The sequence below is a fragment of the Mustela putorius genome, unplaced genomic scaffold (assembly GCF_011764305.1).
Source record: "Mustela putorius furo isolate JIRA1106 unplaced genomic scaffold, ASM1176430v1.1 tig00537350_pilon_pilon_pilon, whole genome shotgun sequence".
NCBI lineage: Eukaryota > Metazoa > Chordata > Mammalia > Carnivora > Mustelidae > Mustela > Mustela putorius.
Genome location: NW_025422471.1, coordinates 993,713 through 1,065,801, shown reverse-complemented (window position 1 = coordinate 1,065,801; position 72,089 = coordinate 993,713).

Below are 72,089 nucleotides of genomic sequence, written 5' to 3'. Positions count from 1 at the left end.
AAAAGCTGGGAAAGGAGTCTTGGAAGAACTGCCAATGAGACTGGAGACAAGCCAAGATTGTAGTATACCATAAGATAAATAAGAGACATGTTTTAAGAACGAAGGAGATAAAGGATGACAAGTTGCCGAAAATTTAAAATGAGGGCAAGAAATTACTCGTTTGATAAAATGAATATTGGTGATCATGCAGAGTGGTTTTAAAAGGCTCCTGGGCAGGGGGCGGGGGGGTGGTGATGGTAGAGAAGAAGCCTAATTGGAAGATAATCAAGAGAAAATGGGAATTAAGACTGAGGAAGGCATTAAATAATATATATTCCTTTAGCAACGGCTGCAGAAAAGTAAGGTAGCAGCTGGGGAGAGCACTTGCATTATCTATGTATGTTAGTAGAAATAATCCACCAGAGTGGGAATATTGATAGAGTAAAGAAGGTAAACATTAGGAGAACAAAGAACCTTCTGTTCAGACTAATTGAAGTGAGACCCAGGATACAAGTTATAGTTCAGATTTGGAAAGAAATTGCACTATTTTAATCAGAGAAAAATATAACATAAGGAGAAATAAAGATGGACACTGCTGGTAGGAAAATTAAGGTAGATATGTTCTTATTACCTTCATTTTGTAAGATAATTAGGAAATAAAGTTATCATTATTGAGAGGTACAACTAGACTAGGGTATTGAAAGCTTAATGATGGAAGAAAGTATGCTAAAGAATGTTTTGGTAAAAACAAAACATTTCCTAGTGAATTCTGGGAAATTCTCCCTAGTGCTGGGAGCTAGTATTGAGGACTAATTTGAAATTGGGGAGCATAAAATAAAGTGAAAAGTCATACCTATACCTATACGGTATACTCAGAAAATCTGAGAAAAATCTAGCTAAACCAAAATTATCTTTGCAGGCAGAATATAATTAAGGAATCGAGGGATAAGAGAGTGAAGCATATATGTAAAGGAAGGATTAAAATGGAAAGTAATCTAAATGAGAACATGAAGGAGGTGCTTGCTGGACAAAGAAAAAATTATGGGGTCATTACAAACTGATGTGGCTGAAGATTGTATATAATCAGGGCCCAAAATGATCTAAAAAATAAGAAGCTGTGGTCAAGGAGTGGGATGATTGTAATAAAGAATTTAGATGTGGTGCTCCTATTAGAGACAACAAGATCTGGAACAGTCCCCTCAAAGAGGATATTCCTGGTATTCTGGGGTGGAAATTTCTCCTGTGTAACTTAGCTGCACATTGTACTTAGCTTCCCTGGCCCCAGCTTGCTAAATGCCGGAAACATCCCTCCATTACAATAACTAAATACCCTTAACATATTTGCAAACTATTCCTGAATTACCTCCCAGTTAGAAACCACTGGTGCATATATATGGTGGATACACTCCATGGATACACTCATGGAAATGGAGAGGCATTTGGAACTACATTCTTCCTTAACCATGCTATGCCGTCTTTTGCATCTGTGTCTATTAAATATTAGTTTTAAATATCAAGGACCAAATCCATCTTTTCTGTTTTATGTTTAGCATAATAACTAGCCCACAGAAATCATTCAAAGGTATTTGAATAAATACGTAAAATGATTGAACCTATTTGGCTTGTTTTACTTTAAGTTTTGCTGCATATCTTGCAGATGCTTTTTGATGAATGATTGTATCTTACTTTCCTAATGAGGAGTTAATAACTGTGTAATTTCCTTCTGGAACGCTAAAGAGAAGTCCTTTCCTGTCTTACCTCTCAGAGTTCAAAATATACCATACAAGAAACAACCAAAACACTAAAAAACTAGTCTATTGAATTCAATGTATATTGCTATATAGTCATGTGTCCTAATAGGCTTATCCAAGTAATAGGGTAATTTTTTAACATCCACCCCAATAGCATTTTACGTAGTACATCTGATAAGGTAAAAATATATTTGATAAGATGAAAAGTGAAAAGGAAGATTGAAAAGAAGACATTAGATTTTAACTTGACTTCATTACATTTTAATTTGAACTCAGTTCTTTTTAAGACATTATTTTAGGTGCTTTTTATATGGTTAAATAGTTCTGTTTCCAACCCAGCTTTTTAATATATGAAATCAAAGAGAATTTTTAAGTCATAAAATTATTCTCTAATTAATTGATGGAAAAAATGAATAAAGTGATTTAAACCAATATGACCTTTTATGAAATTTCACTAATTATTGCAATAACTTGAGAGTAAAATAAAATTATCCATGCAGTAGGCAATGAATTTATACTTAGTATCACCATGACTTCACAGATGTTAAATTAACCACAAAGGAACTCTTGGGAGCAATCCAAACTTAATAGGAATGGACAGGAATGCTATTTTAAAAGGAACATGAAGCCAAATATCTGGTGTATAGCCCCGATTCAGTCCACAATAATGTGTCAGTATTTCTCTGCTATTTTTGTAGATAGGGATTATATTTTTGCTTCTATTCTTAGACCTCTTTCTTTCTCAAAGAAAGCTGAATTTTAGAACTGGACTATCCCCCCTTCTCTCTCTCTCTCTCTCATAAAAACCAAACTATTTTTAGGCTTCAGGTATTTGTGTCATTAAACCAATGTGACAAGGCATATTTTGAAAGGGAACATGACTAATAAAACTGGTTTCAAACTGTGAGTGTGTGGGTATTTCTTTAATTCTGGAATAATATAACAATCAGGTCTCAAAAATCTCTTGAAGTGGCTGCCTGCCAGGCTTCAGCACACAGCCCCTTAAAGATGTCCCTTGATAATCAGAACTTGCTTGTCTGCCATAACATTGGGGCTCTTGGCAAAAGACTTTCCCAACTTATGGGCTTTGGGAGACACAGCCTTGGGCTCTGTTGGAGTAGTTGTTGAGCATCTGCCGTGCCAGAATGCCCAGGATTTCCACTGGCAACAGTATGTCCTTGCCTAGGCAAGCACTGTGAAGTGTGGGAGTTCCAGAAGACTCCCACAAGGCTGTAGACAAGGATGTCAGTTGCCAGGCTGACTGTTGTGACTGCCAGCATCAAGCAATTGATGTTAAACTATGGCTGCAAAGATATTTTATAAAACTCAGTAAGAATATCTGCATTTGAAACATCTTTGTGTCATCAAATAAACTTTACTTAACCCCTGGGTCATCAATAGCCAGAAGAATCTGAGGGAAATGAAAGTACTCAGAACTAAGGTTGAGGATTAATTAGTCCTGCACTGGAGCACACCTGAATTTCTTTTGTATTATTCCTGTAATACAGCTACTATTACTGAACATGTATCAAATGTCAGAAACTGTATTAAATGTTTTAGATACCTTAGATTTTATATTCTTCACAACAGCTTCCTGTGTAGGCAATACAAGACTGGATTTCAAAATTGTGAAATTGACACTAAAGTTAAGTCATTTGCACAGGGTCAAGGCAAATAAGTAGGAGAGCTAGAATTTGAATACAGGTTTTTCTGATTCCAAAGCTGCTAGGTCATCCTGCTTTTCCAATGTCTTTGTATTTTTTATTCTTATTCTCAGGGCCCATTAGAGCAGAGAGGATCTAGGTTTAAAAGACTTTATATATTGTTTGAGAATTCTAGGTTTAGGTATCTTGAGGAGATTTGAACAAAATCAGTTCTGTTAGGGTCACCTGGGTGGTTCAGTCAGATAAGTGTCAGGTCAGGTCATGATCTCAGGATTCTGAGATGGAACTCTGTGTCAGGCTCCACGCTTAGCAAGGAGATTCTTGAGATTCTCTCTCTCCCTTTCCCTCCTCTGCCCTGTCCCATCGTAGGTTCTCTCTCTTTGTCAAATAAACAAGCAAACAGACAAATCTTTGAAAAAAACAACAACAACAAAATTAGTTCTGATAAGAATCTTTTTTTTTTCTTTTTTTTAAGATTATTTATTTGACAGAGGGAAGCACAAGCAGGGGGAGCGAGAGAGGGAGAAGCAGGCTTCCTGCTGAGCAGGGAGCCCAATGTTGGGCTTGATCCCAGGACCCTGGGATCATGATCTGAGCAGAAGGCAAAAAATTAACCAACTGAGCCCCCCAGGCACTCCAGTTCTGATAAAATCTTTAATAATTATTTGAATATCAAGGTTGTTGACCTTGGCTTACTCAGGGTTATTTTCTTAACTCTTTCACTGAGATTATGCTTAACTTTAGATAAGCCTATCTAGAGCATATGTGTCACAATTAGACATTAGAAAAATTACTTAAAAGAGAGATTTAGAGGAATATGGTACAATCTGATGATGGCTTTTAACAATTGAAATGAAAAACTAGTTGGAATCAACATTATGTTTGGATAATACTGCTTATCCATGAAAAATATTTACTACACAAAACACAGGTATAGTCTTTTTTATAGCTATATAATTTTCACTACCGTGGATGTCAGTGTCATGTATTAAGAGAGACACATGGTTGAGAATCCCTGTTATAACACAGACAGACAGACTCATAACATTGTCCAGGGAAATTTCTTGTCTTCTAAATACTAAGTTCAATAAAGTGGATATTTTTAAGAAAGTTCACTTTACTCTGATTATTTATAACGATATGATAGTTCATCATTTGTTCATTGTTGGTTTAAATGCTGTCTGCTATAGTATGTCCTTATTCATTTATTAAACTATATGTATATGAAATGTAATAAAGAACATGCCCAGGAAACAAAAAGTGCTATCACCTATTCACCCAAAGAATAAGTGTTTTCCTTTTCAGACATTAATTACATCTACATCATGATGTGTTTGGAGAAGGTAAAACACAGCTATAATAAATATTTGCAAATTTCAAGATGCCGAACAAAGCAGGATTTTATATTTTCATGTACTCAGAATCTGTTTTTAATGATATCACTGTAGGAAACTATAAAAAGAAGGCAACAAATGCTATATTCAAAAGACGATTTGTCTGATTTCTTCATCTTGCATAGATACATCTGAGACACCATGTGCATACAACTGAGAAGGGTGGAAAAACCGGAAAAAGATATAAAGTAGCATAAAATGACCCTTGCATTTATCCCATTTTCAATCATTTCTCAGTCTCATGGCCTTTATGCACATTTTCTGTCTGCTTTAAACTCATCCTGCCCTCCAGTTAATTCTTTGATACACTTACCTGAAGTATCACCTCCTTGGGGAAGTTGTGCCTACTGTACCAGTCTATATCAAACTCTCTATCACATATTTTCATAGAGCTGTGATAATTTCCTTTAGAATCTTATCTGAGTCTGTAATATTATTCATTGATTAAATTATTTGATTATCTCGCCTCATTTGTCCAGAGGAATAAGGATCATGTCTATTTATTTTTTTCCATTTTTTCTTATCATTAGCACACTGCTTGGCACATAGTTTTCAATAAATCATCCTTGACTGAATTAATAAATTAATGAATGATTTAAAGTTTAAATTGGATGTCTATTTAAAAATCAAGGAAGAACTACCCAAATAATGTGAAATAATTAATATATTCATAGTTTTGAATGTACTGTTTCTCTCCTTCTGGAATATTATATTTATCCTTTAAGATTCAGATTAAATATTATCAATCCTGCCCCTTTGTGAAATATTTTTTCACTTGCTGAGAAAATTTTAATTACTGCTCCCCTAAGAGCTAATGCTTTTGGCCATCTACCTTGAGAAACAGTTACTGGTCTCAGAATGAGAGGCATGCTGAGAAGACTTGGACCTTTTACATTGAAGCTGAGCTTCCCCAGACAATACAAAAGCAAGGACAGTAACCACATGTGAGCATAAAGACACTGAATTTTAGGTTTGTTTATTAAATAACATTATTACAGGAATAGCTGACTAATAGAGCTATTAACACTTTAACCCAGTGACATCACCCAGGGGTCAAAGTAATCAGATTTGGTTTACAGTGGTATTAATACATGTGAATAATTATTTGCCCATATCTCACAATTAAAGTATTTTGCTGTATATAATGGGATGTGCTCTAAAGTCATTTAAAAATGATTAGAACAAATTTTTAAAAATACTGGAAACTTTGAAAGATGGATAAATGGCTTTGCTTTCTCTTTCAGTGCAGCTTCAAAGCTAATTATCCAACCCCTTCTCCTAAACCTGAGTCAAAAAGAAAGAACTTTTTTTTATAAGATTACAGTTTATTTTTAGTGATTTTACTTAATGACAGATGTTAAGAAATAATTAGTCACTGTATTCAAGTCTGTTTGCTCTCACATATTATCTAAGGTTGTGTATGACCTAGTGTATGACCTAGGTTTTGCACGATAGCTAGATTTTTGCTGTAACTAATTGAACTAACCCTTTCTCTTCATAGAGAGTAGGTTGAGTCCAAGACAAAAAGGTGCCATATCAAATGGTCTAAAAGGGGTGTAACTAGTAAAGATTTGGATTTCCATTGATAATAAAAATGGTTTTGCTAACTAAGATCCGGGTTCTTGATGGTTGTTAAATAGCCATGATATGAATAAGTATAAAGGCACATTGATATTGGTGAGATGGAATTGGTGGAATACCCAAGAAGGGAATGCATACCATACACTCTGGCTTAGTTGGGATGGGGTGTGTTCCTCCATTTCTCTCTATCCTTGTGTCACTAGCTGGGAGCCTGTAGCCATTAGCACTCACAAGAGTCTTTCACCTCAGACATTTATGACTTGTCTGTTCTGTCAGGGATAGTTTTATTCATTTTTTCATTTCTTACAGGCCTGAAAAATCAGCAGTATGATTACAAGCCACTGTATTGTGCCTTATATCTGTCACATTAATACTTCTTTTCAACAATAGGGAGATTCGAAAAGGGATTTTCACTTCTTTAATCGAAGTGTGTTTGAGGGTATGATAGTCTGATTTTCCTACTACTGTCATCATCCTGAGATGGAAAAAAGACTGAATTGAAGTAAAGTAGGATGTCTCTCTAAAAAGCTCAGATGACAGGGAAAGTTCTTGAAATTCAAACTGGTCTAGTGATGTGGAGAACAAATGCCAAAGAAAAGAATTAAATTTTCTTAACAACTAAGAGCCCATCGGCAAATCCATGAGACAAGCAGAGTAACCTTCCTCTAGGAACTCAGCTGCCCCAGTGTTAATACTCAGCTAAAGGCAAAAGGCAATGTTCACCTAACATTATCCCAACCTCCAGGATCCTGTAAGTCTCCTTTAACATATAAAAATTAGTTTGGAAACTTCCTTGGTTTCTCCCGGGCCCTCCCCAAGATATATGTTAGCAGTCATCCTCCAAGCATATGGCCCACTGATACACATCTGAAAGGTGTCCTTACTCAGATTTTACTAGACAGTAATAAATGACAACAAGGTCCTGGAAACCCTGCTTCCAAAATTCCTTAGAAACTTACACTATCCCTAATCCCCTCCCGACTTGAAAGGATATCAGCCACTACTCATAATCCCAGTGCAGCTCTTTCTGTCCAGAGGTCCTGTCCCTGTGCTTTAATCAAACTACCTTTTTTGCATCAAAGATGTCTCAAAAATTCTTTCTTGACTCTTTCCTCTGAACCCCAACATTTTCACCTCATTTAATACTCCCTTAGTGATTAGGAATGAGGAAATCAGAGTATCAAAAGATTAACTGACATTAGCTGACATGTTTTATGTTCACCTTCAAGAAGAATGCAAAGTGGTGCCTTCATTTCTTGAGTAAAGAAGTATGTGACAGGTGTTTGTGAAGGGTGAGTGGAGATATAAAGAAACTGAAGAAGAGGAATGACTTTCTAGGTTCTATTACAAATATTTTTCATTGTGTCTTCAGGAACTGTGCAGGGTAATAAATTTCTGTTAGGCAGCCTTATATATCTATAAATATTGTTCCAAGTAAGCAGTACATATAAAATGGAAAGATGTTTGAGCTCAAGTACTTAATGATTTCATTAACTACGGAGTGTCCTTAGGTCCATACCAAAACCACTTCTGGTTTCAATTTTCTTATCACATGAGGAAGTTGGATTACAAACCTTCCCTCAACCCCCTTTTAGCTCCACCATTCCCCAGAGCCAAACAAACTTTAGCTCAGATTATTTAAAAGGAGGCTACATAGCTAAAATACTTGAATTTTATTGGCCTCTTGTGTCCAATACTTAAAATTATCTAAATAATTAGGACTGCCATCAGTTATCTAAATGATTGGGACAGTCATATAATTTTACATTAGTAACCAGATCTAATATAAAATTTATGTATATATGGTTAAAATGACCAGACTTAATTGGGTAATTATACAAAGAAATAATGACAGATTTTTAGGGCTCAACTATCTTTAAAAATGTAACATAGTGCATCCTTATGATTCTGGAAATGGAGAGACAGATACACTTGAACACAAGTAAGGAAACATCTATTCAGTTTATGTGCTACATAAATAGAGTGTCAGAATAATTTTCTTGGAACTTCTGAGATGATATACAGAAATTGTAATTGATGTGAACGTTTTAGTTGTAAATGGGTTGTGCTCCTACAGTGGAAATAATGACAGAATCATTTTACCAGTTTGGCTTGCACCTCTATAATGATTGCAGCAATAGTTTTAAATCTCTGCAGTGACTGGGGTGCCTGGGTGGCTCAGTGGGTTAAGTGTCTGCCTTCGGGTCAGATCCCAGGATTCTGGTATCAGCTGCTGCTCAGTGGGAAGCCTTCTCCCTCTCCTGCTCCCCCTTGTGTTCTTGCTCTCTCTCTCTCTGTCAAATGAATAAATAAAATCTTAAAAAAAAAAAAATCTTTACAATGATTACAGGAACATCTAGTATTGGATAATAGGTAGAATGGGTGACCTGTTAAAACATTTTCTTTCCTTTTATGTTTAAATTGTACAGGCTATGAAAATTATAAATTTATGCTCGGTGTCTTTACATAGCATGATGAATTAGCATGTTTTCTTTGAGAAAACCTCAGCTTTACAGACTCATTAGGAAAGTTTGATCTCTTGCAAAACCCAGGCATGGGTACTTGGCTTCTGGTTTTCAGCAAGTTGCTAAAACCCTTGGAATTTCCTAAGTGATAAGAGCTGTTAAGGTATCTTTTGTTATATTAATAGGCGACCTTAAGAAGCACCCAAGGGTGGGTGCTGGTTGCTAGAGAAGCCAACCATCAGAGTAAAGGGTTGGAATTTTCGGCCCCATCTCCTTTACCTCTAGGGAGGGCCTAGTGGGTAAAGGTTGGACAAGTTGCTAAAGGCCAGTGATTTAATCAGTCATGCCTATAATATGAGGCTTCCATAAAACTCAAAATGATAGGGTATCTGAGAGCTTTTGGGTTGATGAAAACACGGAGAGGTAGGGAAAGTGGTGTCTGGAGAAGATGCGGAAGCTCCTCAACCCTTCTTACATACCTTGACCTATACATCTTTTCCATCTGGCTGTTCCTGAGTTACATCCTTTCTAACAAACTGGTCAACTCTTAAGTAAAATGTTTCTGAGTTCTGTGCACTGTTCTTTCAAAGTAATCAAATGAGGGTGTCTGGGGAGCCTCCAATCTATAGCCAGTCTATCAGAGAGTAGCTGACAACTTGGGGCTTGTGACAGTTATCTGAAGTGGGGGTTCGGAGTTGGGGAAGGCAGTCTTGTAGGAATGAACCTCCTTAACCTGTGGAATCTGATGCTGTCTCCAGATAATGTCAAAACTGAGTTAAACTGTAGGATACCTAATTGGTGTCTGGAGAATTGTTGGCCTGTGGGATGCCCCCACCCACCCATGGAATCCCACATCAGAATTTAGTGGGGAGAACCCAAAAGAACTTCCTGCTCATAAAATACCCAGTCATTTTCATATTGCTGTCAATAGACGTAAAAGTGTCCTCTCTGTTGTGAGTGATTATCATTATGGCACTTTTATTTATTTATTTATTTATTTATTTATTTATTTATTTATTTTAGTATGGTGCTATTTTAAAACTGAGCAGATTTTGAGTCAAATTTCTGCTCCAGGACTTACTCTGATTTTTATAAATAAAATGCTGTCAAAATTTTAAGCTGCTGAGAAAGACTGGCCAAAGGATTTTGACTGTCCTTTCATTTTCTTTCCATTGATATGTTCTACCACATTTAAATATCACTCACATTGCTTTCTTCCCTGAGTTGAAAGTAGAATTATTTCGCTATGCCTTTCTTGTCTTTCTCTGTCTGTCTCTCTGTCTCTCAAATGTAGGCTGTTAAAAAAATCCAGTTGTCTACATCCTCAAAATATATCCTGAATGATTATTATCCCTTACTGCTTTTTCCCTGATTATCTCACTGGGATTATTCTAATGTCCTCTTAACTAGTAACCCTGCTTTCACTTTTCCGCCTCCACTGTTCAGTATGTACTTAGGAACCAGATCATGAACTATAACATAATCTAGATCATGTATTTTTGTTCAAGACCTTATAGTGTCTCACATTTTTCTCAAATTAAGTGCCAATATGTCACTGAACTAACATGAGTTTGCTCCTTGCTGAGTCATAGACAGATACTAGATCTGGTGGAGTTGTCACACATAGAAAACTTTATTTACAGCAAAGAAGGAGATCACAAGGAATAACTTCCAAAGCCATGACTCTCTGAGCAAGGGGGAATAGATTCCTTTTATTTAGGGTTAGGATGAGTATTTAAATAAGGGAGTCGTATCATATGTAGAGGTGGGCATAAGGTTGTGCATGTGCCTTAAGAAAATGTGCCTATACACACATTGTATGGTACATAAATGAGGTTTGTGCTTCTTGAGAGGAGATTTTAGTCTTATAATGAGCTAAAAGTAACTATCAGTTACTTCCCGGGTCACTCCGTGGCATCTGTGGAGGTGTGGGTCGGGGATTAAGTTCAAAATGGTCTAGGTGGTCTGGGCCTGTGAAACTCTTTGCCCAGGGAGTCGTCCCTGCTTGAGTAATTTCACTTTCCATCACGGGACGCTGTGCCCCTTGGGTCTTTTACCTGTGTTAAGAGACAAGCTAGAAAAAAGAATTTAAGGAAAAATGTGGGACAAAGGTATGTTGGTATAAGCAAATGAGCAATAAAGCTTAGGTCTTAAGGGTCTCGCTGGTGACAAAAGTCCTTAAAATGGCTATGATCTGCTCGGAATTCTGGAAAGCAGTTAATTTTGTCTGTTCCATTCACTGATGTGTCTTTAATGCCTTAAATAGTATGAATACAAAATAAATGCTGAGACAGTATTGATGTATGAATTATGTTTGAGTTGTTATTGAATTCCTGATCTGCCTTGGATTAACAGGACAAATGACCAACTTAGAGGCTTCCAATAGGGGGAATTGTTCTTGCTTGTTCTATTGCCTCAGTTAGGGTGGAAATGATGGGCCCATGGGGATAGATAGTCTGAACATCTTTATATCACTGCAGTTAATGTTATTGTGGTCATAATTCTATTTTATTACCTCCTTAGAGACACCGAGGGCCAAGTATCTCTGTTCTCTAATAGAATCATGATAAAGTACGAAAATGTAGTTTCTGGACAAAGAAAAACTTCTCATAGGAATATGGCAACTTGAAGTATTCAGTGTTTGCAATATATAAAAATATGGGGAAGAGATACACAGTTCTTGATATAATTGTATAGTCACAGGTGATTAAGTAAATCCCCCTTTTGTTAAAAGAAAAAAAGAATAATCAATACAAGGTGTCTTCAACATCAGAAACTTCTCTCCTTCATTTTTCTTTATCTGAAACCTTTAAACTGGGCTACTATGAAGAATATTTCCATATGTGAACTCTATTCATAATCAAGATCTCTAAAAATGGCACAAATAAGGATCTAACTGATAAGATTTCTATGTTTTTAAAAGTTTTCAAGAAATTGTTGAAAAAATTATTGTTTTATTTTTAATTTTTATTTTTTATTAACATATAATGCACAGCTAGCCCCAGGGCTACAGATCTGTGAATCATCAGGCTTACACTTCACAGGACTCACCATACCACATACCCTCCCCCATGACCATAACTCCACCACCCTCTCCCGACCCCCTCCCCCAGCAACCCTCAGTTTGTTTTGTGAGATTAAGAGACTCTTACGGTTTGTCTCCCTCCTGATCCTATCATGTTTCAGTTTTTTCTTCCCTACCCCCTAAACCCCTTACATTGCCTCTCAAATTCCTTATATCATGGAGATCATATTATAATTGTCTTTCTCTGATTGACTTACTTCACTCAGCATAATACCCTCTACTTCAATCCATGTCATTGCAAATAGCAAGATTTCATTTCTTTTGATGGCTGCATAGTATTCTGTTGTATATATATGCCACTTCTTTATCCATTCATCTGTTGATGAACATCCAGGTTCCTTCCATAGTTTGGCTATTGTGGACATTGCTCCTATAAATATTCGGGTGCATGTGCCCCTTTGGATCACTAAATTTGTATCTTTAGGGCGATACCCAGTAGTACAATTGCTGAGTCGTAGGGTAGCTCTATTTTCAGCATTTTGAGGAACCTCTATGCTGTTTTCCAGAGTGGCTGTACCAGCTTGCATTCCCACCAACAGTGTAGGAGGGTCCCCCTTTCTTGGCATCCTCACCAGCATCTCTCATTTCCTGATTTGTTAATTTTGGCCATTCTGACTGGTGTGAGGTGATATCTCATCGTGGTTTTGATTTGTATTTCCCTGATGCCGAGTGATATGGAGCACTTCTTCATGTGTCTGTTGGCCATCTGAATGTCTTCTTTGCAAAAATGTCTGCTCATGTCCTCTGCCCATTTCTTGATTGGATTATTTGTTCTTTGAGTGTTGAGTTTGATAAGTTCTTTATAGATTTTGGATACCAACCCTTTATCTGATATGTCCTTTGCAAATATCTTCTCCCATTCTGTCAGTTGTCTTTTGGTTTTGTTGACTGTTTCCTTTCCTGTGCAAAAGTTTTTGATCTTGATGAGGACCCAGTAGTGCATTGTTGCCCTTGTTTCCCTTGCCTTTGGCAATGTTTGTAGGAAGAAGTTGCTGCCGCTGAAGCGGTTGCGTTGAAGAGGTTGCTGCCTATGTTCTCCTCAAGGATTTTGATGGATTCCTATCTCACATTGAGGTCTTTCATCCATTTTGAGTCTATTTCCATGTGTGGTGTAAGAAAATAGTCTGGTTTCATTTCTCTGCATGTGGCTGTCCAATTTACCCAACATCATTTGTTGTAGAGACTGTCTTTTTTCCATTTGACATTCTTTCCTGCTTTGTCAAAGATTAGTTGACCATAGAGTTGAGTGTCTATTTCTGGGCTCTCTATTCTCTTCCATTGATCGATGTGTTTGTTTTTGTGCCAGTACCATACTGTCTTGATGATGACAGCTTTGTAATAGGGCTTGAAGTCTAGAATTGTGATGCCACCAACGTTGGCTTTCTTTTTCAATATTCCTTTGGCTATTCGAGGTCTTTCCTGATTCCATATGAATTTTAGGATAGTTTATTCCATTTCTTTGAAAAAAATTGATGGTATGTTGATAGGGATTGCATTAAACATGTAGAAAGCTTTAGGTAGCACAGACATTTTCACAATATTTTGTTCTTCCAATCCATGAGCATGTAATATTTTTCCATTTCTTTGTGTCCTCCTCAGTTTCTTTCATGAGTACTTTATAGTTTTCTGAGTACAGATTCTTTGCCTCTTTGGTTAGATTTATTCATAGGTTTCTTATGGTTTTGGGTGCAATTGAAAATGGGATTGACTCCTTAATTTCTCTTTCTTCTGTCTTGTTGTTGGTGTAGAGAAATGCAACTGATTTCTGTGCATTGATTTTATATCTGGACTGAATTCCTGTACAAGTTCTGGCAGATTTGGAGTTGAGTCTTTGGGTTTTCCACATAAAGTATCATATTATCTGTAAAGAGTGATAGTTTGACTTCTTCTTAACTGATTTGGATGCTTTTAATTTCTTTTTGTTTTCTGATTGCTGAGGCTAGGACTTCTAGTACTATGTTGAATAGCAGTGGTGATAATGGGTATCCCTGCCCTGTTCCTGACCTTAGTGGAAAAGCTATCAGTTTTTCTCCATTGAGAACAATATTCGCTTTGGGTTTTCATAGATGGCTTTGATTATATTGAGTAATGTACCCTCTTTCCTGTATTTTGAAGAGTTTTGATCAAGAAAGGATGCTGTACTTTGTCAAATGCTTTTTCAGCATCTATTGGGAGTATCATCATATGGTTCTTGTTCTTTCTTTTATTAATGTATCCTATCACATTGCTTGATTTGCAGATATTGAAACAACCTTGCAGCCCTGGAATAAATCCCACTTGTTGGTGGTGAATAATCCTTTTAATGTACTGTTGGATCCTATTGGCTAGTATTTTGTTGAGAATTTTCGCTTCTGTGTTCATCAAGGGTATTGGTCTATTATTCTGTTTTTTGATGGAGTCTTTATCTGTTTTGGGATCAAGGTAATGATGGCCTCATAAAATGAGTTTGAAACTTTTCCTTCCATTTCTAATTTTTCAATAGTTTCAGGAGAATAGGTATTAATTCCTCTTTAAATACTTGGTAGAATTCCAATGGGAAGCCATCTGGCCCTCGGCTCTTGTTTGTTGGGAGATTTTTGATTACTACTTCAATCTCCTTACTGTTTTGGGGTCTGTTCAGGTTTTCTATTTCTTCCTGGTTCAGTTTCTGTAGTTTATATGTCTCTAGGAATGCATCAATTTCTTCCAGAATGTTGAATTTGCTGATGGATAGTTGCTCATAATATGTTCTTATAGTTCTTTGTATTTCTTTGGTTTTGGTTGTGATCTCTCCTCTTTCATTCATGATTTTATTTATTTGGGTCCTTTGGCTTTTCTTTTTGATAAGTCTGGCCAGGGATTAATCTTGTTAATTCATTCAAAGGACCAGCTCCTAGTTTTGTTGATTTGTTCTAGTGGGTTTTTTTTCTGTTTCATTGATTTCTGCTCTGATCTTTATTATTACTGTTCTGCTGGGTTTAGGCTTTCTTTGCTGTTCTTTCTCCAGCTCCTTTAGGTGTAGGATTAGGTTGTATACTTGAGACCTTCCTTGTTTCTTGAGAAAGGATTATATCACTACATATTTTCCTCTCAGGACTGCCTTTGCTGTGTCCCACAGATTGTGAACCATTGTGTTTTCATTATCATTTGTTTCCATGAATTTTTTAAAAATTCTTCTTTAATTTCCTGGTTGACCCATTCATTCTTTAGTAGGATGCTGTTTAGCCTCCATGTATTTGGATTCTTTCCAAATTTCCTCTTGTGATTGAGTTCTAGCTTTAGAGCATTGTGGTCTGAAAATATGCAGGGAATGATCCCAGTCTTTTGGTACTGGTTGAGACCTGATTTGTGACCCAGTATGTGATCTATTCTGGAGAATGATCCATGTGTACTATAGAAGAATGTGTAATCTGTTGCTTCAGAATGGAATGTTCTGAATGTATCTGTGATGTCCATCTTGTCTAGTGTGTCATTTATGGCCTTTATTTCCTTGTTGATCTTTTGCTTGGATGACCTGTCCATTTCAGTGAGAGGGTTGTTAAAGTCCCCTAGTATTACTATATTATTGTCAATGTGTTTCTTTGATTTTGTTATTAATTGGTTTATATAGTTGGCTGCTCCCATGTTAGGGGCATAGATATTTAAAATTGTTAGAACTGCTTGTTGGACAGACCCTTTGAGTATGATATAATTTCCTTCCTAATCTCTTATTATAGTCTTTGGCTTAAAATCTAATTGATCTGATATAAGGATTGCCACCCCAGGTTTCTTTTGATGTCCATTAGCATGGTAAATTGTTTTCCATCCCCTCACTTTAAATCTGGAGGTGTCCTGGGGTCTAAAATGAGTTTCTTGTTTTATTTTTTTTATCCATTCTAATACTCTGTGTCATTTGATTGGGGCCTTTAGCCTATTTACCTTCAGGGTAACTATTGAGAGATATGAATTTAGTGCCATATTATTGTCTGTCAGGTGACTATTACTGTATATTATCTCTGTTCCTTTCTGGTCTACTATTTTTAGGCTCTCTTTTTGCTTGGAGGATCCCTTTCAATATTTCCTGGAGAGCTGGTTTGGTGTTTATAAATTCTCTTGGTTTTTGTTTGTCCTTGAACCTTTTTATCTCTCCTTTTATTTTCAATATAGACTAGCTGTATATAGTATTCTTGGCTGCGTGTTTTTCTCATTTAGTGCTTTGAATGTATCATGCCAGTCCTTTCTGGCCTGCCAGGTCTCTGTGGATAAGTCTACCTGCAATCTCATATTATTACCATTTTATGTTACAGACTTCTTGTCCCAGACTGCTTTCAGTATTTTCTCTTTGTCACTAAGACTTATAAGTTTTACTATTAAATGACGGGGTGTGGACCTACTCTTACTGATTTTGAGGGGGGTTCTCTGTTCCTCCTGGATTTTGATACTTGTTCCCTTTGCCATATTGGGGAAATTCTCTACAATAATTTTCTCCAATATACCTTCTGCTCCCCTCTCTTTTTCTTCTTCTTCTGTAATCCCAATTATTCTAATATTGTTTTGTCTTATGGTATCACTTATCTCTCAAATTCTCCCCTGTGGTCCAGTAGTTGTTTGTCACTCTTTTGCTAAGCTTCTTTATGCTCTGTCATTTGATTTTCTATATCACTAATTCTCTCTTCTGCCTCATTTATCCTAGCAGTAAGAGCCTCCGTTTTTTATTGCACCTCATTAATAGTTTTTTTTTTTATTTCAACTTGGTTAGATTTTAGTTCTTTTATTTCTCCAGAATGGGCCTTTATTTCTCCAGACAGGGTTCTGTAATATCTGCCAGGCCTTTTTTGAGCCCAGCTAACACCTTGACAGTCATTCTGAATTCAAGATCTAATGTATTGCCAGTGTCCATATTGATAGGTCCCTAGCCTTCAGTAGTGCCTCTTTTTCTTTCTTTCTTTCTTTTTTTTTTTTTTTTGTTGTGGTGAGTTTTTCTGTCTTGTCATTTCATCCAGATAGGAATATATGAATGAGAGAATAAAATTCTAAAAATGTGGCAAAGACCCCAGAAAAGTGTACACTAACCAAATCAGAAGAGATCCCAAATTGAGGGGAGAAGATAGGGGGTAAAAAGAAGTTTAAAAAATTTTTTTTAAAAAATTAAAAAATACATGTATTAGACTGATGAATAGAATAGAGCCACCCATTTGATTTGGAGTGTATTTTGGTCTCTTAGACGAAACTACCTCCCAAAATTTTAAAGAAAGAAAAACTTATATATATACAAAAATAAGGGTAAACATGATGAAGGGGTACAGTATGACTGTAAAGATGAAAACTTAAAAAAAAATTCTAAAAAAGGAATTGTTAAGATAATTTGGTTGGGAAAAGATAGAAAAAGAAAATGGAGAGAATTTGCTCAGGCTGGAGACTAGAACAAAATCCTGTCCTAGATTTTGGGTGTATTTTCATCTATTAGAAGTTGTATCCCCAAATTTTTTAGATGAAAAACCCTAAATACATACAAAAATAAAGTTAGATATAATGAAGGATAAAATATTACTATAATAATAAAATTAAAAAAATATTTTTTAGAAAGGTATTGTTAAGATAAACTAGTTAAAAACATTGAAACAGAAAGAGGAAATATTTAAAAAATAAGAATAAGAAAAATAATAGAATTTTAAAAATTAGGTAATTTTGCAAGATTAAAGAATCATGGGGAAAGCCATGAATTCCATGCTTTCCTTTCCCCTCTAGTAATCCGCTGTTCTCAATGATCCATGAGCTTTGTCCTGGCTAGGTGTTCTATCTGATCTTCTGGGACAGGGGCCTGTTGTAGTGATTCTCAAATGTCTTTGCTGGAGGTGTAATTGCACTGCCCTTGCCAGGGACCGGGCTAAGTAATGTTCCTGGGTTTGTTCTCAGGGAGAGCTTTTGTTCCCTGAATGCTTTCCATAGAGCTCCAGAGGAGAAGAATGAAAATGGTAGCCTCCCTGTCTCTGGCCTGGAGGAGCTGAGAGCTCGGGGCTCCACTCCTCAGTGCATCCTTGGAGAAAAGCACTCAATCACTCCTGACTCCCTGGACTCTGGCTGTGCTCGGAACTTGACCAGCTTGTGACCGAGTGTTACTGTCTCTGGCACACAGCCCCGTTTGGAGTCTCCAAACCCAGTAGATTCCTGCCACTCTGCTCTTCTGGCAGGTCTCCCTGGATCTGCCACTTGTGGGGGTTTCTGTTGAAGGAGCCATGGCCTGACTGTGCCACAGATCATGGTTTAAGGTAACCCCAAGTTGAGAGCTCAGTCCTTGGCTGTCTCTGTAGCCGACTTCCTTCCTCTGATACCTAGGAGCTCTGCGGCACTCAGACACCCCCGATCCTTCTGTAACCTGCAGGACCTGAGATCATGCTGTCCCTGTGAGCTCTCCACCCCTGCTTAGCCTGGAGCGATGTCCCTTAGTGGAGCAGACCTTTAAAAGTTTGAATTTTGTGTTCCTTTGCTCCACCACTTGCCGGGAGCTAGCCCCTCCTCCCACAGTCTATCTTCCCATTGCTTTGGATTCACTTCTCCACACACCCTTCCTTTCAGAAAGTGATCAATTTTCTGTTTCAGGAATTGCTGCTCTTCTTCTCTTCTATCTCGTATTGGGTTTGTAGGTGTTCAAAATGGTTTGATAACTATCTAACTGAACTCCTGCGACCTGATGTCATCTCAGTTGGCTACTCTTCTGCCACCTTGATTCCTCTTCCAAGATTATTATGTTTTAATATGTTTAAATTAAAACACACTTTCAAAGACCTGGTCAAAGACCAACAAACTGTTGTTGTTGTTGTTTATTAGTTTTTTAATAATTGCTATGTAGAAAGGCTTGAGTTCAGTAGAATCAAATTGTTGAATCAATCTAAACATCTTCAAAAGTGAGCTCACTGTTCATATTTACTATTGCTCTTTTTACAGTGTTTTATTTTTCCATAGTAAGTGTTATCCCCTGATACCAAACTAACGAAATAGATTATACAATAATAGAGTGTAATATATTAGGAAATAAGTTAAAGATACTCTAAATTCTTCAGCAAGGTACTATTACTCAATTACTGTAGGCAGTGGGGGAATTTAAAAATAATAATAAGGAAATTATATGAGAGTCACTTTTACATAAGATTATCTAGAGTGGAAAAATATTTTCCTTAAGAGCAAAAGTAAATATGTTCTTTGCTGAAATAAAAAAGAAAAAATCCCCATACTAAACTTATTTTTGCCAATCTTTAAGTTGGGTAATTGAGTTTTAAGTTGAATCACATATACCATCCATTAAATCATAACATCTCATCCTAAAACCTCAAATGTCTTGTAGATTCATTGAATTACTGTTGTATTTTCTCATAACACCATATACAATACAGTAAAAATGGTGCTGTGCCTTAATTCTTTTTTATTATTCAAGAATGGATTCCTCTGTTCTTCCATCCTACTCTGTTTCCTCTGTGCTTTTTTTACTTTGTTGTATAAGATCATAGTTGCTCAGATATAAGTGAGCACCTGGGTGGATTTAAGAGAGAATGCATCCCGAGGTCTCTCCCCTGGAAGTATTTCCAGAATATATGATATAAATTATTGAAATAATGGTGAAAATCTAACTCTGATAAATCTAGTCTTGTACCTCATATACATAATGAAGCAAAATTAGAGAGATACATATACACATAAACAGCAGATAGTGTGGAAATGTAAATTTACTGAAAATGAACCTTTTATAATGGGTAAGAACCTTTTTGAATGGTATGTTAGAACAATTTTTTTCTTCCGTGTCAACCAACTTTATTTTCTAGTGCCACTTTTTTGGTGAAAATTGGAATTACCAAAACATGATTACTTCATATCTGCAGAGAACTTCATCTCCAAAATGTGATTATTTCTGCTAATTCCTTAATTATTCTCCCCATTTTCACAGTATGTTTAAGTATACAAATGTTGTGTTTATAAAGTCTAGTTACTAATTTTATATTACTTGAATATGTGAAACCCGTAAACTTTTTTTGAGTTGACATTCTGGTTTTAGGCAAATGCACATAGATGCACACAACTTCTTACACATTTTGTTAAGTTCTTCTATTTTTGATTATGTTTTTCTAATATATTTTCATTGTTTCTAGGGCTGTCAGTAATGATAAGTGCATTGTCATAAGCAGATCACTTATACATGCATCTTGGCATAACTTATTCAACTGTATCCATTTGTCTTTTCATTATTGAAAAAAAAAATGTTCCCCAATGCATATTGTCTGCTAGAAAATGTGCCAGACGGTGTGTGTACAAGAAGCTCTGTTTTTTGACCTCATAGAATTGATTTTTCATTTTTATGAAAGACATAAAATAAGCAATTGCATACATAAAGAATAATAAGTGTTGTGATATGAAAAGTATAGTATCATCAGAAAGCATAATAGTAACTCACCTACTCTATAGGACATTTGAAATTTTAAGCTGAGACCTAAAATATACCAGTGTAAACATTCTGATTTTAATAGATGATGTTTATTTTATTCACTTAGCCTGGGTCAGCTCCCAATATTCTACATATCAGATATATAGTAGGCATACAGAAAACCTATGGAAGGGGTGCTTGGGTGGTTATTAAGCATTTGCCTTCAACTCAGGTCATGGTCCCAGGGTCCTGGGATCAAACCCCGCATTGGGCTCCCTGCTTGGCGAGAAACCTGCTTCTCCCTCTCCCACTCCCCCTGCTTGTGTTCCCTCTCTCACTGTGTTTCTCTCTGTCAAATAAATAAAGAAAATTTTTAAATAACAAAACAAAACTATGGAATGAAGGATGGTTGAATAAAGAGTTTGGCCAAGTGGTTTGGCAGTGAGGTAGGTGCAGGGTTACAGAGAGAACAGAAATAAGGACTTAAAGTGAGGGAATATAGAGGGAAAATGTTCGCCATTACCAGGGGAAGAATGAAGAGATTAAGCTGAAGAGGTAAATGTTGGCCAGATTCTCAAAGGTTGTAAGATAATTAGAAAACACTGAAATGATCTAAACACATCATCACTGAATTACATTTCAGAAAGATCACTCTCTTTGCTAAGTGGAAGATAGCTTAGAAGAGCCAAATCTGGTAGAAGAGATTTTTTAAAACACTGTAAGGGTCATCAAGCTGAGATCAGATGGTTCAGACTAGTTAGATTACAGAGGTTTTCATGAAATGTGGGCATATTCCTGAAATACTTAGTTTAGAGATGTGACAGACTGGTTTTGATTAGATATGAGGAATGTGGGAGAAGGTGGCATCAAAAAGGATTCCCAGGTACTTACAGAAGCAACAGTGGCAACTGAGGGAGAATCAGGCCCTTGCATGTAGAATCTGAGATACTATGAAGGAACCCAGTTGACAGATGAAAGGAAGAGTTCTAAAAGGGCTGTCAGTTTCCTCCTCAATAAGTTGATAATATATGCCTCCAAGTTGGGAAGGGTAGTTTAATGACTTAATGTCTAATTTGTAGGAAAATAATTGACTGTTTCAGGTGAGAAGTCATTTCTGAGGATTTTGCTTTAAAAAAAAAATGGGAAGTTTTAAGATGCTGTTACAATAGAGGCGAAGAGTTGGATCATGGAATCTAAACTAGACAGCCTAGTAAGTGGAGGCAGGAAGAAGTGGAGAAAGGAACTGAATGTTCTTGAATCAAAAATAGCATGTAGGAGTAATTGACCAGCTGTTTGGAGGGAAGCATTCTTATTATTCTAGGTTAATTAAGAGTTAGTATGAAGGCTTAAAATTTTTGTTAGAAAATTGAGTGTAAACATATAATCCTATGTCAGTACCTACATGCTGAGCATGTAACTAAATTTCTTGAAGCAGGATGAGAAATAAGCCTTGCTATCTTATTTATCTTTTCTTCCTAATTGCAAAATAGAGATGTGGATTCATCAACATGTTGGGCTAACACTGTTCAAAAATTAAAGTAGGTGAGAAATGACAGATCTCTAGCATCTCTCCACAGACTCATTGACATCTAGGCCAAACAGTCTGAGAACAAAGAGAGGACTATTTTCATGTAAAAATTGTTCTCTCAGGGCAAATACCAATTCCCGCATATTCTGATACACAGTGATGCAACACTTTTAGCTTCATCCCAGGCCAATATATATATGAATGAATTTCTTGGCCCTTTTATAGGACAGACTTCTTTTTATTTAGATGCTAAGAAATTCTAGTATATTACCTGTTCAAGAAAAAATCAATTGACAAAAGTATTTTGTGGTCCAAAAATTATTCATATAGTAGGGAATCAAAAAATACCTAATCTGAAATAAAATTAAATGAAGCTATTTCACCTCCTAGACAATCCTGCTTTTGACAAATAGATAGGATCAGTTTAAATGGACACCACTGTCAACTCTCTCTGTTCATTGTTCTCCAAGAGAAAATAAAATGAGATAAATGATTTCTGAAATAAATGACTTCTATCTCTTTTATAAAGACAGGAGTTATAGGATAAATGTTTGCATTCAACACTTCCAGGTGGTTGAATATTATACAGAAAGTTACTTAATTTTCTTCAAAATGAGCAAAAGTTCAGGAATGCAAATTCCTATTTTGCTAGGGAGATAATTGACTATTTTATTGAGAAATCAATTCCAAAGATTTAGTTACTGTGAGAATGAAGATTCTGAGACAAAGGAGATGTGGAAAAAAACCTGCTTAGCATTGTCAAAACAGAATGAATTGTATAAATGCACAGTCTATTGGGGAAGTAGGGAATGATTTTCTAGCTATTTCTGTAGGGATCTGAGCTTACTATGCTAAATTATTCCTCATTATCACTTTCAGTTTACCACATGAGTCTCCCAAATTTTATGTGGTATAGACCAAAATGAGTGAAATCAGGGAGAGGCCAATATATGATACTTCTAGATAAACCTAGACAAGAAGCAGTCTCTTTTATTCCATTCTGAAATTATATATATATGTATATATACATATATATATGTATATATGTATATATATAATTATAGTGATGACCTTTATCTGTTCTTAGAACACTGCTTGTTGTCATAATCATAAGGAAAGTGTTGAATTAGTAGTTTAAGCACTGACTTTATACTCTCACATCTAAGAAAAATGTCTTTAACTTTAGATCATCCCTTTTGTAAGATAATCCCTTTTATAAGATAACCTTCATTGTTAGCCTGATACATGATTTAACAATATTTCATACATGCCATTTTCTCCTTTTACTTCTGATTAAATAAAATCATGATGTCAAAACTGTGCAACTCCTAACATCTGTCCTTTAAATTTAAATTTAAATTTAAGTTAATTAAAATCAGAAACAATAAAAATTCATTTCTTTGGTCACACTAGCCCAATTTCAAATGCTCAAAAGCCACATTTGACTAGAGGCTATTTATTTATATTATAGAACATATCCATCACTCTACAAAGTTCTGTTGGACAGTACTATCATAGAGTTACACTGAAAACACTCCACTATTCAGGTATCTGATCACTTCTAAAAGACTAGGTCATTATATTTTTATGGGCATTTTCCAATAAAGAAGCAACATGTGTTAAGAGAAGTAACATTGTTGGTTAAAAATTCAGAATAAATTTTTGCAAGACAAAAACAAAGGTTACAATATAGGTTAGATTCTCTGTCTAGTCCACAAAACCTATTTAATAGTTATTGAACTGTATTAATCATCAACAGTAGTATTCTCAAGTCCTTCTGGGCCTTACAGATTTTTTGGCAGAAGGTTTTAAGGAGTGAGATTGTATATCCTCACTGACAGATCTCTAAATTTAAAACTATTTATACAACGAAGCAGAAAATAATCCAATAAATAATTCATTCAGATTAGATTTACGGATATTTACTAAGCTTAAATGTAACTGGTAGGAATGAAATTTCCCTAAAGCTCAGTGATTAGAGTAGATTGCATTTTCAATTATATACAATGATATCTACTCCTTCCGCTTCTTTGTAAGGTGACCTTTACTTTCCCTAGAAAAAGTGGAATCTATTTTCCCTACCCTTGAGTTTGGGCTGTCCAGGGCAGCCAGCCTTCCAGATTTGCCCAGGAGTGCCCTGGTTTTAGCATTGAAAGTCCTGTGCCTCAGGAAAAAACTTAGCCCCAGGCAAAGAAGGATGGTTGGTGACCTTCACTGTCCCTGTGATTCATTTTGAACAATACAGTGCAGAATAAGTATCTGTAACTTCTGAGGATGGGCTTTAAGAGAGCTATAATTTCTACCTTCAATACTTGGAATGTTCTTTCTTAAAGTTAGTCACTATACTGTGAGGAAACCGAAGAAGCCACATTAGGAGGTCACATGGAGAACAAAGGCCCCAGGCCAATAACATCAGTGGATCTCCCAACCAGCAGCTAATCCAAACTGATAACCTTGTAAAGGGTCATTTTGGACATTTTGGACATTTAATATACCTTCATATCATTCCACATCAAGTAAGAACAAAAACCAGCTTAGCTTACCCATGGAATCAGGAGAGATAGATAACAAGTGGTTGTTTTAATCCTCTAGTTTATGGATAGTTTTTTATGTAGCAATGAATAATTGAAAAAAGTGGCAAAAGGATCAGCAGGTACTCAGAAGTAAATGTCTAAACATTAAATACTGCGTGTGGTAGAAAATGGATTGGCTGTGTGATCAGTATGCTGATTTTTGAGCTCCAGATCCTTATTTTTTAGCTCTGGGATTTGGAACAGATCAGTTAGTCTAATTTCTTCCTGAATAAACTGGAGATTACAATATTTTACAAAACTTTGAGAATTTTCGGGTAAGGTGACAAATACAGCCTTAAACCACCAAGTACTACAAGGATACAAGAAAATGTTACTATGTCAGCCATAAATAAACAATCATTATACTATTATTAAAATGTAAATATAACAACATGTTTATTTAGAATATGGAATTTCATTAAAGAGGGGCAGCTTAGATAAAGGTGAAAGTTACCATTGGTTCCCATAAAAGCTTATTAGTAAAATCTTGACTAGGAGGAAAAGCAACACATCCTATTCCTTTGCCAAATACACTAAGATACTTTGTATAATGTCAAGGTCTATCCCTTCATGTTCACTGAGAACCCACAAAATTATTTTAGACCTCATGAGACTCCTCCACATTACATTTCACTATGGTCTTTCATTTTAGTATTTTAAAGTTTCAAGATTTACTTTGCTCCTAGCATTAAATTCTCATTAGTTTTCCTGTTTTTTGTTTGTTTGTTTTGGCTCATTTTCTCTGTGATATGGGCAATGTAAAAAGAATTACCCAGATAAAGTAACACACAACTTCTAGCTCCTATGATGATATAGGAAGAAAGTAATTCTGTTGCAGAAGGGTCTTTGAGACAATAGTGAAAAAGGAATTAAAAAACATTTAATAAGCATGCAACTTGAAATAAGTTTTTTGGCTTGTTTTATTAGAAAAATTGACATTTGGTTAATGTACAGAAATATTATATTATGAAAACTTTAATTAAAATCTTAGTAAACCCATGAAGAAAGGTTAACCATGTAACTTCCAAGTCTTAATATCGAAATGATGATAAAAACATCTCAACAAAACCATAATGTTTTTTGTGTCAGTGTATTTCAGAACATGGTAAAAATAAAGCTGAGTTTTTACCAGGCAAAATATTTTTATCCTTTTCATGGTTAGTATAATGCTGCTGAATTTTTAAACTTGTTATAGAGATCTGTTAAATTTTACTGCTAAAATTGAGGAAGGAAAATTATACACATGGGGTCTTTAACAGGTTTTGTGTCTAACAGCTTTGACACTATTCCACTGATTTTTGTCCCTGCCCTGATGGGTAGTCTTGAGAAGTGCCTGTTGTCTGGAGTCTAATGTCACAGCAATTAAATTCCCACAGGAAGCAGTAGCTTTAGGAGATGTGATTAGATTGGAGACACTGATGCTTGTTTTGATTTTGAAAATGCATCATCGATCAAGACTACTGATTTCAGCAACTGCTCTTGCTGAGGGGAGGCGTGGGCTTAGCTTCTGCCTTTATATTTCACTGTGGGGAAAATAAAGTCGTCTCTGCCTGTCAAGCCTTTACTCTGATACAAGGCCAATGCCTTTAGCAGATAATCCCCCAAATGTCAAATAACCTTTATTTCCCAGAGGTCATGTTGATCTTTTTCTTTTCATTCTGACCTCAGAGCAGACCTATTCATTTTACATCTGACATCAGACCGTGAGAAAACAGAGTAAGTTTTAGCTTTTTTCCAGGGCTTGTTGGGATGCTTTTTGTTGTTGCTGTTACTGTTCTTCCCAACCCTAGCACCAGCCACCAAAGGAATGTGGTGTGTGTGTGTGCGTGTGCGTGTTCACATATGTGTTATTATTGTTCAAGGCATATCAGAGAAATTCTAAGCACTTCATTTAAGTCAACTAATTTTGGAAACAAAGGAAGGCATCAGTAATAGGAGGAAGTTGCCAAATGAAATTAATTAGTTGCGAGTTTCTTGTTAATAGTCAAGACTTTCACCAGCCACCATTTTGGAACAGATTCCTCTCTTCCATGATTACCAGGCCTCTAAATCCCATAAGATATTTTTCAAAGGCCCTGCACATCTGAAAATGAAGTTAAATGATTCTACTCATAATATTCAATGCATGTTTATTCACACAAAACTGCACTCTAATAGAGGTGACTCTATCATATAATTATCGGAGTAATATATATAATGAATATGCATTGATATGAATTGTGGAATCAAATGATTGCCTGACCAATTATATAAGTTTGCCAATCCATACTATTGAGAATCCTGTAGCTTTCCCTAAAAAGACCCTCAAAATTACTACTTTTTATTTCAACTGCCAAATTATCGTAAGGGTAATGTTCTCAATATTATTTCAACATTATTCTGGAAAGAAAAACTCAAAAAGTTAAAAACTCCTTTTTTTGATGTTCCCAAAATAAAGAATGTTGGAGAAAAGTACTAGTTTAAAAATAAGTCAGCCCTTCCTAAAATTATTTATATTGCATTAAAATACATATTCTTCCTCATATGAAAACTGCTTTTCAAAAAAACAAAAAAGACAAATTACTTTTAAAATGAGGGTAATACAATGATTAAGCTTCAATAACTGGGTCCACCATCTAGTTTTGTTATTTTAGGAAATATACATAATCTTGTTAATCCTCAGTTGCCTTACCTGCAAATGGGGATTATAATAATACTTAACTCATAAGGTTGTTGTGAGGATATAATTAGATATATATGTGAATCACTGTAATTGAGTGAATGATGCATAGTAAGAGGGCCATAAATATTAGTGGCTGCTAGGCTAGTTCTTGAAATATAATTTTAAGGTATCATTTCTGTAAGTATTGCTTTGTTCTAAGAATTAATCTTTAGTCTCCATTCAGAAGTGTTTTCTTGGGTGCCAATTATGAGTGAGCAATGTGCTTGGAGCTTAGATTATGAACTAAGTTAATACAAATTAGGAACTAAGAGTTTGGAATGGGACAAAGAGTGGTGTACACACTCAAACACACAGCAATGGAGAGCTTCAATACATACTGTGGCAACATCATGGAGGAATATGCACATTGGTCTGGGCCCCTAGCTCCTTCTAGACAAATGATGACAATCAATGACACAGAGGATGAAGAGGTATGGATCATGGTGATTGACTTGGAAGTATAATCAAAACAAAGAACTACTAGCATGATCAAATGCACAAAGGTAGAAATAGCATAGGGCAGAACTGTAAAGCACTGGATGAGAGAGCTAGGAGAACCTTGAATGTTCTCAGATGCTCTGACATTATTTGGTGGATGATAGGTGGTTGGTAAGCAGCTAAGAGATGTCATCAAACTTTGCATTTTAAGTAGACCATTGTAGCAAAGATTTTAAGTATGCATTTACTTAGGGTCTCTGAGAAGGATTTAGGCTGGGTTCTTAATCTTTGTAGCAAAAAATGAGTTTGGTCAAGAACTTGTTGGAGATAGAAGCCCATTGTTTTGAAAGGAGCTGATATAGATACCCCTTTTCCCACAGTACACACACCATGAATGCTCCTCCAACCCTTTGGATACTATTACCACTTCACCTCAAATCACCTCCATAATTAATTTGTTTCAGGGATGCCGCCACAAGAAAACTGAGGTGTTCTTTGTATGTTTATGTGTTTTTAATTTCTCAAACTCTTTTAAAGTGTATTGATATTGCTGTATTTAAACCTAAATCAGATGGGCAGAAGGAGTAGACTGCACTTAGAGACAACTACTGCCAGATTGGGGAGGGTTTCTTCTGTGTCTTCTGTTACTTTGCAGCCACAGCTCACTTCAGGGATCAGATTTTAAGAGTAAAGGAAGATGAGAATGTTCCATCTCTGCTGCTTCATAACAAATCAGATTTAGGAGATAAAAAGAAGGTTTCTGTAGAAGAGGTAGAGACCAGAGCCAATCAGTGGAATGTTAGCTATGTGGAAACATCTGCTAAAATGTGAGCTAATGTTGACAAAGTATTTTTTTTTTTTAATAAGGGAAAGTCTAGCAAGAAAGACGAAAGACCTCTGAAATGGAATTTGCTGTGGTTCTGATTATATACACGTGAGATGTGCCTGGCCCAGCCATCTGGGCTCACATGGTTTGTACCATAAGTATCTGTGAGGGGCCTGTCTCTGTGTCTGGTCTATAAGTGCCTATGCTAGTGCTTCAGTCCAACTTCCAGGATCCCAGGTTCATGGGGCCCTAGATCACCTTCTCAGCACATTTGGCCCCTGGCATTCCTTGCATTTCTGGGTCAGCTCAGCCTTTACCTGCTGGCTTCCTTGGTGTCAGGCCTTCCCAGTTGTTGCTGCCCTATGAGTTTGGTCTCACCTTAATATGTAGAGAATACTGCTTATAATGATGTTACATATGCACACAATTATAAATATGCATGAACTTTGCAAACAATGAAAGTCCCAACTAGAGAAGAAAAAGACTAAAGATTTTGTGCCATGAGAAAAATAAATAAATAAGATGAAGTGAGTTAATAATTGAAATCATTAAGGTTGCACTGATACTGAAAAATGAGACTTATTTATCAAAAACACATTAAAGAAGTCATTTTAGTTTGTGGTCAAGAACTCTTCATGGATATGATACCAAATTTTCATGGATATGGTATCAAGGCAAAACATTTATTTATTTTTTTTTACCCACTCAGTATATGTTAGTTTATAGCAATGTTTGCCATATATGAGGATGAACAGAATGGTATAAAATAAGAAACAGAGCTTTAATGCTCTCAGGAATAATGGTCTCAGGATTCTGTGAAAATTTTACCTCTTGGGGTTAATAGAAAAGTCAAGACATAAACCCCTTATATCAAAGTCCATGTACAATCCTGAAATAGTGATATTTATTAAAAAGGTATTCAGTAATAGTAGAAGCATCATTTGTGGTATTGATTTGATTATGCCAGTTTATTTTTTTCACAGTATCATTCTTTGAATATATGCTGTTGAAAAAGATGCTGCAACATCATATACACAATGTGTTTATATAAACATGTATAGATATGTATAGTCATATCAGTTAATTAGTTGGATTTACTCATCTGTCCCTTTTATAATACACTACACTGTTGTTTTTTGGACCTCCAAAATTGAATTACAATATAGCATATTAATTTACCTTGAATCCTATGGCAATATAGTTTAAACTTTATTGTAGTGGACTTAGCACACATGATACAGCAAAATGCATTTCAGTAAAGTTTAGACAATGCTACAAAGAGATAAACTGACATTTTGAAAAGGAAGCAATATTAATGATTAACACAAAATCTAAACACATTTTTAATCGTATTTATAAAAAAAGTCTGACAGATTCACTCTTGTTATTAAATTTATGATTCAGAACCACTGGGTAATATATATTGTTTTCTCTAAATGATGGAATTTTAAAGAATCTTTTCATGTTGTTGAAGAAAATACCATTACTACTACTATTACTACTACTACTGACAGAAATTCATGAATGTAAACTGGAGGATATTACAGTTTTGTTTAGCGAATATAAGTGAACTATTTGTATGTGCTAAATGTACTATCTGCTGTGTGTTTTATTTTGTATAGATATGTATGGATATATACATATCTATACATAGCCAATATGTATGAATACTCAATACATATATATAAACATACTCAAGTGTGTGTTTTTTATAAATACATATACATACCCAAGGATATTGGCAGTTTTTTCAAGTAATACGTATTTTCAGATGAGGGTATTCTGTAAACAATGACATTTTAAAAGAAATATTTAACTGGGGCTTATTAATAGGATGAAGAGAAAACAAAAGTACATTGAAACTACAGGATTGTTTCTCATAAAATGGAAACATTGTGTTATTCAGATATAGTAATAGGTATATCTACTCAAGTTTATGAGAGCATATTATAATGCAGTGACTTATCTATTAGCAAATAAATAGTATGCATTTATTTGCAGACCCAAGATAGTTTCATTTTGTTGAGTACTCAAGTAACTTTTGCAAAAACAATGTTTTTTTTTTTTTTTTTCCTGGGCATATAGAGACAGCTTATTCAAATAAATGATTTATAATCATAAAAGCAATTGTTGGCTTTTTTGGTGTTATTTTCTTTTTTTTTGTATTGACATTTTAGGTAATGTTAGCTTCTGTTAAATGTAATAATTCTAAAAATGTAGGTCGTGATAAGCATCAAAGTTAAGAAAGAGGAGAGAAGGATGGAAAGAGGGAGGTGAGTGGAATGACAGGGAGGAAAGAAGGAATGAGAGAGTGAGAAAAGAGAGTAATTGAAAGAAAAACAGAAGAAATAAAATATGAAAATGACATTTTCTAATAAGTAACTTTTACATGCAATGCACATGTTTTCAAGTAAGTACTGTATCAGAGGAAAAATACTGTAAGCTTAAGTACAGTCTCAGGATTGTCAGGAAAACTGATTAATTTTGCTCTCATTCCCATTTTCTCAACAATCTTTGTCTTCAGAGTGGATAAATGCAGTGTCACTCTGGGTTCGCTTGGCAATCTTAAAATTGTCACAAGAATGGATTGGGTGCCGTTTTCTCTTCTTGTTACAATCTTTGTCATGAGCTCTCGCAGACCTTTTAATGCTTGATATGCTCTCATTCTCATTACATATTCTCATTCCCATAACAAAGATTATAATGAAAGAAGAAAATGTCATAAAATTAATCCATTCTCATAACAGTCTGTAACGAGGGCAGAAAATTGAGCAAAATTAATCCGTTCTCATAACAATCTGAAGATTGTAATGAGAACAGAAAATGGCATGAAATTTATCCTTCTTTTGACAATCTTTAAATTGTAACAGGGCAGGAATGGGATACAAGATTAACAAGCCCTTGGGACAAAGGCTCTAAGTAGAAGTGAAAATCATACAAAATTAATTTGGTTATGTGTGTGTGTATGTATGTGTGGGTGTGTGTTTGACAAAGGCCTGAAAGCCTAAAATTGTAATGCCTGGTACCATTGGGATGCCAAACTAAAAGCAATAACTATTTTAATTTGCCTTAAAATACTAGAGCCTGACACCTTCGCTAAGATAGTGAATTAAAACAAATATGAATGTTCACTCTTCAAGTAGACCCTAAGGGCAAAACTGTTTAAGTAAGTAGGATAGTAAAGAAAGTGGAATTTGTTATTGAATTTATGAATTTATGAATAACCCATTTGTTATCCAATAATTTTAATTTAAAAATCTTTGGAAATGAATAGCAGTAGATGTAGTCTGATACTGAGCAACAATTGTGTGACCACAAAGTTTAATTCCTTTGTATGCGTAAGTGGCCCCTTTGCCTGTATGTATGCAAATTACAGTGGCCCATTTACACTAGCATACATCTGTGGTCAAATATCCAGATTTTTGGTTTACACTAACTTTTTAAAATAGTTTATCAGTTGTATAATTTCCTCAGTTAGTCACTTAATGAGTTGAATTTATGATTGCCTTTCAGAACGTTTTCATTTTATAATATCCTCACTTTCTAAAAGGAAACTAAGGTCAAACAACACTTGCAGGGACTGCAAATCTATTCAAGCAGAACATGAACAGCTTTTTATTTGCCTTTATAATTGAAGTATAAACAATATAATGAATTAATTGCCAATTATTCTTACTTATGAGGGCACACATATTTGTGCATAGAGGATTTTAAAAATACTTATTTAGCACCAATGTTAAAACATCCATTATAAATAGATTTGTGAATATATTCACACTTTACAAAAATTATAAACTTTTTTTCTGTGAGTACAGGACCTGTTACAAATAAGCAATAATTTTAGTTGCTTAAACAATAGCCTATGATTTTAAAGGTATATATTAGGGACTAATAATGAATGGCAATAATATTAAATACTTACAAAGTTTTTATTTTTATAGCATTAAAATGAAAAGTCTCATTTATGTATTGTTTTCCCTCTTTAAAACTGAACCTCCAATAACATTTGAGAAAATTGAAAGTTTATCAGTGAAATTGCAATAAATTATTGGAATGCAAACCTATTTTGTGGTATTTTCCTAATACTTTACAAGGAAATATCTATTTGAAAACCCTTGTAGTTATGTATAATGATATCACTGGTTGAAATGCATTATTGAACATCAATTGTCTTGAACATAAAGATAGTATTCCAATAAATTGGAGGTATAATTAGCATGTTTAAAAAATATGCCTTCTTAAGTAGCACTATTAGGTTTTTCATACCCAGAGCCTAGCTGTGAATGATTTGCTAAACTGTATCTTCTCTGTTTCTTTTGACAAGAAAATATATACAACTGTAAGTACAATTAAGAGTGCTTTTTTGATAAAAATAAAATTAGAGTCTAGGTCAAGTAAGTAAATCGAGACATGGTCATGGTGCCTTATTTTGAGAAATTTGCAAGACCTGGGTATAAATTGTCACCCATTTTTCTACATCCAGAAGAAAGATAAATATAGTGATTCATAGTACTTGTGAAACCTTCAGAAAGTAAACCTTTTGCTTCATGGAAAAATGAGAAATTTGGGAGGTGGCACTTTTCATCATCAACAAAAGCTATTTTTGCAGACCAAAGAAGAAATGAAAAACTTTTCATTTATTTAGCTGTTCCTGGAAAGGTTGTAAAAGGTCCTATCATGAAAGACGAAAAGGAAGAGCTGTTCATAGAAAGCTTTTAAAGAACAAACATCATAAGCTCAGATTCATATGGTAGGTGGAATATTGTAGGAAGGTGCAGGGGGCAAAAGCACCAGGATGTGATCCCAGAAAGAGGAGTCTCTTCTCTGTACTTTTTCCATTGTTCCCACCTTTTATATACTTAGCTATAGGTATGTTCCAATTTAATGTACTATTCTGTGTGGAAATCCAGGTTTCAAAAAAATGTGAGTGGAAGTTCTCTTTTAAATTAGTTTTATTAAATAGTACCCCATGGGGCAGCTTTACAGCGTATACTCAATATAATTCCAATGCAATAGGAACCGTTATCAAAATGTGTTTATCATTCATGGTAGGCTTTTTCAAATTGTACTGGTATGGTACACCAAAGTCTTTGTATCTGAATATATCGATACATACTACTAGTAACAATATACCTCATTGTCATTGTTTTATTGAAGTAAAAATTAGCCACTTCTGACCTGGGCAAAATTGAATATTTTCATTATATTATAGCATAATCATTAAAAAAAAACTTTCATGTGAAATATATGGAGAATGTTTTGTGTTTTCACCAATCATATGAGAATTCCTTTGCAGTGGAGGAAACTCCAAGAGATTGTAGTAACCATAGTGGCAGATGAAACAGAGCCTTAGAGAAGAAAAAAGGGACTTGATAATACAGGGAGGAGTGGAAGGCAGAGCACTGTGCGAGGAAAAGGATGCAGAGAGAATAGAAAAGCTTCAGGTGACAGTGGTAACAGAGGATCTATGGGCTTGATTAAAGTGTTTTGTATATATGATGAAAATATTTTCCTCTCGGTCATCTGCAAAATTGTAAATAATTTATGTATTACTCTGTAATTCACCTATATAAACAGAATTTTGTTTTGGAAGCTTGAAGAATTGGATAAAGTGATACTGATGATACCGAGTTTTACATGTGAGGAATGGAGCAAGATAATTCATATCTTGTATTCAGTTAGTGGATAGAAATTTTACCAAAATAGAGAAAACTGGACTTGGGATGTGGCAGTTTCTCCAAACTTTGTCAGTCTTGGAGTATAGATATGATCCAAGATAATTAATAGATAATTTAATATATTTTAAAAGAAAGTTATGGAAACATATTTTGTCATAATGGTCAAGATAGTTCTCCAGGCAATATAAATTTCATTGGTTATCAGTAGAAATATACTTACGAATGTCATTCAGGGCAATTACCTTAAAACTACCTACCACCAAAATCAACTCATATTCTACTTATATTCTACTAATAAGAAAAAAAAATGCTTTTTGTTACACATTTGGCTTTATAACGGAATCTGAAAACATGTGGAAACTCAAATGAAAATGATCCCTCTCTTTATTTCTTTTTTGAAGTATGACCCACCTCCATCCAACTGAGACTTTCTCAATCCTAATTTCAATTTTGGTTCCCATTCTTATTTTCTTATCTTTTATAAAGCATTATACAAAGTCTCAGAGCTATTAGGACTCAGGACTAGTTTCTAAGACAGGCTTTGCTTGTAAGAAACAGCTGTCAGAAGTGACAGGGTACAATTGTTAAAACGTCTAAAATAAAGGCTAAATAAATGCCTACATATAAAGTGGTATTTTTCTTCTATGTCTAAACAAAGCATTTTCTTTCCATTCATGTTGTTTGCCAGACTTAATATATCACTTGTCTCATTCTTATTAAAATGAATTATCAGTGCAGTGCTGCACATGATCAGTGAAATCCAAAGGAATTACCTATACTACTAATTCTAGACTCAGTGCAGAACCACTTCATGATTTTATTGTTGCTAGGAAAAAAAACTGATCATTTTACTGGCTGAATATATTATATTGAATTTTATTTGGTTGGAAAGAGTATACAACTCTACCTTTTCAATGGGTTTTGATTCACAGTATTTAATTCAAATCTAGGGATTTAACACAAATCTAGGGATTTAATATAAAGTTTATAGATTGTAGTTTGAGAGTTAACAGGGGAGCATAAAACCCAAACATAATTCAAGAGAGGTGTTGGTAAATAGGAAAAAAATAAAAATAAAAATAAAATTTGGGGGCAAAACAAAATAAACTAAACGAATTCAAAAGGAACCTTTAGCACTATTGTCAAGTAATCTAAAATGGGAGATAAAATGGTGTGTGTGGGGGGGGAAAGAAATGCCAAAATAACAAAGGAATGAGAATGCAATTTTCTACCTTAGAGCTTAGGCTTTTGAAGATCAGGTCCTCGAGAAACATGAGGATGAATACAGACAATCCAGAATCATCATCAAAAGTAAAATGATAGGGAGATGGACCGACTCATCCATAGTTCGATACTAGAAAAAAGTGACTGTGTTTCTAGGGGAACACAGTTTCCACAGTAAATAGTTAACACCAGTGGTGTACAAGGAATATCTAGGCTTGAGATGATGATACCTTCCATTTGCAATGGTGGGTGGATACTGACCCACCTGGCAAGGTCTTCTGGGATGGAACAATGGTTTGCTATGCTCAGAAAATGTTGCAGCTGAAGTAACTTCAGTGATAAGGGGCCTCTGGGAAGTTCTTAATACCACCTCGTAAATAATCTATTCATTAAAAAAATTAAAGAATAAAATAAAATATATTAATCAACAAAGTAGTAGAATACTTATTTATTAACAAAACAAACCTGTATGTGCATATAAAGGAAATGTTCACACAGTAATACACCATTCATTTATTTGCTTTATTAATAGCTTTGAGATAATAAAAAGAATTATTTTTGTCTATTCGGTAATGATTTCTGATAGTCGGTCAGTAATTTCCTCTCTGTTCTTCTAGGTACAACAGAAGTCCAGGTTATTTCAGAGTAACTTCATCAGTGAATGAAAGAGAAAGAACAAAGGAGAGAGGGAAACATGTAAGTTTGATGTTGAAATTTGTAATAACTTGCACCTAGGAAGTATAATTATTATGAGACTTTGTCTAGATATCTATGATCTGCTATAAGTGAAGGGATTAGATATTGCACATTAGATATAAAATAATTAAAATGTTTAGATGAGCATAAATTACTTAAAGGGGTATCTTGATTTGTACAATTTGTACAATTTGGGAATTGTACAAAGAGAAGAAGATGAAACCATGACTAATGTTGACAGCTGGTCTCATTTATTTTTGATGCATACTCAGAAGGCTTGCAAAGTTTCATATTTCTAAAATTGTATTTAGTAGGTTTCCTTCTGGGTAGTGCAGGTCTCCTCTTCCTCCAAAAATAGTCTTTGTGTAGCAGAGGAACTGTTGTTGGATTATCTCCTATTTCTATACCAGTCTCTTTTACCCCAGCTGCCACTGCTGAGTCCTTACAGAAAAGTGAAAGACCACAATAAAGACAGTATCCAGAATTTAGTTAACATATGGTGGCAATACCCCTCTGTTTTGTTTCTGAAGAAACGTAGACATTTTATTGAAACACGATGTAAGTTATGCTTTAAGAATTTTCAAAAATTTAAATGTTTTTTAAAACAATGCTAGTATTGGTATCAATGCATCAAATGTGAAACTGATAATGAATCACAAAAATTATTACACTTAATATTTAGAGAGAAGAATCTTGAGGGTATGCACTTCAAAATCCACTATATACTGTATTTTTACTTTCTACTATAATATTCCTTTAGTTTTAAGACCGTTCATCATTTTTAAAGAAAATTTATCTTCACTAATAAATTGATGTTTTAATGTTTAACTCTTGTATTTATGAACTGAGAATCAATGAAAATATTAGGGAAATAATGTTATATATGATTGCCTAAGTTCTTGCTTAGCTTAATCATGTGAACTAGTTAGTTTATGCTGATTATAAGCAAAGGAATATTGTAATGGTAAATTGGAATGTATCTTATTCAATATTGTACTCTTGTGATATAATCAAGAAACGTCTTTAGGGGCGCCTGGGTGGCTCAATGGGTTAAAGCCTCTGCCTTCAACTCAGGTCATGATCCCAGGGTCCTGGGATCAAGTCCCCAAGACCGGCATCGCATCAGGCCCTCTGCTCAGCAGGGAGCTTGCTTCTTCCTCTCTCTCTGCCTGTCTCTCTGCCTACTTGTGATCTCTGTCTGTCAAATAAATAACTAAATAAATAAATTAAATCTTTCACAAAAATAAAGAAAAATAAAGAAAATTAAAAAAAAAAGAAAATGTCTTTAAAATGGAATTTTTATTTTAGCTTTTCCTTATAACGCCTTATCTATAGCTTTAGGTGCTCATACTGAACTTTCGTGTTGTAGTTGGCCTTAACAGATTTTCCTATTAAAAATAAGTTCATTTAAAAATAATACAAATTGTATATATATATTTTAAAATTAAATGATATATACATATATCAAGTAAAAATTGTGTTGATGAGAGATTCCACTGACATTTTATTTAATCATATATATTATACATACATACACACATATATAGGGTATCATACTAAGCTATTTTTTTAATTTTTTCATTTGATATGTCATGTGGACAAAAATGAGGATTGAATGTGATAATAATATGTGGAAATATTGCTAGAGGTGGTTTTTTGTTTTGTTTTGTTTTGTTTTGTTTTAGTGGGTTGCTGTTCCAGTTACTGTTGTTGCATAAAAATTGTCTTCAGAACTTAAAGGCTTAAAGCAATATTAATTATTTTGTTACTTCTCAGTTTGGGGTTAGGAATTTGGGAATGTATTAGCAGGATAGTCTGGCTTCAGGTCTCTTTTGAAAGTTTAGCTAGATGGTGGATAGACTGGAATAGCTGGTGATTGGAGAAGCTAGGGGCTTTTCTAGACATCTCTTTTTTATGTAGTTTCTGGGATGTGAGCCCTCCATGCCGGACCATCCTGTGAGTCCCCTCAGCCTGGTGGCCTGAAGGCAGTTAGACTGCCTACATGACTGCACAGAGCTCCAGCATTGGTGCTCACATGATCAAGTCAGAAGCTGAATCGCCTTTTATGATCTAGCTTTGGAAGTCACACATCATTTCCATCCTATTCTTTTTGAAACAGTCACAAATAAAATTATTCTGTCTGTGGGTATGATGATCATCAATTCTGGTTTGCTTGGAGACTGTCCTAGTGTTAACACTATAATCTTACCTCCTGGGAACCCCTAGGAGAGTTGTTCACCCGACTCTTATTTAACAGAAAAGTGTTTAAGTTTAATAAATTCCTTTAGTAAATTTCAGCAGTGTTTTATTTCATGGTTATTGATTTTAGGGTTCTGTATAGCCAACATTTACCATGAAGTCTCCAGTGTTATATTCTAGAAGAATGATTGTTTTGCTTTAATGTAGCTTTTAATCTATAATTACTTTCTGTATTATGGCTGAAAGGAGGTCAGGTTTATTTTCTTCCATATAATTTATTTATTTGTTTAATTTATTAGAAAGAGCACTTCTCCCAACACATATTTATATTATATATGTGTGTGTGTGTGGGTGTATAATGTAATTTTTTATATGATTTCCACTGCCATAATTAATGGAAATGTCTTTATGTCTTGAATTCTGGTACTAAAATTCCTTCACCTTTGTGCTCTTATTATTCAGTATCACTTTGGTTATTCTAGATCCTTTACATTTCCTTCTAGATTTTATAATTGGCTTGTGGATTTAAGAAAATGTATCTAGGATTGTATTGAAACTATGTATCAGTTTGGACAAAATGGGCATTTTAAATACACTTTGTATTTTAAATACAAAATGGGCATTTAAATATTGAAACTATGTATCAGTTGGGACAAAATGGGGATTTTAAATACTTAAATACATTTTAATATACTAATGTGGTTTTGATGTACATTTATTTAGTTACTGAGTTTTTCTCAGTACTTCTCTGTATTTTCCAGTTTTAAGGTCTTGCTTATTTTCATTATGTAATTTCCAGATATTTGATATTGATATTTTTGTAGAGAAGTGTAACTGATATTTTCATTTCACTTTTTCTTGCTTCTTATATGTGTGTATGTATGTGAATATGTGATTTTTTGTGTGTATGTATGTTGTATCTATATGATTTTTCACATACTGACCTTGTGTTTGGAAACCTTCCTAAATTTACTTATTACTGTCAACATCTTATATTTAGATTATTTTGTATTCTCTGTGTAAAATGTATGTTATCTAAAGTAAAACTAAGGTAGCTTCTTTTTTTAAACCATATATTTTTTTCTGATCTGATTTTAAAAGCTAAAATGTTCCATAAAATTTGAATCGTAGTGTTACAGTATATATAATCTTTATCTAGTCTTGGTCTAAATTTCAATAATGTATCTAATTAGTGAGAAAACAGTCAACATTTGTCTTTCAGTGTAATATTAGAGACATATATTTGGTTATTCTCTTAGTTATAGTTTTAAAATGTTATTTGCTATGCCCAGTGTCATGAGAATAAAATTTTTAATGAAAAAATGGTAGTGAATTTTAGCAAATAATTTTTCTAGCTCTTTGGTTTTGTCCTTTATTCTGTTAATATGGTAAATCATAAGTAATGGTTTTCCATAAATAAATCCCACTTTATTATCATGTATTAACCATTTGATGCATCAACTGGATTAAATTTGCTGTGATTTTAAAATTTTCACATCAATATTCATGGAAAAATCTTTTCCCTAAGTTTTCTTTCTGATGTCTTTGTTTCTGGGTTATGGTATCAGCATAATGCTGGTTGCATAAAATGAGATAGAAAGTGTTGCTTTTTTTTTTCCTATGGGAGATTTTTTGGAACATTTGATACTATTTCTTCCTTAAGTATTTTGAACAATGCATCAGTGGAAATACCTAACCTATTTATTTTCTTTTTGACAAAGATTTTACATATGGATTAAATTTCTCTTACAGATATAAGATTATTCAGATTTTCTATTCATTTTGTATTAGTACCAGTAAATTGAATTTCTACGAAATTTGCCTATTTCTAAAAAAATTGCCTTAAAAATTCTAAGCTATTAACGTAAAGTTATATGTAATATCTGTTATTATATTTTTAGTATTCATAGTTGTGATATCCCTATTCATTTCCATTACTGGAATTGTGTATTCTTGTTTATTCTTTTCTCTTAGGAGTTTATAAATTTTATATTTATTTTTGAAGATCTACCAATTGGCTCTACTGATTTTTTTCTGTTGTACATCTGTTTTTGTTCTTTGATATTTCCTCATTTAATTTTTTTTACTTTCTTCTTTTATACTTTGGCTTTAATTTACTGTTGTTTTTCTCTGATTGAGTCAGAAGCTTAGATACTTTATTCTCAGTCTTTTCTTGGTAATATGTGCTTTTTAAGTCATAAATTTGGTACATTACACAAGTTTTGATGTGTTTTATTTTCATTGTCATTCAGCTTAAAAGATTTCTTAATTTATGTTGTGGGTTTTTTTGGGGGGGGAGGTGTGTTGGGGTCCTTAATTTCCAAACCCCTGCAAAAAGATATAGTATTCTACTGTGTGCTATACTGTACAATTCTTATTTTTAACTACTTAGAGTTTCTTTATGGTTTAAGTTAAAAACTACTTTTGTAAATGTTATATGTGCACTTTAGAAGAATCCTTTTTTCTACCATATGGGCATAATGTTCTATAAGTATCTATCAGAGTAGGTTATTAAATTATATCATAAAAATCTTTCTTACCAATATTTTAATTTTCATCACCTGTGGTATTGCGAGGTAATTGTTAAAATCTCCAGACAGGATGGTTGATGGCTTTCTCTGTTTTTGAGTTTTGATTTCAAACTGTATATTTCGATGGGTATCAAAATTGGATTTATATGTCTTTTTATCTAATTAAGCCATTTATCAGTATAGAATATTTTATTTATATCCAATGAACTTCTTGCTTTAAGGATTATTTTATCTGATAACATTAGTAGCACCCACTTTGATTTCCAGTGTTCACATGGTAAATATTTCTCCATCCATTTACTTTCAGTTTTATTGTGTTCTCATATTTAGAGTGGACTGTGTGTGCATATTTCTAGGAGTTTCAATATCATTTAATTTAATGTAATGGTAAATGAGTTGAATTTAAGTCTACCATATTGCTCCTGTTTCGAGTTTATCCCATCTGTTCTTTGTTTATTCTGAATTTTTTTCTTTGATTTAATAGATTTTAAATTACTTTACCATTTTATCATCTTTTAGCTTTTGTTTATGATTACTTCTGTTGATCTGTTAATTATACTATCCATTTTTTAATTTGTTAAAAACTACATTAAAACAATATATGAGCCACTTCTCAAATGTTGCCATAGGTAGGCTCCATTTACCTTCTATGTACCATTTGTTCTATTCTTGTGTTTTACTATGTGTTACAGATTCTGTGATAAATTCTATCATTACTTCCCCCTCTGTCTCTGCCTGCCTCTCTGCCTACTTATGCTCTCTCTGTCAAACAAATACATAAAATCTTGAAAAAAAATTATATCATTATTCTAAGATGTCAATATTTGTTATATTTACCAATTTATTTGCTAATTTTGGAAACTTCCAGTTTTTCTTAAAGGTTTTTTATTTCATCTGGGATGCTTTACCTTTAACATAAGTAACTACTTCTAGTATTTCTTAGGGTTCATATCTGTTGGAGACAAATTATCTCAGCTTTTCTCTTTTTTATAAAATCTTAATTCTGCCTTTGTTTTTGAATAATATTTTATTGTCATGTTATATCTTTCAATATTTTAAAACTGCAATTCTGTTGTATTCTGCCTTTTATTGTTTCTGTTGAAAAGCAAGCTTTTTATTCCATTTGCTGTTAAGTATTTTCAATCTGTATTTGTTTTGTTTTTGTTTTTAGCAATCTGTGATTTTCTTCATAGTTTTCCAACTGTATGGTCACTGAATTGCTTGAATCTGTGGTTTTATATCTTTCATCAGGTTTAGACAATTCCTAGTCTTTTTTTTTTTCAGTATTTTTCAATATTCTCTTTTCTTCTCATCTTATACCTCAACTACATACATTAGAAATATTTTGAACTCTTCTTTGTATATCTTTTGTTCTCCCCACTTTTCTATTTTTTCCCTATGTTTCAGTTTGAAGATTTCTATTTATCTCTTTTTGAAATCACTAATCCCATCTTCTGTAACCCTTCCATCAAGACTTTAACTAGTTATATATTGGTATTTATATATTGGTACTTACAGGGTACAGATTAGATTCTTATTTCTATTGATTCCAGATATATTTTGAAGTTACTTTGCTTTTCATTCATTCTTTCTATATGTTATTCCATTTTATTTAGTGTATTAATCACGTTATCTGAGATCTTTGTGCATCACATCCAATATATGAATCATCTCTAGTTCTGCTGCTATTCACTAATAAACATAACTAGTAAAATTTTTAAAAGAGTTTGACATTATAATTTCTTTTGCATATAAGTCACTTTTTACAAGCTTGTAAACAGAATCAAATTAATGCTGTCCAGTCCTCTAAGGATGCAGGCCAAGACTTGTGATCTTCAACAATAACATCATAATACAAAGTGCTAACAATAGGGTTATAAACTCTAAGTAATTACCACTTATTTATATATTTCCCTTAGGAAACAGCTAAAATCCCAGAGCTTAAATGCATGATATATAGAACATCTCTATCTGCAGAGGACAGGATCACCCGAATTATATGCTTGGCTAAACTATTCGTAAACCAGATCAGAGCTAGCCATGAATTAATGAGCAGGGGAGATTTCTATATTTTAAAAACTTGCTCTGAGGCTTAAAAAAAAAAAAAAAGACAAAAAACACTTCTGATTGCTATTAATAAGAAAGGAAATAAGCAAATATTACAGATGGGGGTGCCTGGGTGGCTCAGTGGGTTAAAGCCTCTGTCTTCGGCTCAGGTCATGATCCCAGGGTCCTGGGATCGAGTCCCGCATCAGGCTCTCTGCTCAGCAGGGAGCCTGCTTCCTCCTTTCTCTCTCTCTGCCTGCCTCTCTGCCTACTTATGATCTCTGTCTGTCAAATAAAGAAATAAAATCTTAAAAAAAATAAAGCAACATGGCAATCCAATTTAAAAAATAATATATTACAGATGCATCCAGACCAATATTTAATTTTGCCAGAACCTTCCACTAGAACACAAAATTGGAGATAAGTATAGAGGACAAAATACTTAGATATTTTCAAAATAAATTACCCAACTGCCACCTGTATCTGTTTTTCCCCAAATGTGATTATCTAAGTGTTGGATATTGAGTGCTAGAATGCAGTGCACCAGAAGTCCAAAACTAGTAAGTTTTGTTTGCTAGAATTATGTATTTTATATATTGTAGAATCCTGAATTTTTAAATTTTTTCTAAAAATTATTAGATTGTCTTCTTTCATGCACTTAAAAATTTATTGTTGTCTTCATTTAATATTTTTAGGACAGGTTATCTTAGGTTCTCCTTTTTTCAGTGTTGAAAATATCACCCCTTAGGTGTGCTTTTTATTCACAGTTAATGGTCTTCCTGGAATTTCAGTTAAAGATCCAGCATGGTCACCAGGGTCACTCCATTACAGCTGGGCTTGAAATCCAAATTCTGTTTCTTTGCTCTATATTGCCTCTAGAATATTTTCACATTTTCCTGGCCTCAAAGTAGCTATGTTCTACTAAGCATGTACAGATATCAAGGACTTTTTCTCTGAAGACATTTCCTCTCTAAGACTTTATCCCCTAAAATGCCACTTGCCTAAACAACTTTGATAATGTAGTATCTGTCACCTCTGCCAGTTGAGATCTCTCTTTTTGTGGGTTCTCTTTCCTCACAGTATGATCTGGACTCTTCATTCAAGGCAAAACTATTGTGAATATTGGCCTTATCTTCTAAGTTTATCTTCTCTCATAAATTGTGGCCCAAAGTTGATTATTGCCCAATGCCTAAAAAGAATTTCTTTATATATTTTGTTAGTTTTGAAAATAATATTTTTCCTTCTCCCTCTCTTCTTCCTCCTCTTCTTCTTCCTAATTTTCCATGAAAATTAGAATTTGAACATGAAATACTTAGTGGAAAGTATGCCAATAACAGAGCGAATAAACATAGAGTGATCTATTCCAGTTCACATTTTAGTGCAACATGGAACAGTTTTTCTCTCTTTTAAAAATTTTTTTAGTTTTTATTAACATATCACTGCACTCACCATAGCACATACCTTCCCCAGTGTCCATAACCCAACCACCCTCTCCCTACCCCCTTCCTCCCAGCAACCCTCGGTTTGTTTTGTGAGATTAAAGAGTCTCTTATGGTTTGTCTCCCTCCCAATCCCATCTTGTTTCATTTTTTCCTTCCCTACCCCCCAAACACCCCACTTTGCCTCTCAACTTCCTCATATCAGGGAGATCATATGATAATTGTTTTTCTCTGATTGACTTATTTTGCTCAGCATAATACCCTTTTGTTCCATTCACATCATCACAAATGGCAAGATTTCATTTCTTTTGATGGCTGCATGATATTCCATTGTATGTATATATACCACATCTTCTTTATCCATTAATCTGTTGATGGACATCTAGGTTCTTTCCATTCTTTGGCTATTGTGGACATTGCTGCTATAAACATTCGGTGCACATGCCCTTTTGGATCACTACATTTGTATCTTTAGGGTAAATAACCCAGTAGTGCAATTTGCTGGGTCATATGTAGCTGGGTCATATGTAGCTCTTTAGTATTTACATTTGGTAACTACTACTGTGAGTACTCTAGTAAGTGCTCTGTAGCATTGGAGTTGTTGCTTAGTATCTCTGAGACTGAATTTCCCATATTTTAGTAAATGGTATGATTAATCTACCACATACTTTAGATAGAGTTTTAGATATAAGATAAGTATGGCAGTATTATCTATTTCTATATTTGCCAGTAGTTAGGAATCATAGGTCTCAGGATGAAGTCATGGTAAGTTAATTGTATATAATAATTTATATAAAAAATAAATAAAATAAATACAAATAAAATAAATAAAATAAATAAATAAATAAATAAATAAATAAATAAAATAAATAAATAAATAAAATAAATACAAATAAAATAAAATAAAAACAAATAAAAACCAAGACCACTATGGACTCTGAAAAGGAATCTGAAACCAAGACCAACCAAACAAAAAAACACTGTACAAATGAGAGCATTGAGCCTGAGAAAGAATAAAGAATAAATGATTTTTAAACTGAGAGTACAAAAGGACTGAGGTGGAACCTGAACCCAACCTGACAGATTCTGAGTTCATTCTCCTCTGATTATACTGTAGACCATCCCTGTTATCCCTGCTGATTAAATAATCAGAGAAAGAGTTGACTTACCCATTCTGTAAATATTTATTTAGTGCAAACTATGAAAAAGGCAATGTACAAGATACTAGATTATAACAGTTAATAAAGGCAAAGAAAATTCTTGCCTTTATATGGCTTGCATTCTACAGTGGAAAGAAAAGGTTGCAAAGAGGTTTTGAGCCATGTGTAAGTTGCGAGACCATGAGAGAAAAATGTGCTTGGCATATTTGAGAAAATCAAGGAAATCCATGTGTTTGTGAGTAATGAGAAAGGAGAAGAGCAATAGGAGATAAGGTTAAAAATGTTAGATAGTTTTGTAGACTATCCATAGGACTTTCGGCTTTTAACATGAATAAGATAGAAAGTCATTAAAGTTTTCTGATGAGAAAAGTATTGTAATCCATTTTATGTTGTTTCACGTTAATTTTGGTTGCTATTTTGAGATTATTGTGAAAGATCTAAATGCATAAGCTGAAAAGAAGAAGAAAACTAGAAAGTTATTGAAATGAAAGATGTAAGTGATATGGGCCAGCTTGGTAGCTGTGGAAGTAGAAAGAAGACACTAGATTCCCTATTATAGGAGTAGAAATAATAGTATTTTCTAACAGATTGGATATTGGCTTTGAGAGAAAGAAATCAGAAATGATTCCCAAGGTCTTTTTTGACAGTGCATTGAGCTCGGGACAGTTACAGAGAGCATTCCTTCCTTGGAGGAAGCCTATGATTTCACTTTGGACTTTTTAAGTTTGAAATGCCTAAGAGTCATTCAATTGTATATCCTAATTATGGAGATGAACTCAAAAACCTATAGTTCAGGGAAAGATTCAGATTGAAATCATAAATGTGGGAACCCTCAGCAATATATGAGATACATCCATGAGACTGGATGAGGTCTTTAAGAGTAGACACAATGAAAAATGAGATACCAGGGCAGAAATTGAGGATATAAGGAAGAAGCTAAAAGTGAGATTGAAAAATACCAAGCACTGTAGGAGTAAAACCAGACAAGGGTATTACTTTAGATACTTAGTGAAAAAAAAAAAATGCTTTGAAGAAGACAAGATGCCTGCCAAAATGTCCAGAGAGATTATAATCTTTCATGTTTCTCTGGATTTTTCTAAGACAGGACATACTTCAGTGTTAAGGTATTTTATAAGGGAGGCTTATGCTTAACCTGGACAGACTTAAAATACAACTTTTGTTCTCTAATAGATACTAGACTCAACTTTAGATCCAATTTTCAGTTTGGAAACTCTGTAGCCCCAAAGAACTTTCCTAAGCTCTCTACTTTCATTTTCTCTTTCTTTTTTGACATCTGGGGACTTCTCTTTTTTTCACTTATCTTTATATATTTTCCATTCATTTTCTAATTTATTCTACTTTTTGTGTGTTAATCGAGTGTTGACTTAATCAGAATCAGTCAGAGTTGTGTGATATTTTCCTCGACTATTCCATGAGGAACTTGTGTCTGATTCCAAACTAAACACAATGCAGAATAAAACCAGGTTATGGAACCAACCTGTCTTAAAATAAGCATACTCCATTTTTTTGAGTTGGGTGGGGTCTTAGTTCCTCTTTCTTGGCAATCTTATTTTATGAATTAGTTAGCCAGTAATATATAAGTCTTCTTCAGCACAATGAGTTCATGAAATTAAATCTTAAAATTTTCTAAGTTCTTACAATACCTTAGAAGTGGTATTTCATTTGTTTTTGTTTTTTGGTATTTTTTTTTACTTTATTTTTTGTCCTTGAAAAAAATGATATTAAATTGCCTTGATGTCATCTTTTCAAGAAAATTCAGGTATTAGTTGAGTCTTTATAATAATGATCAATATTGAACACATCAGAATGGGAAAAAATGGCAAATGAGAACCATTATGGGATATTCTCAGCACTTAGGTTATGGCTGGTGTCCAATTCTCATTTATTAACCCTACTTATGCTTTCTGGGGCACATAGTAGTAGACTGAGGTTCTACTTGAAGTTAGGTATCCCCCATTTTCCTTTCATTTGACTTTCAAGAATGCCAGAGGAAAGAGATACCAAAATGTTCAGTCTTGTTTTTGCTTAGCATGCAGAAATTATAAGATTTTAGATCACTAAAATCTATTATAAAGAAAATTTGAACATAAATTTGAGTAATTGACCATAAACAAGAGTATTCAGATGATTATCAGTGGTACTTGCTTCCTGGAAGAGTCTAATCTCCCCTTATTAATAGTGAGTCTACCCAAGTTAGCTGCTCTGAACAGATTGCACATTCTGGAGAGAAGATGAAAGTTTGGAAAAGGCAAAGGCAAAAGTCAAATCTATTGGGAGATAAAGTCAAGGTCTGATATGGGCAGAATAATGAAAAAAAAGAGTAAAGAGCTAAGAAGGCTAAGCACTTACAGAATGTAATGTCAGTGCATCATCGTTAGTCTTGCTATTATTGAACCAAAAGGTTCTACATTACACAGCCAATGCTTTAATATTAATAAAGTGGTTTTATATACAGTAATTGATTTGGTACATAGAACAAAGGGCGGGTCTTCTTGTCTGTTCTGTGCCCAGAAGAAGCTTTATTGTTTCTTTCCATTTTACTGCATGGCCTTCAGCCATGCTAAAGTAAAAGATCTGGAGAACTAAGTCAGTTTCCTGATACACAAAATTGTTGTATGATTCCTATCATTATGGAACTTACCCCAGTGTAAGCAGCCAGGTTTAACAGCAGGTAATAGAGACCCTCATTTCAGAAAAAAGAACCTGAGAAGGAGGGAGGAAAAAGGGAGGGTGGAAGGAAGGAAAGGAAGGAGTGAAGGAGAGAGAAAGAGAATATGACTGTTTTTTTTTTCCCCCTGGAAACCAGAGTTGTCTTTGTTCTGACAGATAATGTTTTAAAGAGAGGAAAATTTTCCATAGCTTCTTTCCACTATAGACAGCCTGAGGCTACATTTTGATAGTCATTGAAGCTATTACGGCATTAGTTAGTCAGTCCTTGGTGAATGGAAATTATTGATAGAATACCCATAATTCTTAATAAGCATTCTAGGCAGGCTGAAATGTACCTCAGAATATATGTAAATGTACAGGCAAAGAAACTATTTCAGTTCTGCTTTCCAGGAATATTTCAAGGCTCCATAGCTCCATATCTATTTTATTTATTCAAGATGAGTAACTATCCTAGATGCTGATCATATACTTTCTCCATGTTCAGTGGTTTCTTAGATCAAACAAAACAAAACAACCAAAGAGCAAAATCCTTGGCTCTTTTCTTGTGGTTCTTGTCTTCCTACTTTGCACTGTTTACTTCTTCCTTACCCCTTCCTGCCCCCAGCTCTGGAATCTTTTAGTAGATGAAATCTTTAGATTCTGACTTGGGTTCCTAGGGCCTGGGTAAAGATCTGTGTTCTCTGTTTTTACTGTAAAGTAGGTTCACTAATTTCAGTTGTTATTTTTCTTAATTTAGAATATCTGGTATTCTTTACATCTTACTGTTTCATTCTGCTTTTACTTGTAAATATTATTAGAACAAGTAATTTCTTTATAACATAATATATAAGTTGTCAAAAATTCAATGTGTACTGATAGCTAATGTATGAAAATACAACCACATTAACCAGCTTTATGTTTTTTATAAAATAAAACTACACAATCAAGTAGGAGAATATGATACACAGTACTTTTTTTTTTTTAACTTATGTGTATCCTTAAGAACTTTCCAAAACAAAGCACTTACCAATTTAGATTTTTTTTTAAAGATTTTATTTATTTATTTGACAGACAGAGATCACAAGTAGGCAGAGAGGCAGGCAGAGAGAGAGGAAGGGAAGCAGGCTCCCTGCTGGACAGAAAGCCCCATGCGGGCTCCGTCCCAGGACCCTGGGACCATGACCTGAACTGAAGGCAGAGGCTTTAACCCACTGAGCCACCCAGGTACACCCCACTAATTTAGATTTTTAATGATACAGTGATTTTTTAAAATTATGTAATGATTAAACATGTACATGTGTATATATTTATTTGCACACAGTAAAAACACATAAGTATGTTAAATATTTGAAGAAGAATTAGTAGTTCAAAGATGAGATGCCATTTGAATTTAATTAACTGCCTAGTTGCCTGGTCAAAAGTCAGAGATTTATTTTCTCATCTGTAGTATATACAAACGCTTATTTCCTCTTGTCCTTAGTGTGCATTAGAACTCTGTAGTAGTTGTTCATCTTATAGGGAAAATTTTATTCTAACATGGTTCTAATGTGAATTTTGTAATATGTTGAATACTATATTATGAATATATATTTTGCATATGAATTCCCATTCTGCAGTTTTATCCATTTGTTTTTGGCAGTTGCTCTTTTTCCCTTATAAATTCAAGTCATGTTTCAATGTTAAATGAGTAATTATGTCTATCATATTTCCTGCAAATATTTTATATTTTCACTTTGATCAGATCATTTTTACATTGTAGGTATAGTTATGGCACAAAAATTCTATTTTTATGTAGTCACATCACAGTAAATAAATAAAACTTACCTCCCTGTTCCTGCTTCCACTGAAGTGTCTTTAATTTAATATATCTTATATTTTAGGGTTACATATAAGATTTTGTTTATATAAAATTTTCTTTGAAAACTATTCATCTGGCCCTTTTTATTAATATAGTCATGCCTTAACCTGATAATAAGATTTCTCCCCAGTATGACTATACACTGTATTTAGTCTCTCATAAATAGAAATCCATGTCATAAATCCAAACCACATTCGGTATTCTATCATTATGGTAATTATTTCTTGCTTTTATTCTATTGCTTTCTGCCAGGAATGTCTTTAATAGTCTTTATTTTTATAAAATCTTAGCAGAGTTCATTTTTGAAAGGCATTACAAGAGAAAACAACAGGGGACTTCAACAAATATTTGTTGTTCTGAATTGTCTTAGATGGCTATTAGAGACATATTGAGTCGATTGCGGTTAAAGAATTTGGTTTGTGTCCTGATGCCATTATCTAAAGAAGTATAACTTTTGATAAAACTAAGTCACTTTTTTAAAAACTATTAATTTTTAATTTTCAACTTCTTTATCTACAAAGTAGAGATTATACAGGAGTACTGTCCAAGTTCATATGAGATTAAATTAAATAATATTAAAATAAATGTTTGTAGCGGCATGAAGATAGACACATAGATCAGTGGAACAGAATAGAGAGCCCAGAAATAAACCCACACTTATATGGCCAGTTAATCTATGATAAAGGAGGCAAGACTATACTATGGAGAAAAGACAGTTGCTTCAGTAACTGGTGCTGGGAAAACTAGACAGCTCCATGCAAAATAATGAAACTGGACCACTTTTTAACACCATATGAAAAAATAAACTCAAAAAGGATTAAAGACCTAAACATGAGACCTGAAACCATAAAACTCTTTGAAAGTAACACAGGCAGTAAGTTCTCTGACATTGGCTATAGCAGCATTTTTCTAGATATGTCTCCTGAGGCAAGGGAAATTAAAGCAAAAATAAACTAGTAGGACTACACTAAAGCAAAAAGTTTTGCACAGTGAAGGAAACCAAGAACAAAATGAAAAAGCAACCTAAATGAATGGGGAAAGAATTTGCAAGTGATATATCTGATAAAGGGTTAATATCTAAAATATGTAAAGAACATGTACTACTCATCAAAAAAACCAAACAATCCAATTAAAAAATGGGCAGAGGACATGTATATACATTTTTTTTTTAAGGAAGACATACAGATGGCCAACAGACACATGGAAAGATGCTCAACATCATTATTTATTAGGTAAATGTAAATCAAAACCATAATGAGATATCACTTCACACGTGTCAGAATGGCTAGGTGTAAAACACAAGAAGTGACAAGTGTCCATGAGGATGTGGAGAAAAAGGAACCCTTGTACACTGTTGATAGGAATGTAAAGTATTATATCCAGTGTAGAAAACAGTATTGAAGTTTCTCAAAAAATTAAAAATAGAAATACCACATGATATTTTTGGTTGTTTACTCAAAGAAACCAAAGGCACTAATTTAAAAAGATATATGCACCCCTATGTTTATTTCAGCATTATCTACAATGCCCATGATATGGAAGCAACCTAAGTGTCCAATCAATATATATGGATGGATAAAAAATATATAGTATACACACACACACACACACACACACACACACACCACAATGGAATATTACACAGCTATAAAAAGGATGAATCTTGTCATCTGCAACAACATAGATGAAACTAGAGTATATAATGCTAAGTGAAGTGAGGCATAGAAAGAAAGATTCAATATGGTTTCACTCATATGTGAAATCTAAGAAAATAAATGAATAAACAAACAAAAAGCAGAATCAGACTTAAAAATACAGAGAACAAACTGATGGTTGCCAGAGGGAAGGAAAATGGGAACATGGGCAAAATGGGTAAAAGGAAGTAGGAGATACAGGCCTCTAGTTATGGAATGAATAAGTCATAGAAGCAAAATATACAGATAGAGAATATAGTCAATGATATTAGTATAGCAAATTACGATGACAGATGGTAATTGCACTTGTGATATTAGCATAACATGTAGAGATATAGAATCCCTATTTTGTGCACCCAAAACTAATGTAATATTGTGTGTCAACTATACTCAAATAAAAATAAGTAAGTAAGTAAATAATATTTGTAAAAGCACTTTTTATATTATAATTTTGGAACAAAGTCTTAATTATTATGCTCACTTGAATATAAAAGTGAAGGGGTAAAGATTCGAATGGATTAAGATTTCTTTTTTTTTTTTAGAGTTTTTTTAAAGATTTTATTTATTTATTTCACAGACAGAGATCAAAGCAGGCAGAGAGACAGGCGAGAGAGAGAGGGAGAGGCAAGTTCCCTGCTAAGCAGAGAGCCCAATTTGGGGCTCGATCCCAGGACCCTGGGATCATGACCTGAGCTGAAGGCAGAGGCTTTAACCCACTGAGGCACCCAGGTGCCCAAGATTTGTTTTTTGAATAATTAAGCTCCTTTAATAGTTGGTTAATTGAAGTTGTCTTATTTTTATAAGCATTTGTTGTTCTCAGTCATCAATAAAGTTTAATAGGTCACTCAAGGACAGAATTCACTCTGTCCCCAGAATATTTCACTATATTGAGTTATTTTCAGAACTAAAAAGCTGGTGCAAAAAAGTCTGTTAATCAGCTATATAGTTTTAATAACTGTGATCTAAGCCTATTTAAAATTGTGAACAGTTAAGAAAAGTATCTGTGATATATCCAATTATTTGACTTTCCAAATTTAGTTTATTTTTCCTTTTTCTTTGAAGGGTATGGAGCTAAATTTGTTATAAACATATATTGAGTAACAAATAGATATAATTCTAAAAGTTTCACTTTGAGAATAAAAATTTAACATTTATGTTTCTCCTGCATCTGCCAAAATCTATGGAATCAGAATGTACTCATTCATAAAACAGCAAAATCTTAATGTCCAACTCCTGTTTTACCTAATCTGTCCCTGAACCTATCAACTCTAATTTCCAACTGAATTTTGTTTTTCCATTCTCTGTCTATGCCACCACTGTCTTATTTGAGTTTTCATCATTTCTTTCACCTGGATAATTATAATAATTTCCTATTTGATGTAATTACCTCTAACTTTTTTCCCTCTTATCCATTTTTCAAAGTGCCACTAAAGTTGCACATTGAATCATGTCATATTCCTTTCTTATATATCCACACTTGCTTCCTATTCCATAAATTCATCTAACACTATATTCCTCTTTAAGATCTGTAGGGCCACTCAGAATCTTGCCACAGCAGTATAGCTCAGTGGTAGAACATTTGACTGCAGAATCTTGCCACAGCTTATTTTTCCAGTTTCAGCATCATAAACAACAAATCCTCTGAACAATCAGAGTATTTGTTATATGTTTCTTTGACTGACCTGTTGAATTTTCTTTTCTTTTCCCACTTCCAGCCTAACGAAACCCTACTCCTCCATTAGAACATATATAAATGTCACTTCCTATGGGAATATTTTTCTGGCCAACTCCATGATTACAATTACTTCCTCCTTTCTTTGTGGATTCTCCAATATATCATCATGGTTGGTATTTCTGTATTTGTTTTGTAATTGCCTCTTTATTTTTAGGTCAAATTTGGGTCAGAATCAGATGTCATGTTTTTTCCATAGCTATACCTTTTAGTCTGTGGTGCATATTTGGCCCATTGTGAGTATCTATTGTTGTTTGGAAAGAGGAATAATGAAAAAGTGAGCTCAAATGATCTGTAAAGAAGGAGAAGGAGATACGGCATGTGAAATGGTATCCTTCACAGAGTAGCATTTTTTTTATTTTATTTTCCCACAGCACTCTTGCCATTTGCAATAAGTCTCATCATTCATGGGTTGTTATTACTGAGGTCTTCACAGAAGAAATATTATTCCATTTCTGGCTGCTCTCTGCAGCACTTATACTTCGTTATTTCCCTGTGGACTTTGTGTCCTTCAGTTTTTCTCACACTCCTTTTTTCTTCAGTAGTATCTGTGATGAAGGACTGATGCCAAGTAATCAACTTCATTTCTTTTGGAAAAAAAAAATCCCAGCCTGAACTGATGGTTTATTTTATAGACAAAAGCATCCTTCCATATTCTCTGCAAAACCTTAGAAGCATTTCAGCACAATGTAGTAAATATGCCAATTGATGAAATGCCAAAGCTCTATAATGGAAAACTAAGAAAAAGATAAAAATTCTTTTCACCTAAGAAATTGCTATTAGTTCAAGTAGCACTTAACAAGTGAAATGAATATGCCCTGGAGTAGAAATTTCATCTTTGGCAGCTGCAATACCTAAGACTCACTGGCTGTCCTTTGTTCCTGCTTATTCGGAGAGTCTCATTTTATAGGGAGGATGATTGAATTTGGTTGTAATTCCTCTTCTTTTTTTATAATCATAAAATGGGGTGTTGGGTGATCATATAGGGTTCTCCCACTTGCAAATTCCTCATTATTTAATGTAATGTCAGTTTAGCTTACAGAAATACCTTTTGTTTTCTGCTACCCAGTTTTATTCAACCAAAGTGCATGTTTATGATATAGAACAGAGAGGAAGTGAATGTGGGCATGGGGTTGAGGAGGCAAAACAGACGAGGTTGGCAGATGGTTAATGATCCTTCTAGCTATATCCTCAGGGATAAGATGTTTTAAAAAAGTACCTCAGTGTGTCATTATACAAGAAAAAAATAAAGAGGCAAGATAACCTGAGTTGAGGAAGGTATTGCAGCACTTAATTTACAGCTGTGGAAAGGTTTCTGATAACACTTTTTATGAGCAAAATTGTGTAAAATATATACATCTTCCATCTACTTCCACTTGAATAAAATATAATGAGTTCTGAGAGACAGAGAAGAGACTGTAGTCCCATTTAATTTGTAGCTAGATTATATGACACTGGATTGAGGACATCCCCTCAAAGTGCCTACTAGCAGTAAGTAGGGGTGGTTCTTTTGTGTATTAGCCATTCAGTCGGTGGATTCATTGTGAGGTCTCCAAATTTAGCAAATAAAAAGGAAGAATGCTTAGTTAAATTTGAATTCAGATGAAAAATAATTTTAAGTATAGTATGTCCTGTGAAATGTACTAAAGTATTCATTGATTATCAGGAATTCTCATTTAACTGGACCTTCTATATTTTATTAAGCAATTCCTTATTAAGACATTAGAAGTCTCTTAAATAGAGATTTTTTTCCTGTCCTGGAAGCATACATTCACACAAGATGAGTGAAGAATACCAGACATACTGAGCATAGAGGGTATTTTCCTCCAAACACCAGAGGTTTTTAGATAAAAAATATTATCAATTATACCTTGGTCTTCTTGAGCCTCAATATCTTAACTAGAAAGGCCAATATAAGACTGGTCACTGTTGGACACATATGCACCCTGAGACTCCCAAATAACTCACCCAAGCCTCTGCTCTGAAGGATCTCTTGTATGGAGACAAGGAGACATATTGAAGGATATTTATTGTATCATTGTTTATAAGAGTAAAAAATTGGAAACAGCTGGTTTGTCCATTGGTAGAAAAATACATGCAAACATATGGTCCATTCTTTAATTTTGAACACAGGGGTAATGTGATTAATGTGTGGGCTCTGGATCTGGAGAGCTTAGATTCAAATTCTAGCTTTATCATTTACGACCCATGTAGCATTCTGTAAGTGGCTTACCCATCTGGATCATCTGTAAAATGACAATATTTTAAAAATATAAATAAAATATGTAATGTAAAATGAATTACAACATATAATATAAAGATATTCAAAGTCTGTCCCATAGGACTATTGTGAGGATACAGCAAATTAAATATACATGTATTTAACACAGTGCTTGACAACAAGATCACCTTGGAAACCTGGAAATATTAAATATTAGCTTCTATCAAAATGAAATATACAAAAGTAAAATAAATGAACAGAAAACATGATAGGTAGCATTCATGTGAAACAAAACAGACAAAGCAATGCTATAAATTATCTCATGCTTATGTATATAGTAAATATGTGAAACCATATATTAAATGATAAATACAAAATTATGATGGTAGATGTCCCTGAGAATTGAGGGAGGGGCCAGTTTAGGGAATAAAATAGTTATTTATAAAGTTGTAAGTAATTTACTTAGAAAACCCGAGGACAAAATCATAAAATGTTAATGTTTGCTTATTTTTGGTTTATGGATATTTGTTATAGCCTAAGCAGTTTGCTGTATGTTCAAATGAATTCAAAAGTAGACCGTGTATAGATAAAAAGACTTGTAGTCCAATGAAAGTTCTTTGTTAAAGTGTTAATTTTTAAATGATGTCTGCTGAATTAATGTACAGATGTGATACTGAAGAATCTTATCAAATAATTTAAGATATCTAACATTCATTGAAGGTCTAATATATGCCAAGTGCGTTTTTAACACAACCATGATGTGAATTGGATTTTGTTGTTTCCACTTAAGTTATGAGGCTGAAGGGTAACTTTGCTAATTGCCAGTGTAAGAGGTAAGAAAGTTGGGAAGCATATCTGTCTGCCTTACTTCAGAATTTATTCTCTTTTAATTTCATTTAATGCATCCTAGTTTTACAAATGTTTATCTCTCCCAGTTATCATAGACTGGTAATCTGCTTTTAGAAATTTTATTTTCCTATAATTAAAACTTGTTAAAATTATGCATGATTTGTATGATATATATGTGTGTATATATATAGTTATTTTCAGTTCTACCCAGGCTATTAGCAGTTTTTTCACATGACCTGTCAGGCTTTCAGGGGTAAGGAACATAATTTAAAACATAGAGGGAGTAAGCAATTCAGTTTAGCATAGGATTTGGGGTCAGGATCTTTCTGGCATGTGGTATTTGAGTTTAAGACCAATACCACATGAAGTCCTATTTTTAAACAGAAAAAAAAAACACACATTAAACTATATTCTGTAGTTATATTTTTACCAAATGTTAAGTTAGTTTTAGCCTTTAGGGTTTGTTTCTGAAATAGGTGCTTCTGATACTGCAGAAAAATATCCTGCTTAATGAAGACGCCAACTAGTATGTGACATAACCTCTATATGTACTACATACACCCATAAAACACAAAGAATGAGGCTTACTGATGAGATCTATGTGCAGAGCTTTAAAAATGTTTAAAAATGTTTGATTTTGACTTTCATTAAAAAAAACTTTTCATTTGTTATCACATACAAAGCAGATAACCATAAAATTTAATGTCAGCAACAGAATTAATTGATCATATTTCATAAACAGATTCTAAATGCACAATCTTCAGACAGAATAGGATAGGAGATGATAATGAAATGCATCTAAATGTGTAGTATTTAAGAAGAAGAGATGTACTCATTTAATCATTTGAGAATGAGGGGGGGAAAAAGACATAGATGTCCAATCCTTTGCTTAGTTTTGAATGCTGGAGATAAGTACAAATTGAATAATATAATAAGTAATGGATAATGTTTTTGCACATGCATGATTTTTGAGTGCTTTCCAAAAAGCTTAAAATTGTAAAATTTTTGAAATAGGACAAGTTCTAAGAAGAACTAAAAACTAAATAATACTGGAGAACAATCTCCTTATATTTTAAAAAGGTCATAATCCTTCTTCAAATAAAATTATTGAAGATACTTCTCAGATGTTTCTTCTTCTAGACTTAATTTTTAGTGAAAAAAAAATGATGGGGCTTCTTTTATAATATAATGCCTGAAAATAGTTCCAAGGGATTTGAAGTTTATTGACATGCATGATTTACTTTTTTAAAATCTATATTGAGATCTATATTTATATTGACTAGTGTAAATGTGTGGCTAAAAGTAACTAACAATGGATGTGAGCCCAGTAGCATTGCATGCATAAGAAGTAAAGGAATGATTATGCTTCACTTTGTAAAAACTTAATTTTTTTTTTTTCTGTGAGTTAAAATCTTGCTTGAAGCCAGATATGCAATATGATAGATGAAGTTTCAGGAAATTCAAGTAAATCATTCATTTATTTTTTAATAAAATTATTTAAACTAATGTTTACTGGTGCCTGGGTGGCTCAATCCTTGAGCTTCTGCTCTTGGCTCAGGTCAAGATCCCTGCTCAGCAGCCTGCTTCTTGCTCTCCCGCTCTCCCTGCTTACGTTCCCTCTCTTGCTGTCTTTCTCTGTCAAATAAATAAATAAAATCTTTAAAAAATAAGTAAGTAAATTAATGTTTAATTTTTACATTATTTGAGCCAAAGAATGGAATTAAACTTACTCTAATAAATAACTTATACAACTTAAAAAACTTAATATCAAAATATTAAATAGATTGGATAATAAAATATTAGCATACATGTATTCTTTGATAGGAAAGAAATGAGCATTTATTCATCAATTTATTTCATTTCTTATAACCTGTCAAGAAAAATAAGTTCTTGTAACTCACTTGAAGTAGAAGAGAATGGAGACGTGAAATTGCTGTTTTTCTTTAAATCATCCTTCTGCATTTCTAAATTTTGATTTGAAAAATGAGGTGGTATCCATATCTAAGAAAAGTAAATAAAGAAGGACAAGTAAATTCTTCATTTGTACAAATTATTTTAGAATACCATTAAAATATAGTTGGTATTTTATTTTTGTGAGAAATCAGTTTTCATATCTATAGTCATTATCTTTTTCTTTTGTAATGCTTATTATTGTTAAATAGAGTCTAGATAAATAAATTTTAGTATTTGTATTGTATCTGCTGTTCATCTGCCTTCATATCCTTGGGAGACTATTAATATACCAAAGAGAAAATAATAGAATATTGAAATAGATTTTCATTGTATGGATAATTCATTTAGTCTGGGGTTACAGGAAAAATATACTCACCTATTATATGAGAATAAAATATATTCAAGGAATAAAATATATGATGACATAATTTCTATATCAGAACATGAAGTATGTATGTAAAATTGCACAAAATTTAAAAAAAAAACTGAAAATGCAAAAATACTTTAATGAGAGGGAAGAATAGAGTTAATTACATGACCATAAAATCTCACATAATTTTGTTCATCTTCACAAATTTTTTCTAAAATTTTTTTTTTTAAAGATTTTAGTTATTTATTTGACAGACAGAGATCACAAGTAGATAGAAAGGCAGGCAGAGAGAGAGAGGAGGAAACAGGCTCCCTGCGGAGCAGAGAGCCCTATGTGGGACTTGATCCCAGGACCCTGGGATCATGACCTGAGCCAGAGGCAGAGGCTTTAACCCACTGAGCCACCCAGGTGCCCCAAATTTTTTCTAAAATTCTAAATAGTATATTTTGTGAGGATAAGCATTATATTTGTCTTATTCTTTATTATTTGTCCCCAGCACCTGTGACAGGACTTGACACATAGTAAACAGTCAGTAAATGAAAGAAATATACATCAGAGTTTTTCTTGTACAAATATACACACATATGTATGCACATGTTGTTTTAAGTTTGGACAGGGAGTACACAGTAGAATAATTTTTAAATTCTCCATATACTGTGCTCGCTTTGGCAGCACATATACTAAATTCTCCATATACTTACTGGTAGATTATTCTTATAAAATTTTGAGCAATTTTAATAATTCTCTTCTTGTGAAACTAGATTTATTTTTTTTAGATTTATTTTAGTTTTAGATTATTAACTGTTTTGCATAAAAACTTTCTGAGCATAGGGTAAAAGAAGGATCTTTCTTTTTTAAACTTGTCGGTCCATTTTGAATGCATTAAACTGTACAGTATATGCCACAATTGGGAAGGTTCTTTAATTGATGCTTGGTGATGAAGCTTTATCATTTAGTTTAATGAAATTATAGTGTGGGCTAGTAAGTAATCTGTTTAATTACAATTCTAAATTAATTCCATTAATGAAATATATCTGTGCATATTGTCCCTGTGCTTAGGCTGTGATTGTCCATTATCATTCTTTTACCAGCTCTGTGAATTATTGAGTTTCACTAATTAAATTTCATATTATGAGGTGTACATTAGGAAGTATGGAGGAAAATGCATCTTCTTTTTTCATGGAGATGATTTCTTGATTATTGTTTAGGGCCTACATAACAAATATATAATCATCACAAAATTTTGTTTGATTTTAGAAACATTCAGTACAACCAAAATATAACCTAGAAAATGAATTTCAAAGAACTTAATTCATATTGTGATACTATCTAACTGACCTCTAATTTACGGTCTGTTCTTTTTAATGGAATACAAATTTATTACCGAAAGATCAGAGTCCACATTAACAGCTACTCTCATTATTGTGATAATAACCCAGTAGTGTGATTTGCAAGGAAAAGTGAAGTGTCAGTGAAAAAAAATTCCAGATAATGACTCTTCACAGTGATCAAGAGTGTAATTTATTGTCTTTATATTAATTTCAGGAATTCTAAATGCAGAACTTTTAACATTTAAACATGGTCTTCTCTCAATTTTTATCTTTTACAATCCTCGAAAACATGTGCAGCTAGATCACAAATTCAGGGGATTTTCATTTCATTCTAAAACGACCATCTCAGAATTTTTATTCCTGATTTTCTCACAAGGGCACAGGAGAAATCAGCACAAAATTAGAATGAGCTGATGTATGCAGGTTTTCTTATCAATTGTCTCTGTACATAGAGATGATACATATCCACCATTCTCTAATAATTATAGTTTAGGAATAAATTCCTCCTTTTAAGCCTATGTTTGAACCAGTGTCCTGATGGGTCTATCTCACAAGCCATGCAACAATAACATAAAATAAGATTAAAACATCTAAATGAGGAAATTCAAGTAAATATTGCCATTTAGTAATAAAATGATATAAAGTGCATGCCTTTAAACTTTTGCATGAAGGAGGAACTTTTAGGAAGGATCATTTAGTTCAATTATATGAGGGTGTTTTCTAGTTTGCCAGATAGCTATTGGTTTTTAACATCCATTTTATTTCTGTCTTACATCCATTTCTGTTAAATGAACAATATTTTCAACTGCATTAATATATCAAAGTTATTGATTCCTTCAAAGTGAATTGCATAAATGTTTCACTTCAAAGCATTTTAATACATACATAATATTTCTCAGTCTCCACACCATGAATAACTAGTGATCTTTATGCTGCTGCTTGTTCCAATATTGCTTTCACTTTACAATTAGGTACCATTCCACAGAGGGCTACTGTGAATGTGGATGGCCCAATCTTTGGCAAGTATACACACAATTAAAGTCAAGGCTACCTTCCTGTCACCCAAGGTACAGAGAGATGCATTAAAACTAACAAAGCGATAAAAGGGGCCTGAAATTGAAGCAGTTTAAGAAATGACAGTTTAATGAAAGCAGTGTAAAAATACTATCACACTGATGGAAAACATCTGTCCTCCACGAATCTTGAATGATAGAAGGTTGTGTGGCTCTTGAGGAATGTGTTGCCAGCCTATGGTTATATCAACAGCAGGTCAGGCATGGCTTGTCTCTTTAATACCATAGTTATAACTGTCCAAATGTATACCATTTCACCTGATACTTTGGCTTCAGCATCACAATAGGTCACTTTAAAGTTATTTTCACTGCTTGTTGGGCTTTTCTTTCTTTCTTTCTTTCTTTTTTTTTTTAAAGACTGTTGGATTTTTCAATGGAGTGTGGGAATAATGCTACTGAACTATAAGGAAAAAGAAAATAAATGTATCATTGAGAGCTGTTTATAAAGGAAAAAAGTTTATAAGTACTTTAATTCTAGTTATTGTAATAATCAAAATGGAACATACCCTTCTATGATTTAGTAAAATCATAGTTGTAATCACCAGTTCGTGGTTTCTTCTGTTTTTATTATAGCAGGTGAATGGTTATAACAAGAGTGCATTAGAGATTGTGATTGTGTGAGGAAAGGGTTAATGTGTTTCTACATGGTTTGTAAATTACCATGACAGACTTTCACAAGAGAGAAGAGAAAAATTTGTTTATATTTCAAACTCGCAATAAGCAAGTGGATTAGTCTCATGCCCCAAATTTGGAAGAAAATGAAAGCTAATACTTTCAGTTAAAGATCATTATATTTTCTTTGCCTCTTATCCATTAAGAAGTAATTTTTGAAATCAAATTTTGCAGGTGAAAAGCCTATAATGTGGAATAAAAAATTTCCTTGGAGATAAGAAAAAAAAATTGAATTGCTTCTCACCTGCAAAAGTAGTTAATCTAGGTGCTATTCAGACATGCTAAATGTTTAGTTATATGTGAGTTTAAAATAAATGTGTTTTAATTCTTCAAGGAGTTCATCTCTCCATTTATTCCATCGATGGCAATGTTTTCCTATTTTTCCCCCTAGGATGAATTTAGCAGGTCTATCACGGCATCTTTAATCATTTATTCAGACTTGTCTATCACATCTAGAATTGCATTCCAAAAGTGCCCGTGAGTTGGAGAGTAGGATGAGGAAGGGCAGGAATATACAAGTATGGTAGCTATGTACAAAATATGACTTTCCGGGGCACCTGAGTGGCTCAGTGGGTTAAAGCCTCTGCCTTTGGCTCAGGTCATGATCCCAGGGTCCTGGGATCGAGTCCCACATCGGGCTGTCTGCTCAGCGGGGAGCCTGCTTCTCCCTCTCTCTCTGCCTGCCTCTCTGCCTACTTGTGATCTCTCTCTCTCTGTCAAATAAATAAATAAAATCTTTAAAAAAAATATGACTTTCCTATTTATGTGTCTCAGTATTTTTTAACAGATCATGAAAATTGGTATCATAATTTGCATGGTTTTAGGTTATTAGTCTCTTTTCTGTGATCCATAATATTGTTATTATAGGAAAACTTTCCCTATATAAATTCAGACGCACTTACCTTTTACCTGAATAACTGGGTTACTCATAGACTGGGCCACATTTGTTCTGGTGCCCTCAGGAAACCTTGTATTGGTGAAAACCTTATTTCAGAGGGGAGTTCACTTGAGTTTTCTAGGTTAGATACAATAGTGATTTACATGTTCAAATCATTTGATGAAATAGCAGCTATTTGGAGACTTCCCAACATTTTTATATTATATAGTAAAAATGTTTTTTGTAAGTCACTACAGTTATAAGTGGACTTACCCAAGTGTGAAACTAGGTCAGATTTCATATCAACATATTTGAATTCACATCTATAATTCTACCCAACAATGTATTTTCCAAAACAAATATGGCTTAATATTGAGGTACAAATTACCCTTCATTTTTAGAAACTAAAACTCTATGGAGGATTTAAATTTAAAAATGCTAGTATTTCTCGTCTTACACATACTATTAAAAGGAACTTTTTATCCAGCACTCCTCCATTTCCAATGATATTTAAATTTTCATGATGTATCAGGAAGAAAAACTTAACTTGGTGCTAAATATCTTTAAACAACACTGTAATATCTGAGCTTTAGGTCAGAGCAGTTTGTAGTATTTGTCAATTCAAGTGAAATGGTTTTTCTGAAAGCATGTCAATCAAAAATAGAATATATTTGGTTTATAAATAAGCTATTAGTTTTATAGAGCTATATTTAAACATAAATGGAGGTAAGGAAAAATCTAAGAACTGTTGTTAAGCAGTGATATCCTGTGGCTGCCATTTCAGTGTGATAATGTTAAACATAAAAAACAATAATTAAATATATTCTAAAATTCTATTATTTCACCTCTGCTTCAGTTATACTAACATTTCCATCAGAATTATAAGGGTGCCTGGCTGGCTCAGTTGGTAGAGCATGGAACTCTTGATCTTGGGGTCATGAATTCAAGCCTCATGTTTCATTTCTCTTTTCATTTCCTAGTAAAATTTTTGGTTCTTTCCTTAGCTGGTATGATAATGTGACAGTCTGCCACCTGATCCTTACCATTTAGCATTCTCTTTTACAAAATTAAAGATTTTTAATTTCAAGTAAGCCTAGTAAGTCTTGTTTCATTCGAAGTAACCTGTAATCTAGATTTTGACTTTTCACTAATATGTTAGTTTGGTTTTTTTTTTTTTTTTTTTACAATATAATTTTTTATTTTTTATAAACATATATTTTTATCCCCAGGGGTACAGGTCTGTGAATCACCAGGTTTACACACTTCACAGCACTCACCAAAACACATACCCTCCCCAATGTCCATAATCCCACCCCCTTCTCCCAAACCCCCTCCCCCCAGCAACCCTCAGTTTGTTTTGTGAGATTAAGAGTCACTTATGGTTTGTCTCCTTCCCAATCCCATCTTCTTTCATTTATTCTTCTCATACCCACTTAAGCCCCCATGTTGCATCACCACTTCCTCATATCAGGGAGATCATATGATAGTTGTCTTTCTCCGCTTGACTTATTTCGCTAAGCATGATACGCTCTAGTTCCATCCATGTTGTCACAAATGGCAAGATTTCATTTCTTTTGATGGCTGCATAGTATTCCATTGTGTATATATACCACATCTTCTTGATCCATTTATCTGTTGATGGACATCTAGGTTCTTTCCATAGTTTGGCTATTGTGGACATTGCTGCTATAAACATTCGAGTACACGTGCCCCTTTGGATCACTACGTTGTATCTTTAGGGTAAATACCCAATAGTGCAATTGCTGGGTCATAGGGCAGTTCTATTTTCAACATTTTGAGGAACCTCCATGCTGTTTTCCAGAGAGGTTGCACCAGCTTGCATTCCCACCAACAGTGTAGGAGGGTTCCCCTTTCTCCGCATCCTCGCCAGCATCTGTCATTTCCTGACTTGTTGATTTTAGCCATTCTGACTGGTGTGAGGTGATATCTCATTGTGGTTTTGATTTGTATTTCCCTGATGCCGAGTGATATGGAGCACTTTTTCGTGTGTCTGTTGGCCATCTGGATGTCTTCTTTGCAGAAATGTCTGTTCATGTCCTCTGCCCATTTCTTGATTGGATTATTTGTTCTTTGGGTGTTGAGTTTGCTAAGTTCTTTATAGATTCTGGACACTAGTCCTTTATCTGATATGTCGTTTGCAAATATCTTCTCCCATTCTGTCAGTTGTCTTTTAATTTTGTTAACTGTTTCCTTTGCTGTGCAAAAGCTTTTGATCTTGATGAAATCCCAATAGTTCATTTTTGCGCTTGCTTCCCTTGCCTTTTGCGTTGTTCCTAGGAAGATGTTGCTGCGGCTGAGGTCGAAGAGGTTGCTTCCTGTGTTCTCCTCAAGGATTTTGATGAATTCCTTTCGCACATTGAGGTCCTTCATCCATTTTGAGTCTATTTTCGTGTGTGGTGTAAGGAAATGGTCCAATTTCATTTTTCTGCATGTGGCTGTCCAATTTCCCCAGCACCATTTATTGAAGAGGCTGTCTTTTTTCCATTGGACATTCTTTCCTGCTTTGTCGAAGATTAGTTGACCATAGATTTGAGACACAACAAAGGCAGTCCTGAGAGGAAAATATATAGCGGTACAAGCCTTTCTCAAGAAACAAGAAAGGTCTCAGGTACACAATCTAACCCTACACCTAAAGGAGCAGGAGAAAGAACAATAAAGAAACCCTAAGCCTAGCAGGAGAAGAGAAATCATAAAGATCAGAGCAGAAATCAATGAAATAGAAACCAAAAAAATAATAGAACAAATCAACGAAAGTAGGAGCTGGTTCTTTGAAAGAATTAATAAAATTGATAAACCCCTGGCCCGACTTATCAAAAAGAAAAGAGAAAGGACCCAAATAAATAAAATCATGAATGAAAGAGGAGAGATCACAACTAACACCAAAGAAATACAAACTATTATAAGAACATACTATGAGCAACTCTACGGCAATAAATTTGACAATCTGGAAGAAATGGATGCATTCCTAGAAACATATAAACTACCACAACTGAACCAGGAAGAAATAGAAAGCCTGAACAGACCCATAACCAGTAAGGAGATTGAAACAGTCATTAAAAATCTCCAAACAAACAAAAGCCCAGAGCCAGACGGCTTCCCGGGGGAATTCTACCAAACATTTAAAGAAGAACTAATTCCTATTCTCCTAAAACTGTTCCAAAAAATAGAAATGGAAGGAAAACTTCCAAACTCATTTTATGAGGCCAGCATCACCTTGATCCCAAAACCAGACAAGGATCCCACCAAAAAAGAGAGCTATAGACCGATATCCTTGATGAACACAGATGCGAAAATACTCAACAAAATACTAGCCAATAGGATTCAACAGTACATTAAAAAGATTATTCACCACGACCAAGTGGGATTTATTCCAGGGCTGCAAGGTTGGTTCAACATCCGCAAATAAGTCAATGTGATACAACACATCAGTAAAAGTAAGAACAAGAACCATATCATACTCTCAATAGATGCTGAAAAAGCATTTGACAAAGTACAGCATCCCTTCCTGATCAAAACTCTTCAAAGTGTAGGGATAGAGGGCACATACCTCAATATCATCAAAGCCATCTATGAAAAACCCACCGCAAATATCATTCTCAATGGAGAAAAACTGAAAGCTTTTCCGCTAAGGTCAGGAACACGGCAGGGATGTCCATTATCACCACTGCGATTCAACATAGTACTAGAAGTCCTAGCCTCAGCAATCAGACAACAAAAGGAAATTAAAGGAATCCAAATTGGCAAAGAAGAAGTCAAATTATCACTCTTCGTAGATGATATGATACTATATGTGGAAAACCCAAAAGACTCCACTCCAAAACTGCTAGAACTTGTATAGGAATTCAATAAAGTGTCAGGATATACAATCAATGCACAGAAATCAGTTGCATTTCTCTACACCAACAACAAGACAGAAGAAAGAGAAATAAAGGAGTCAATCCCATTTACAATTGCACCCAAAACCATAAGATACCTAGGAATAAACCTAACCAAAGAGACACAGAATCTATACTCAGAAAACTATAAAGTACTCATGAAAGAAATTGAGGAAGACACAAAGAAATGGAAAAATGTTCCATACTCCTGGATTGGAAGAATAAATATTGTGAAAATGTCTATGCTACCTAAAGCAATCTACACATTTAATGCAATTCCTATCAAAGTACCATCCATCTTTTTCAAAGAAATGGAACAAATAATTCTAAAATTTATATGGAACCAGAAAAGACCTCGAATAGCTAAAGGGATATTGAAAAAGAGAGCCAACGTTGGTGGCATCACAATCCCGGACTTCAAGCTCTATTACAAAGCTGTCATCATCAAGACAGCATGGTACTGGCACAAAAACAGACACATAGATCAATGGAACAGAATAGAGAGCCCAGAAATAGACTCTCAAATCTATGGTCAAATATGTTAGTTTTTTTCTGTTGCAATTTTTCTTTAAGCTTTCTTCCCGTGAGCTAGAAAATAAACAAGTGTTTTATACAAATTTCCTATCTTCACACAGAGAGTATGGTATAGAGTGTATAGTTTTAGTCCAATATACCCAGCTTGAAATCCTACATCTCTTCATAGCATTGGTGCAAGGCCTAAAATGCAGTGAGTCTCCTTAGTTTCAGTTCTTTTCCTCTACTACATCCACTTCATCCCCTATCATTATTTGCAGGGTGCAGACACATGCAGTCTGCATATACAGAGGTCTGCATATTGCAAATAACCTTTATGGCATTATGATTTCACTACTGCCAAGATGAACCTCAAATACATGACAGATACAAATTCACTTTTCACTGTATCATTCATACAAACAAAAGGAAGTATCATTTTCCAATTCCTATTTTTCTTTTAACCCTAAAAATTTGGTTAATATGTGAGGTTTTGGCCTTATCTCTAATGAAGTCATAATAATAACCTACTTCTTCAGATTATTATGATGTTAACTTCCACAGCCCTCTCTGAGACTACTGATTAAGTAAGCAATTTTCATGTACATTATTATGCTTTGTTTCATGGTGCCAGAAGCCCTATGGGCATCCTCAACTCAATCTAAGGAGATTAAGACAGTGAATATCACATTGCATATTGCCAATCTAGAATCACTTAGACCCATTAATTATTTACAGCAAACACACCCAGAGAAAACACTCCATGTGTGATTCTAAAGCAGAAGCTCTCACTTGCAGAATGCTCCCTGAAGCAGACACTAGAGAGCAGATACAAGAGGGAGGCAGTAGTAATAGATGCAGGGACATTTTAATTTGTTTAAATTAGCGCTTAAATCTTTCATAATAATGTTTAAAAACCTGGTTTTTAAAATAACTTCTACGTGAAATTTCACAGTAAATAATCATATCCTTAACACACTGGCCATCCAAAGAAAAGTGGGAATAGAAATTAAATTAAAAAATAGAGACTAATTTCTACTGCAGTTGAACCTTAAAAGCAGTTTGTTACTAAAATAGTTATTTTTAATGTATCTACTCATTTTTGGGGAACAATTAGTATAGTTCCAATTTAGGGGACTTTTTTGTTGGTATTGTGGATCTTTTTTTTTTTTTTAGTTTAAATTCAATTATCCAACATATAATGCATCATTAGCTTTGATATAGTGTTCAATGTTTCATTAGTTGTGTATAGGACTTACTCTATTTCACTCTGAAAATAGATTCTTTATAAACAAAGATATGGCACAGTTTCTGGTATTGTAATTTTTCTTTTGATAAATTATTTAATGGTACTCTGTCATGAAAAACCATCTGTTCCTTTCCTTTGTTTACCTCCTTTAAACTGTAAAGTCAAATACACCTGGAAATTTTAGTAACCAGGAGATTTTAGTCAATTATTGGAACCAATCCCACATTTTACGGCAGGGAAATGTTGCTCACTAAAGAGACATTGTATTCCTTCCTAATTTATCTAGTTATACCTCCCTAAATAATTAATAGCCCAACACTATATTGAAGGTCTATAAGTCCCTTTTAATTAGTCCCTCTTTATACGTAGTTCTCTCTTATTTGGGGAGCTTTTCTCCCACCTGGGAAATGTTACGGCGTCTAGTACACGATGTTCTATGAGCAAAATGGATTAATCTCCATATCTCTTGGGGGAAATAGCTGTTTGTCAAGTCAGAATTTCAGATTTTCTCTGACCAATTTAAGTATAGGTAAATGTAACTAGTCTTGCCCAAAATACAAATTTCAAGTGCAGTTTAAGCCATGTGGTTCATTTTTTGTTCTATGTCTCAGCTTTGGCAAAGTGTAAAAGAGCAAAGCTTCTCACAAAAGCTATGTAATTTAAATTCTAGCAACCAGTTTGTTGATATGGGACTTATATGTTTTTAAAACTCAGACTTTAATCTGTAGGACAATTGTATTTCTATAAACATGATGGTCATTTAAAAAGTAGTGTACATGACTATCAGAATGTGGTTACCTTGCTGTCTAGTGATTTTACCTATAATTTATAAAAGATATTTTTAATTCCTGTGGCTATTAAATAAAGCCACATTCTGGTAAGCATTCTGACAAAGGAGATAATTTACTTTTTTGTTTAGAGAGAAAGTGTGTGAAAGACAGCAAAGTGTAAGATATAGCTATAGCTCCTTCTTTTAATTACTCAACATGCTAACACCAGCATTAGACTGATCAGGAAAGTATAAAGTTACCTTTCTTCCAGTCTGTGTCTTTGTATGGGTCTGAGCACACATGCACCTAGAAAGCTAGTCTTTCTCTGTAGAGAAACGTATTTATTTGTTTCAGCATTTCTGATAGTATTTATAACTATTGGGTATTACGTTTAGTCAAAAAATTGGTGTTCCTCGGGTGCCTGGGTGGCTCAGTGGGTTAAGCCGCTGCCTTCGGCTCAGGTCATGATCTCAGGGTCCTGGGATCGAGTCCCACATCGGGCTCTCTGCTCAGCAGGGAGCCTGCTTCCTCCTCTCTCTCTCTGCCTGCCTCTCTGCCTACTTGTGATCTCTCTCTGTCAAATAAATGAATAAAATCTTAAAAAAAAAAAAAGAAAGAAAAAATTGGTGTTCCTCATTTTGCCTGTTTTAATAAATCAGTGTGTGCCTGCCTATTTCTTTCAGAAAGGGAATAAGCACAAGAGTGAAAATTAAAGTGAGAGAGGGAAAGAGAGAAAGAATAAATAACTGCAAATCATTTCCAGTGACAATGAGTATCATTAATTTTATGTATAATGTAATGATATATAGTGATATAATTGCATATTCCATGTAGGGATTTTTTAAAAGATTTATTTATTCACTTTGAAGAGACAGAGAGAGAGAGAGCCAGTGCACACAAGTTGGTGGGAGGGGGGTGCCCAGAGAGAAAGAATCTTCCAGCAGACTCCTCACTGAGCAATGGAGCCAGATGTGGGGCTTGATCTCAAGACCCATGAGATCGTGGCTTGAACCAAAACCAAGAGCTGGACTTAACCAACCGAACTATCCAGAACAACCTACACAATACTAAAGTAATATAAAATTGAAAGACTGACACTTCGGGTGCATGGGTGGCTCGGTGGGTTAAGCCTCTGCCTTCGGCTCAGGTCATGATCTCAGGGCCCTGAGATTGAGCCCCACATCGGGCTCTCTGCTCAGTAGAGATTCTGTTTCAACCCCCCCCCCACCTGCCTCTCTGCCTACTTGTGGTCTCTCTCTCTCTCTGTTAAATAAATAAATAAAATTATTAAAATCATTAAAAGAAAAAAAAGAAAAGAAAGACTGACACTACACAACTAAAAGACTGACTGTAAAGCTACAGTTATCAAGATGCTGTGGTATTGACAGTTAGATCAATGGGACAGAATGGAGAACTCCAAATAACTACTGTCAATTGATCTTTGACAAAGAAGTTAAGACAATATAGTGGAGCAAAGATGGTCTCTTCAACAAAGTGGTGCTAGAACAACTAGACATCTACAGGCAATAAAAATAATAAAATAATAATAATAAATATATAAAAATATATATTACATATTATAATATAATATATAATACATATTTTAGATTATTTTTATTATTATATTTATATGTAAATATATTATATATTATTTATATTAAATTATTATTAATAATTAAATAATATTAATTATTTCAACATTATTTTAAATTATTAAATTTAACAATTATTTAAATTATTAAAATATTAAATTATTAAAATGATTATTTTTAAATTTTAATATTATTTTTAAAATAATATTATGATTAAATATCATTTATATTAAATAATATATTATATATTTATATATATTATATATTTACATATACTATATAATACATTATATGTTATATTTATAATTATAAATATATAATTATATATTTACATATAAATATAATAATAAAAAATAATCTAGACACAGATCTTACACCCTTCCCAAAACTTGGCTCTAAATTGATTGTAGATCTAAATGGAAAACACCAAACTGTAAAACTCCTACAAGATGGTACAGGGCACGACCTTGGGTATGGCGATGACTTCTTAGTTGTAACATTAAAGGCACAGTCCATGAAAGAAAGAACTAAGAAGTTGCACTTCATTAGAATTAAAAAATCTTACACTCTACACAAGACAGTGTCATGAGAATGAGAAGACAAGTCACAGACTGGGAGAAAATATTTGCAAAAGTTTGCTAAAAGTCTGTGATACCAAATAGATGAAGAATTCTTAGAATTCAACAATAAGAAAACAAACCACCTGATTTAAAAAAAAAAATGGGCCAAAGACCTTAACTATCCCCAAAAATTCATATGTTGAAATCTAATCCCCAATGTGATAGTATTTGGAGGTGGAACTTTGGGGAGGTGATCAGGTCATGATGATAGAGTCCTCATGAATGAAATTAATGCTCTTACAAAAGATTTCCCAGAGAACTCTCTTCTTCTTCTACCATGCAAGGATATAGTGAGAAAGAAGATGGCCATCTATGAACCAGCAAACTGGCTCTCAGAAGACACCAAATCTGGAGCCTTGGTCTTAGATTTCCAAGCTTCCAGAATTATATGAAATAATTGTTTGTCATTTAAGAAACCCAGTCTAATCCAGATGGCCAACAGACACACAAAAAAGTGCTCCGTATCACTCAGCACCAGGGAAATACAAATCAAAACCACAATGAAATACTACCTCACACCAGTCAGAATGGCTAAAATTAACAAGTCAGGAAACGACAGATGTTGGAGAGGATGCGGAGAAAGGGGAACTCTCCCACACTGTTGGTGGGAATGCAAACTGGTGCAGCCACTCCAGAAAACAGCATGGAGGTTCCTGAAAAAGTTGAAAATAGAGCTACCCTGTGACCCAGCAATCACACTACCAGATATTTACCCTAAAAATACAAATGTAGTGATCCAAAGGGGCATGTGCACCCAAATATTTATAGCAGCAACATCCACAATATTGTGTGTGTATACACACACACACACGTGCGCGCG